Source organism: Barbus barbus (genome assembly GCF_936440315.1).
Source record: "Barbus barbus genome assembly, chromosome: 30".
NCBI classification, from domain to species: domain Eukaryota; kingdom Metazoa; phylum Chordata; class Actinopteri; order Cypriniformes; family Cyprinidae; genus Barbus; species Barbus barbus.
Window position 1 is genome coordinate 8,744,186 of NC_136758.1, and position 70,537 is coordinate 8,814,722.

At 37.3% G+C, this 70,537-nt stretch overlaps 6 protein-coding genes across 9 annotated transcripts in view; 1 reads left to right on the top strand and 5 right to left on the bottom strand.

Annotated features, from left to right (window-relative positions):
* Nucleotides 1-9,399: 9,399 nt before the first annotated feature.
* Nucleotides 9,400-28,320, bottom strand: aldh6a1 (aldehyde dehydrogenase 6 family, member A1). Its single transcript, XM_079386775.1, has 12 exons — nucleotides 28,158-28,320; nucleotides 27,531-27,575; nucleotides 26,634-26,708; nucleotides 25,844-26,005; nucleotides 24,776-24,854; nucleotides 23,486-23,788; nucleotides 23,259-23,380; nucleotides 19,532-19,721; nucleotides 17,838-18,019; nucleotides 17,171-17,350; nucleotides 11,219-11,317; nucleotides 9,400-10,330 (listed from the first exon to the last, which is right to left on the bottom strand). The coding sequence occupies exons 1-12, from the start codon at nucleotides 28,194-28,196 to the stop codon at nucleotides 10,226-10,228; spliced, it is 1,581 nt and encodes a 526-aa protein (XP_079242901.1). The 5' UTR covers nucleotides 28,197-28,320; the 3' UTR covers nucleotides 9,400-10,225.
* A 104-nt stretch (nucleotides 28,321-28,424) lies between these two features.
* Nucleotides 28,425-32,437, top strand: gstz1 (glutathione S-transferase zeta 1). 3 transcript variants are annotated; one of them, XM_079386779.1, is made up of 10 exons: nucleotides 28,425-29,151; nucleotides 29,237-29,383; nucleotides 29,463-29,514; nucleotides 29,599-29,666; nucleotides 29,763-29,843; nucleotides 29,925-30,050; nucleotides 30,316-30,391; nucleotides 31,573-31,625; nucleotides 32,142-32,191; nucleotides 32,270-32,437. In XM_079386779.1, exons 2-10 carry the CDS (start codon nucleotides 29,357-29,359, stop codon nucleotides 32,394-32,396), a joined length of 660 nt encoding a protein of 219 aa, XP_079242905.1. In that variant the 5' UTR covers nucleotides 28,425-29,151; nucleotides 29,237-29,356; the 3' UTR covers nucleotides 32,397-32,437. The 3 variants fall into 3 exon arrangements, with proteins under 3 accessions (XP_079242905.1, XP_079242906.1, XP_079242904.1); XM_079386780.1 differs by having other exon boundaries at nucleotides 29,003-29,383; XM_079386778.1 differs by lacking the exon at nucleotides 29,237-29,383 and having other exon boundaries at nucleotides 29,030-29,151.
* Nucleotides 29,901-42,300, bottom strand: LOC306850851 (uncharacterized protein). Of its 2 annotated transcripts, none has more exons than XM_079386776.1 (14): nucleotides 42,171-42,300; nucleotides 41,360-41,536; nucleotides 39,017-39,122; nucleotides 38,767-38,877; nucleotides 38,272-38,388; nucleotides 37,984-38,164; nucleotides 37,493-37,615; nucleotides 36,061-36,248; nucleotides 35,661-35,857; nucleotides 35,331-35,422; nucleotides 35,194-35,248; nucleotides 34,937-35,034; nucleotides 32,321-33,161; nucleotides 29,901-30,179 (listed from the first exon to the last, which is right to left on the bottom strand). In XM_079386776.1, the coding sequence occupies exons 1-13, from the start codon at nucleotides 42,230-42,232 to the stop codon at nucleotides 32,923-32,925; spliced, it is 1,746 nt and encodes a 581-aa protein (XP_079242902.1). In that variant the 5' UTR covers nucleotides 42,233-42,300; the 3' UTR covers nucleotides 29,901-30,179; nucleotides 32,321-32,922. The 2 variants fall into 2 exon arrangements, with proteins under 2 accessions (XP_079242902.1, XP_079242903.1); XM_079386777.1 differs by having other exon boundaries at nucleotides 32,321-32,397; nucleotides 42,171-42,286.
* A 1,410-nt stretch (nucleotides 42,301-43,710) lies between these two features.
* tmed8 (transmembrane p24 trafficking protein 8) lies at nucleotides 43,711-49,736 on the bottom strand. The gene is made up of 7 exons (XM_079385713.1): nucleotides 49,624-49,736; nucleotides 49,317-49,356; nucleotides 49,127-49,235; nucleotides 48,933-49,032; nucleotides 48,764-48,842; nucleotides 46,995-47,285; nucleotides 43,711-45,263 (listed from the first exon to the last, which is right to left on the bottom strand). The coding sequence occupies exons 3-7, from the start codon at nucleotides 49,231-49,233 to the stop codon at nucleotides 45,046-45,048; spliced, it is 795 nt and encodes a 264-aa protein (XP_079241839.1). The 5' UTR covers nucleotides 49,234-49,235; nucleotides 49,317-49,356; nucleotides 49,624-49,736; the 3' UTR covers nucleotides 43,711-45,045.
* A 1,124-nt stretch (nucleotides 49,737-50,860) lies between these two features.
* On the bottom strand, nucleotides 50,861-54,890 carry noxred1 (NADP-dependent oxidoreductase domain containing 1). Its single transcript, XM_079385714.1, has 6 exons — nucleotides 54,666-54,890; nucleotides 54,424-54,572; nucleotides 53,128-53,308; nucleotides 52,703-52,860; nucleotides 51,452-51,638; nucleotides 50,861-51,362 (listed from the first exon to the last, which is right to left on the bottom strand). Exons 1-6 carry the CDS (start codon nucleotides 54,821-54,823, stop codon nucleotides 51,224-51,226), a joined length of 972 nt encoding a protein of 323 aa, XP_079241840.1. The 5' UTR covers nucleotides 54,824-54,890; the 3' UTR covers nucleotides 50,861-51,223.
* Nucleotides 54,891-60,047: 5,157 nt separating this feature from the next.
* Nucleotides 60,048-70,537, bottom strand: part of ttbk2a (tau tubulin kinase 2a) — a 21,329-nt gene continuing 10,839 nt past the window's right edge. The window contains exons 9-15 of the mRNA XM_079386215.1: nucleotides 70,520-70,537; nucleotides 70,280-70,437; nucleotides 69,963-70,167; nucleotides 69,662-69,873; nucleotides 68,999-69,560; nucleotides 64,157-65,046; nucleotides 60,048-61,378 (exon numbers count right to left, since the gene is read on the bottom strand). The exon at nucleotides 70,520-70,537 is cut by the window's right edge and continues 108 nt beyond it. Of these exons, the coding sequence (XP_079242341.1) occupies nucleotides 60,928-61,378; nucleotides 64,157-65,046; nucleotides 68,999-69,560; nucleotides 69,662-69,873; nucleotides 69,963-70,167; nucleotides 70,280-70,437; nucleotides 70,520-70,537 (2,496 nt within the window). The 3' untranslated portion in view covers nucleotides 60,048-60,927. The remainder of the gene's footprint in view (nucleotides 61,379-64,156; nucleotides 65,047-68,998; nucleotides 69,561-69,661; nucleotides 69,874-69,962; nucleotides 70,168-70,279; nucleotides 70,438-70,519) is intronic.

Genomic DNA, 70,537 nt, shown 5'->3' on the forward strand with positions numbered 1-70,537 from the left:
CTGCTGAAGCTACATGAAACCTACTTATAGATATACTATAAAGTGATACTAAGCTAAATAGTTTTATTCCGGGATGTCCTGATTTCTGCCGGGCACAGCAGGTATGGTATTCTCTCCCAAGTTATTTATTTGCACCGTTGTGTGTATTTGTTTTGTTTGTGGTAGCTTTTTTCCTTTCACCTCCACAGTAGGAGGCAGTCTCCTGTCTCTGTGGCCTGGAGCTTGGAGCTCTTTCCGAAGCTCTTGCTTTCCAAACCGGCAGTTCTCTAATCTCTTTGTTGCCCTTGGACCTTTGCTGGGAAATGCAAATGTGGGAGACCATAATTGTGGACACACTGGTACCGAACACACTCTTCGATCTGAGATATGAATACCCTTACATACAAACCAAAGATATTATAATCCTGTTCCCAGAATTTACGAGAGCCTAGACATCTATCCAGCTTACATGCATCCAGTGTTATTTAATATGGTTCGCTTGCTAAGGCAAACATCACTATTACGACTGCAAATGTTTAAAGGCGCTGTATGTAATGTTTTGACTGTACTAAAGCATAAAAATACCATAATATGTTTGCAGATATTTAGGAAACATGTTAAGTTCACATACTTGTTTCTCCAAAAAACAATGCTACAGTCAGTTATTCTGCTTTGAAATGTGTGTTCTGTGTTGTAATGTCTGGAATATGAAAAGACTATCGGTTTACGTGCCGCTTGAAGTGAGGCAATACAATGATCTGTCTCGACAATTAAAGACCCACAAAATGGTACAACACGCTGTCAGACAAGAGAGAGAGCAGGTTACTTCTGGTATGAAACAAGGTCGCAGCTCTCTTAAGAAAAAAGAAACACAAACAATAAATACCGGTTAAACCGGTCAAACAATAAATATCTTTAATGTGTCGTAAGAGATCACTGTATTGCCTCACTTCAAGCGGCACGTGAACCGTTCATCTTTTCATATTCACTTGAAGCATGAAATAAACATGAATGAACATCACAGCGTGTTTTATTTCGACCACGGAAAGACATCAATACACACCATTTTTCAAGTTTAAGTCCACCGAAGTTAATCGACTGTCCTGTCTGATTTGGTTGTTAGACAAGATGGTGGATTCGGCGTTATGATTGGTCAGATTGCCTGTCAATAAAGCTCTTTGCAAAGGGTCAGTTGTGCTGGATCCTGTTGTTTATTTTCAATTTGGCAACCCACGTTAGCGTTGCTTCTGAGGAAGAGGGGGTGGGAGAAACAACTTCCTCCAATATTTGGAAGCTGGACTGCAGTTCCTAGTTTGACTGCTAGCTATCAATATACCGCACCTTTAAGGTGGGTAAGCAGAGGGGTGTGTATATTATGTTTCTAAATGATCAGAACTATGCCTGGTGGGTGGTTTGAAAGAGCAGGAAAATCAGACAGACTTACACTGAGCCATATCGAGAGACCAGAATATTAGACGTACCTTAGCTCAAGGGTGTCCAATACTGCTCCTGAAGAGCCACTTTCTGATGGTTCAAGTGTGTTTAATAAGTGCTGGAGCTAAATTACTGAAAGGTGACCCTCCAGGAGGAGGATCAGACACCCCCGGCTTAAAACACCATGGCAAATGCATAGCAAAACTTGGCGCCATGCAGTTTTAAAGATTACTGTCCATAAATGTCCACACTTTGTGTCACTGTAGGACTAGGAGGTTAAACTTGTAGCAGTTCTTCAAAAATTTACTGGCAGTCATTGCACCTCATCTCAAATGTCTAAGCGGTCTGCAGCCTGGTGGAAAATCTTTTTACAGGGTGAAATTTTATTCACAAACAGCTTGCTTAAGATTAGTTTTAAATATAGTCATGTGTGTTTAAGTCCATCCTTTCTCCTCTTACATTTCAATTTGTTACCCATCACTATTTTTCAGAACCACTGACAACATTCCTAGTCCAAATATTTTAACAGCTGTGATTATTTTGCTATTATGTAAAGGAGGGAAATCGACATGACTGCATTCAGAGTTTTGTTCACGGATTTTTTGTGCAAATTGATGGAAATGCTTCTGTGTGAATTCAAACTAGAATGCAAGAATACTAGAGAATTCAATCCTGGTCACTGACCCTAGTAATAGTTCATTAGCCAGAATGTGTGAACGATGGATTTGTGCCGTAGTGATTTACAATGGCTCTGTCAGAAAGTGCTCTCCAACTCAGTACTTTTTTTTAAAAATAAGTAATTACTAAGCAGCTGTAAAAAAAAGTATGTTCTATATAGTATAAGTGTAGTCCAGACATACTACATTTGTTAGTCTCGTGTAGCCAGACCTTCAGAATGACGGCAGAAAGTCTGGGAACCTTGGCCGCGTTGAATGGCCAAGGACCACCCAAGAGGACATAAGACTGACAGGTAAAGCAACCAGTCATGTTTCATTTTGTGCCGCATCATGTTTAAGGCCGTGGAAATGTCCCCACAATTACAGACCAGTGTGTAAAACTCTTGGAGACTATGCCTTGAACTTTACATATTTTACATACCTTTGAAAATCCAGCATTTAGTTGATCATGTCAAGCGCTCACTTTCACGGTTGTAAACGTGATGGCTTTGTTCTTCCATGAGGGGGTTTGGTGCCACAGCATCTTTGTTTCCAGGTGGAACGTTGAAGAATGCTACACACGTCTCCCAGAAATCATGTAGAATTCAACTAATCAACCAATCGATGGCGTTTGAGGCAGAGACTTGTCACTGTCATGTGACCCTACTGTACCAGCACCAGTTGCATCCATCCACTACCATGCACAAATCCTTTCATGGGAAAGTAGTAAATTGCCCACTGGATGGGCACTTCAGAATCTCACTGGAAATAGTAGGTCATCTGGGTATTTTAGGCCCACTGTTTTATGTACATTGTGAATTCGAACATACTACTATATACTTACTGTTTTTTGCATGCTATATAGTAGGAAAGTATGCATATTTGGATGTAGCCACAGTTATGGCTCAACTCTTTTACTGGGGGATTTATACAGAGCTCCAAACATGATGTGGGGAAAAACTATTCATACTGTTTCCATGAATTAACAATTTGGTCCCACAATTTACTAATTCATTACCTCATTTTAATAAAATTGTGAGTTTTACTAATTCCTGTTCCTGCGGACAACCTGGAGGCAGGGCTGATCAGTGCTCTTTTTTAGTTAACTTCACAAATATATGGGCTATTATTTTATTTATATAGGAAACAACTGTTGTAAATTATCGACTTTATCTGATATAGGCGTCATTCATAACGGTCGGCTTAAAATTGATTGGTGGTAGCGCAAGTTATAGTACTCTTGAAAAAATAAATATGTTAATTCGTTCATGTAGCCTATATTTTTTTGTAGCTCACTAACGTTATGTTCACAAATGGGCAACGAGCAACATTGACTACAGCCATTATTAAAAAGTGTCCGATCTTGGGCAACGGATTCTTATTTTGTGGCCTAGTGTTAAGGTTTGAACTACAGGGTGTTGCTCCTGAAGTATGGGTAATCATGTTTTACACCGATTAATGGTTGAAGCGGTTCATTTTAAAACTATTTAACGTTAGATCTGCCGTTGAACAGTCACTGTTCAAAACGTTTTTTTTGTTGTTGTTGTTTTTTACACATTACACTTCAGCGCTAATTTACAGTAATCACTGGTACGCGTATGCATCTTTTTAAATAAAGTCCCTCGAACCTAATCATTCCTCATAGTAACACATGTTAGGAGTTATTGATGAGATTGAACGGTCATTCTGCACGATCGCGATTGTATGGAAGCCCTGAACTTAGTTCTTTGTTATTTTGTCTTTGTTTCAGAAAAAAATAACAAGTGATTGCTATAAATGTTGGTTATTTTCGTCTACTGAATTATTGATATTTCACATTTCTATTAACATGACTTTTTTCTGAGTTGCAGAACAGAATTTAAGAAGAACAATGAAAAGATGAATGTCCAAGTATGCGATGGCCAGCCCTGTTTCAGCCATCTCAAGTGAGTTACCAATCATGTTTAGAGACCTAGAGGAACATAATGTATCTGAAAAACCCCTTTCAAAGAATAATCACTGTGCAGCTGGAACCTAAATTGGTCCTCACTGGATCTTCACACTCCCAAGCTGCTGAAGGAGGAGCACTTGGAGAAAGACTGAAAACTGATATGGAACTGCTGAAGGTAGAGTTTATAATGAAGCATGCATGCCATTTGGCTACTTGTTGTTTTATGTAAGGCTGAGAGGAATTGTTTATTCTTGTATTTTTCTTCATGATCAGCAGGTAGTACTTCCCCTTCTACTGTAAATTAAATATTAAACTTGATATTTAGGTACTTAAAAGCTGACATGCATTTGTGTGACAACGGTTCAGTTTTGTTGCCTTGAGTTAATTTATTGGACTTTCACAGTGAAAATTAAGTCATATTTATTTATAGAAGTTCAATTTAAATTATAGTAACAACCTTGAGTTAACTTCATGGACTTTCACAGTAATTATTCAATAAGTCATGCTTTTATTCACAAACCTCTGTTGATAGATTCAAACTGTTTAATTTATCAAATTTACTTGAGGCAAAAACACCTTGGGAGAGGCTTATGCCGTTATGTTGCTCACCTGTTGACATTTCTTGCACCCTGTTTTTCACCACTAAATTAAAGAAACCTTTCCGTGGAGGACATAATGTTTTTTTGTTTAGTTTTTTTAGGATGAGCAGTGTTCTGTTGATATGACGAGAGGTGGTCATCAGCTGCATTATAGAATTCCTTGGGGAACTTGAAGGAGAACTCAAAGAACTGAAAGTATGCAATCTTAATTTTAATGTACCAGAAGTGTGAATTTATTTCAAAATTATTGTTTACTTCCTGAAGAGGCCATAATATTGTTGATTTGGACTTTCTGATCAAACTAATTGTTGAGTTTCAGATCTTCTCTTTTTAATCAATATTTTATAGGTTTTGAGTGTCAATGTTGTTTAATGTTACAGGACAATGACGACCAGACAGGAATTGAACAGCTTGTGATGGCAGTAATTGTGACCAAGACAGGAGCTTCCAGCGATAGTCCAAAGGACATTGGAAATGTTATCGAAGGGGAGACAGTTGTTACAGGCCTGCTTGCTGTGTCCTCCTTGGTTTGACGTATGCACTGAATCTCCATTATCCCAGGCATCTAAAATATACCTTTGAGGTACAGTGGTGGCCAAAATTACTAGAACATTAGTATTTTAAGCAGCTAAAAATTGTTTTAAGTCAGTTATTTCTATCTTTTGCTGTAGTGTGTCAGTAAGAAATACCAGTTTACATTTCCAAACATTCATTTTGCCATTAATTGTAATACTCCAGTGAGATTGTTGTGCTCCACACAGAGATGTGATCTGATCTGATCCAGTCTGTCTGGAATGACATGAAGAAGCAGAACAAACTGAGACAGACTCAATCCAGAAGAACCGTCTCCCCAAGATGCTTCAAGAGACCTCCTGCAAAGCTACAGTACTGTTAACAGTTTTAGACACTTGTGTAAAAATGCTGTAAAATGAGGATGCGGTCAAAAATAGTCATAAATAGATTTTCTTTAATCAATTAACTTCTATGAACTAAATTAAAATCAACATTTGGTGTGAGCATCCTTTGTGTTTAAAGCAGCTTTTGTCCTCGGTGCACTTGAGCAGAGTTTCTCAGGAGCTTTGCAGGTTTCTTGAAGCATCTCGCTGCCATATAGTTTGACCAAACTCCCCATCGCATTCATTCCCTTTGAATAGACTCCTAATTAGGTGCTTTCTAATGGTTTGCCAATTAATTGAACACTGGGTGTATTACAACTTTAGATTTGTATTATTTATGTGGTTCTGCACTTAGTCTTGCCACAGAATTACAATCGTATCGACTGAAATGTGAAGAAGCTTTTTGCACAGTGGTGGCCACTAGCAGAGTGAACTGTGAACAGCGCTAAGGTATTGCTAAGAGTGGTCCAGACCAACCTTACGAAAGATTGACTTACAGAAGGTATACTTAACTAAGAACGTTTCGGGAAACACGTATTAACAATAAGGTACAGCTTAAGGTACAACTTAAGAACAATGTAGCGTTAAGGTTTCGGGAAACGCAACCCAGTTCTTTTTCTCCACAGCCCAGGTAAGACGCTTCTGACGTCGTTTTTGTTTCAGAAGTGGCTTAGTAGCCCCTTTCCTGAAGACGTCTGAGCTGGTGACTCTTGATGCACTGACTCCAGCTTCAGTTCACTCCTTGTGAAGCTCTCCCAAGTGTTTGAATCAGCTTTGCTTGACAGTATTCTCAAGCTTGCGGTTATCCCTGTTGCGTGTGCACCTTTTTCCTACCCAATTTCTTCCTTCCAGTCAACTTTGCATTTAATATGCTTTGATACAGCACTCTGTAAACAGCCACACCTTTCAGTAATGATCCTCTGTGACTCACCCTCTTTGTGGAGGGCGTTAATGTTCGTCTTTTAGACCATTGCCAAGTCAGCAGTCTTCCCCATTATTGCGGTTTCAAAGAACAAGAGATACCCGGAATTTATACTGTAGGGATGGTCATTAATTGAAACTCAAATGTAAATATTTGAATATTTTGAGATACTGATTTTTGGCTTTCACTTTTTTGTAAGCACTAATCATCAAAATTAAAACAAAAAAAACTTTTGAAATGTTTTACTTTACATGTAATGAATCTAAAATATATGAAAGATTCACTTTTTGAATTGTTACAAGAAAAAATGAACTTTTTCATGAATTTCTAATTTTTTGAGATGTACTTGTAATGCAGTTGTTTAAGAAGGGAAAACAAAAATTGAAAGAACGAGGCTTCTTTACAAGTACTGTTACTTGGATTTTTTTAAAAGATGCATATGACCGCTCTTGTCAATTTCAATCCTGATGTACCCAGTTATTACTTGGTTTTCTTTAAGTAACCTTATCTTTTAAGGGTAAATGTCAGGGTGACATGAAGCAAAGTTGACTTTGACGGTTCATTTATCTGAACGGAGGTAGAGTAGTTAGTCGAAACCAGGAGGGTAAAAAGAGGGCTGCACTGGCCTTGACATACCCACTGCAAGAAACATCTGCATGCACAATTTGTAATAAGTTCCACTTAGCTTCACTTGCACATATTGTACGTTCAAATTATTTGTAGAAAAAGCAATTTATCTAGAAAACGCAGGCTAACCTAATTAGATTATGCTGAGTTGCAGACACAAGGAATATTCTTGGTTATTCAGTGGCCAGCATTTGTGGCAGGCGGTTAATTACTAAAGAATTTTGACTCATCGTTTAGTTTGTAAAACTGAATGGAAAACACATTTGTCATACAGTACTTTGCAGCAGTGGAAGCAGGTCAGTAGGCCAAAGCATTTAGAGGCAGAAATGCAAAACTTGTATGTTTTTTAAAGCATGTTTATGAATTGTTTGCAAATAAGAAATGTTTGTTAATGAAGCTTAAGGTGGAAGAACTTCTGGGTTTGTTTTATCCATGTAAATCCTGTGGGTTAGTGTGAAGAGACAATTTACAGATTACATCGTCACACCCCTGTTGTATCCCTTTACACCTAGTTTTAGTTTTACTCACAAAGCAATAGTTCACCTAAAGCTGAAATTATTTACTCATCCTCATGTCATGATTTATTTTCTTCTGTGGAATACAAAGGAAGATATTTTGAAGAATGTTTCAAATTATTTTGTCCATATAATGCAAGTTAGCAAGATCCAAATTAACACTGGACCCTACTGATTTTATTTTGTGTGTGTCATAGAACGCAAGTCTGGAAGGAAATTCCAAAGTTGTGTTTATTAAAAATGCTACTAACGCTTAAGCTATTAAGTTGTAAATAATGTAGGATATTGGGTTGAAGAATTTGAAATGTACATACTTTTAGTATTCAGTGAAATAACTTAAAAGTTAAATGGTAACAGGTAATGTATATCCTCCCCACAGTTAAAACCGTTTTATGTTGTCTCTGCATTTTTCTTCACCCACATAAGAAACCCATCTCTTGGCTTTGTCAGCTTTTTCCAAGGGTGCCAGCCATCCAGGGTTAGACTCTAGCATGCCAGAGGACGCCATGCAAATTACAAAGCATCTCCGAGATTTACTCCATCTGAGGTTGGTCGTTTAGCAGACAGAGCAGTCAAGCTGTAAAATGAAGATCAAGAGTAATTTATCTGAGCTTTACATCTTCTCTGGTTCACCATAATTAATGGCGTACTACAGAGTGCTGTCTCCCAAACGTCATAAGATATAAGAATCACGACCCGTCAACCTCTGACTTCATTGGCCCACTAGATCTGCAGATCACCTATTTCTAGATTTAATCATTTAAAGCGCTCTTATTATGCCACTTTTAAGGTTCTTAATATTGTTTTGGGAGTCTCCTACTATAGTTTTACATGCAAGCAAGGTCAAAATATGCTTTTGTTTTCTCAAAATATACATTTAATATCACCTCATTTTCCAACGATTCACAATTTGTTTGAATCAATTCTAAGATTCAGTCGCTCTAAACCTCTCCTTCCTGTGAGTCTACTCTGCTCTGATTGGTCTGATGGCCCAGTCTGTTGTGATTGGTCTACCACGTACAGCGCGTGTCGGAAACAATACGCTCATTGCTATAGTAACGTATTTTGAAAGCTTGATAGAAAGTATAAATATCTACTATTTACATACTTGTGATTCAGTGGAGCCAGCTGGTCCAGATGAACTGAGTACTAAGCCATCTTTCAAGAGCAAGTGTTTCGTGAATCCCGCATTGAACTCCTCAAGATTAAAGCAGTCGTCAGTAAAATGACGGGAACACAAAAAAAGATTGGGGTTGTACTGCTGTGGTACAGGGGAAAAATAAATAAATAAATAAATTAGAATTTTAACCACTGATTTTTTGCAGCCTCATCTTTTGAAAGTTAAAATAAAACAAACTTTTGGTGGTGGTTTGGGTGGTGATGGCGCAGTGGATAAGACACATGCCTTTGGTGTGAGAGACCCGGGTTCGAATCCACTGTGAGACACCAATGTGTCCCTGAGCAAGACACTTAACCCCTAGTTGCTCCAGAGGCGTGCGACCTCTGACATATATAGCAATTGTAAGTCGCTTTGGATAAAAGCGTCAGCTAAATGAATAAATGTAAATGTAAATGCAAACTTACTTTCACAGCATCTTCTTGACATGATGGCCAGCCAGCATAGAACATAACATATTATGCAAATGTGTTACCCCATAACATGTAGTCATCATGGAAGTGGAATTCGTATTATTGACGACTTCGTTTAGGCTGTTCAGAGTCATACTTAAATATATAATAGTTGCACAAGTACACATGGCGCAGAATAAGTTAGGGATATGTAAGCAAAATAGTGATCCTCATCAGGTGCTACTAAAGGAACATTTACGCGACACTATTTTCAAATAAAAATGGAAAACGTTTTATTCATTTTGGTCATTAATTTATGCAACAATTGCTCTGTTTTTGTACAAGTTTTTGAAACTTATACCATTATTGCCTCTACGTAAACTACAAAACGCAAATTTGCATTATTCGCATACATATTACGTGTTCATGTAGCGTTTCTTAAAGTGACATTGCCAACTACTGGCCTGGCATACTATAGCATTTTAAGTCATTTTCCCGGATCATTCTGACAGTGTTGTTGTCATTTGTACATGAAAAACGCAAAGGTAAAACTTTCATTTTTAGCACACCGTTGTTGTGTAAATGTACCCTAAAATAAATAACATTTACAAGAACATATTCATTGTCTTGTTTATTAAGGCAAACAGCCCAAAACAGTCTTCTATTCAACAACAGTTCACAAATGTTGCATATTTATATGGACGTTCATATTTAGCATGACAGTATGCTAGATGAACAGTTCAGCAGAGCCAGCTAGCTACAGATAGTAGAAGTTTTAGCACTCAACCTTTTTGCAGACTTAATACAGCTCGTCAACACCCAAAGTAAATTTTGTGTTGAATGTGGAGTCATTATCTTCTGAAACAGAAACTAATGCTATGTTGGGGTAAGAACAGCAAACCATTTGACACATTTTTCATACAGTGGTCTAAAGCAATTCACTTTTTTTTCAACATTGAACAGTGAAAGAAAAAAAATTCACATTTTTGGAATTATTTAACTACATATGACAGTTTGAATATATCCATCTGTACAGTAGTTAAAAGCAGTGTTGAAGATTTTGGGGGCCAGAGAGCAATTTATGCAGGTGGTTAATACTTAACGTCCCATTGTTGGCATGGTAACAGCGGGGGACTTCAGCGTGGCATCTTCCGCCTTCCACTGCGAGGTAACAGTTTTGATCTGTGTGTAGAACTGAATGCCCTGTGGTGGAAAGAACAGCAAAATACTTAAGACTAAACAATGACTCAAGATTAGTCATCTTTTTAATACTGTCTCAAAATGACAATGACATCACATGAGAAATGGCAGGTGGCTGACAAACTTACGCTGGCGGAACAATAAACCACTTGTGTCAAAACATGTCAGTCATTGTTTTATGACAAACTACAGCTCATGAAATTTTATACCAAAACTAATTTTACAGCCAAACTCAAATGGCAGACAAAACGTTCAAATGGGAAACCAAATGGACCATGCTTGTAACCCGATTTTAAACTTAATTTGGGGAGGATGTGGCCAATAATTCTCCAATTTATATTCTTTTTTTTTTTCCCATGGCAGATTGTAATGTAATTTTTTTATTTTGTCTTTTTTTTTATTATTATTAATTGTATAACTGAATTGAGCATCTGTATTTCTAGTATTTTACATAGTTTTTGACAAAAATGCAATTTTCTCAGCTTTTCGTTCAAAATGTTGCTTTATGAAACTTACCCACATTCAAGTGTTTTTTTTTTTTTTACATGCAGAAGCTTGGTTCTTCCTTTTGACATATTGCATGTTCAGATATTCATACAACAAAATATTCTGGAGGCCAAGAGATTTTGTAAAAAAAAATAATAATAAAATTTATATATATATATATATATATATATATATATATATATATATATATATATATATATATATATATATATATATATATATATATATATATATATATATATATATATATATATATATATATGGCTGACAGCTTTTTTTATAAACACTGGCAGCGAAAGAGTTAAATGACTACTGTATTTTAGTGTCTAATATAAACCTATCACGGAAAGCAAAATATCCTGATATACAGTCGCAAATACTTACTTGCTTTCCATAGAAATTGGTGTCACCCCTGAAGGAGCCTCTGGAACCGGTGAATGAAAACATGGGCAGTGGGACGGGGATTGGTACATTAACTCCAATCTACAAAAAAAACAAGCAAAGCAGTACATTAACAGATGTCTCAGAGGTTAGCTGTGTTTGCCCTCATGAGCAGTCATGTTCTCTGCATCTCACATATCTGACACACTCACACCCTGATGAGTTAAGACAACAGCGTATCCGTCAGACGCAAATGCATTCTTGTCTGCCGCAGAAAGCTGTATGCTTTCCTCAAGTCTGTAGACACCATGTGGGAGAGACGGTTTGTAATTTCTATACATTACCGCTTCACGTTAGTCTCCCTGCTCAATGTAAACCTAGAATCTCATCATACAAGTGCAGCTTCAACCTTTCCAGTGTGAATTGAAGAGCATGTCCACTGCGCTTCACTGTCAACATGGCAATTAAAGTCCCTAAATAGGGCAGTTAAACAAAATACAGTTTAAAATTAGTGTTAACCTTTACTAGATAGCAAACAAAAGCAGAAGAATGATCCCAGTAGATTTTTTTTTCTGAGATTGGTTTCTTCAGCTAAATGTCCTGAGGACTCTAAAGACCTATTATGCAAAAATCACTTTTATAAGATGTCTGAACACAGTTGTGTGGCTGCAGTGTGAAAACAACCAGCCTATAAATGTAAAAAAAAAAAAAAAAAAAAAAAAAAAAAATCTACCAACTAATTTTTTTTTATAAAACCAATAAATTATGAACAGTCTCTCCAAAAGAGCCGTTTCAGATTCTCCCTCTGTTCACGTCACTGAGGGGGAAAAGTCCCGCCCATTTGTGACGCTCTCTGCCCTATTTGCATAAACACAGTCCTGAGTGAGAAGCTGCGGTCCGCCATTACTGGAGATATATACAATGTCAAAGAGGCATTACAAGTGTTGTGTTTTGGGATGCACTAATAAACATAGGAGTCGCCATAATCTCCCCCAATAGTCTCTGAGCAGAGGACACTGGTTAAATTTATTTTTCGACGGAAATATCTCGAAAAAAAATCAGTAACGTCCCCTAAATGTTTAGAAATCAATACCAGTACTTTGTGTGTGAACGTCAGCTCCAGACAAAGTAAATATCATGCGTTTGTTTTCCAAATTGCCTTTCTGAAAGAGCTTCTTGGCACTCTGTAAGGCTAATTGCTAAAGCTATTATTGTCTCTGCCTGTTTTCACTGCTGCTGCCTTCAAGTGCTACCAGAATGATCGGGAATAGGAATGTGGTAGTTAAAAGTTGCATATGAAAGCAATGAGAGTCGATCGCTTGAAGTTGTTGAGCTCATAAATCACAAGTGGGACTTATAAAGTTTGTGATGGCATGAGACCAGCTACGTTGCTATTTTTATCCCACCGTGCTCCCAGGCTGTGTAATTCATAAACGCAAATTTATTATGCACAGTATAATCAGAAGACTGCCTTTGAAACAGTATGTTTTCTGTAAAGATAACAGGCTCGTATTAATAGTGGAATGTTTATTTGTAAAGGCTAGCACTGCTAATGTGGAGCTTGAGCTCTTGAAGCTCCACCCTCTTCTCCGGGAGCAACAGCTCATTTGCATTTAAAGCAACATACTCAAAATCAGCGCGTTTTGGCTCATACCCTAAAAGTGACAAATTTAACAAGTGGGGTATTCTGAGCTAAAATTTCACATATACACTCTGGGGACATCAGAGACTGGTTTTACATCTTGTAAAAAGGGGCATAATAGGTCCCCTTTAAAAAATAAACTCTGTTAACCACACATTTGACGCTATCAGAGGTTTAATTTGTCTCCTAAATTGTCTAACATAGACACGCGTCCACCACATATCAAAAGGCTGATTTCTTCTCTTTTCTGTAACCTACATAAACGTAAATCATATTTTTGCAAAAACTGACGGTTACAGCTTGACCTGAAATGGCGCACAAAAATGTGTTTTTTTGTTTTTTAAAATCACATTTCATTGGCGGACAGAACTACTATGGACAGAATTGATAGTAATAATTTCCACACAATAAATATCAAAAGGATTCATGATTATTACACTTTTTAGATTACTGTAGATATAAATATTTAAAATTCACATATTCATATTTTAAAGTAGTGATGAAATTGAAGAAGCAACCTTTTTTTCCCATCATATCACACGTGAGTGAAACAAATTACCAAAAAAGTAGATTGGTTGTTCAATTTACTGGATGGAGGCAGATCTGAATGTGAGCTTACGGTCAGGTCAACGGTATGAAAAGGACAGGATTTGTGTGGACTAAATGATTGGAGAAGTCTGGCATATGTCACCAGAGAAAAGTCTGCCGCTTCACTGGAAGATCCAATTATGACATTTTTAATGAGGTTAAATAAATAAATGTAATTAAACATGTTTGGGTGAATCACTCAATAATATGCATTTAGAAAAAATAATAATTTCTTGCCTGCAGTCTGATTATGTGACAGTGTTAAAACAATTACATCAATGCACAAAGGGCATTTGAAATGTAGCAAATATAAATGGCATGGTCAAGTTGTAATATTATATTTATGTAACAAAAAGTAGTTTAAATTTGTTCTAATAAAAATACGAGCCTGAGACTTAAAAGTATCTGAAGTTAAAGAAACATGCACATCTTTTTGTTGGGCTTCAGCTGTGTATGGAACGTGTGGAACAATCAGCTCATTCTATTGAATGTGTTGACGAAGCAGTCGACACACAACTGAAAGCCACAATCATTTGTTTGTGTACCAGCCGAGAAAAGTAATGCATGCAGAGAATAACTAAACAAAACATTTTGTTTTTGGGGTGGGGTGAGGCTGGAAACTGGCAGAGCATCTTGAAATGTTTAAAAAAAAAAAAAAATGCGGTTGCACAATTTGAGCCTTCTGGCCGAAGGTGACTCGTGAGGGAGTGGACAGAGCAAAAAAAAAAGCAAAAGGAGGTTCTTGTATGCGGGGGTTTTGGAGGCCAGCTCAGCACATGGCCCGTGCCGTGTACTCCAGCATGTGAATTGCAAACACACGGCATAGCTGCTCGCCACGGGCAAACAAACCGGGTAAAAAGGGGGCCGTTTTTGCATAACCACCAGATCAACAGGTTGCAAGGGATCCCTTTTGAGCTTAATTTAAGACTTTGGGCTTTAACAGCAAAATATTTTGGCATAGTGCTGTTTTGATTAAAAAGCACATATTTGCTGTGAACTATTTGTAGTGCACATGTTTTCTGGTCACAACTGTACGTTTTCGAAGCTGTGGCAAATAAGGTAAATCCAAATGGGAAAAAATACTGTTTTTACATAGATTTTTAAAGGAAGGCTGTGCTACCCTTAGTGTATATATGGCCACTAAAGAGGCAAGACTTACATCTAAACCATGCTTCTTGACTTTGGGTCAGGGAGTGGCGCCAAGGGGATTTTACACATTTCATTTACATCACGTTCTAATATTTACTCTAGAGGTGTGCCAGGAATTCTTCATCTACATTGGTCTTGTCAAGAGCCTACATGACATGTGGAGGTGCCTAATACGACATAAGTGAACATCAGCATGTCTAGGTCGTCTATACGGAGGCATTTTTCCACAGTCGCAGATTTACCGACGTCTCTCAAAAGTCTGACTCTTGCATGCACATATTTCAAGTCACAGAAATACTGTTTCGACACCGTTAGAGGCCATTTTTCCATTCCAATGCACTACTTTTCCAAGCTCTCACGTCTCGCACATGAGTTCTGTGTTTTTAAGACTGCATGTGAAGTTAAAAGATTTTCAACAGTTACAAGCAACAGCGCTCAACCAATCAGAAGACATACTTGTAGTGGCTGTGTCCAGATACATGAATTTAAAACGATTATCACAACCTGTTTCTTAAAAGAATACAGTAGCTTTCTATTCTGCTGTTTAAATTATTGCCGTTATTTTATCACGTGTCTCAAGACTACGCATTATGCACTGCACTTTTTTAAAAACCATTTCCAAGTGCTGCGTCACACTCTTTTAGAATGAAATACGCTTTGTGTGAACAGCCCCTTACACTGCATATTACTAATAGGGCTGTTTCTATATAATCAGATACTGATATACCATCATTTTTTTTTTCTTTCAATATAACATCAATATGTTTATTGATATGAGCATTCCCATTTCCTACAATCCAATGAAGAACCAGGTCACCCAAATAAGCTCTTAAAAAAAAAAAAAAAAAAAAAAAAAAAAAAAAAAAGTTTCCAGTGGGGTCTCTATTGTGCATTTAAAGGGATATTTCACCCAAAAAATAAAAAATCTGTAATTACTCACCCTCATGTCGTTCCAAACCTGTAAGACCTTCGTAAATCTTCAGAACACAAAAGTGACCCTGCACCACAAAACCAGTCATAAGGGTCTTTTTAAAAGAAAATTGAGATAAGGTTGAGGACACTATTTGGCCGAGATACAACTATTTGAATATCTGGAATCTGAGGGTACAAAATAAATAAATAAATAAAAAATTCAAAATATTGAGAAAAATCGCCTTTAAAGTTGTCCAAATGAAGTTCTTATCAATGCATATTACTTATCAAAAATTACATTGATATATTTACGGTAGGAAATTTACAAAATATCTCCATGTAACTTGATCTTTACGTAACATCCTAATGATTTTTGACATAAAAGAAAAATCAATAATTTTGACCCATACAATGTATTGTTGGATATTGATACAAATATACCTACACTACTTGACTGAATTTGTGGTCCAGGGTCACTAATTTAGATATTCTTGATGAAATCCGAGAGCTTTCCAACCCTGCATAGACAGCATTGTAACAGACACGTTCAAGGCCTAGAAAGGTAGTAAGGACATTGTTAAAGTAGTCCATGTGACAATAGTGGTTCAACCATAATTTTATGACGATACGAGAATACTTTGTGTGCCAGTCTTCAACACTTGTTCACGAGACTACCTTTTTGGATCCTGAACGTGGTAGTACCGTTGCTGACTATGCAGAAAATATCTTAATTCGTGTTCCAAAGATGAACAAAGGTCTTAAAGGTTTGGAACGACATAATGGTGAGTGATTAATGACAGAATTTTCATTTTTTGCTTAACCATGTCTTAAAGGGCGAGTTTTACTAACAGCTTGCGCCAGTGGAAACCATGTTTTGGCGTTAAAATAGTACTGTCAGGTTTTACTAAAGACATGCAGTGACAAATTAGCACTGAAAAAGCGTGGACAGCTATTTTTGCGCCTGACCTTATTGAATATGTATTTCTAGGATTTTCCCTTACAAGAGAGTATTCAAATGAATCATGCACCGAGATTTACTAACGTTTGAGCTCGTCAAATTACTGGCATTTGCGCCATTATTTAACGCCCCAAAAAAAGCATATCTTAAACTATTTTGCGCTTGAAATGGATGCAATTTGTTGCTAGGAGAGGCACCGCAGAGAGCAGAAAGTGCGTGGTAGAAGAGAGAATTTTTCCACATGTATTAATTTATTTGGAAAGAACAAATTATCCAAACATATCGTTTGCCAAGACATGTAATTTTTAAATTGCTTTAGGAAATAAAAGACAACTTGGAACCCTCATCTAGTCACACTTTTTCTAGGAGTCACGTTCTTTTCAACATACTGTGGCTTATTTATTTCTTTACTGTTTATTCACAACTACGATAATTTGCGCTGCACTTGGTATATTGCATTGGTCGATATGTAAATGAGATGTTGCGTCTGTGTTCTTTAATTTGCGCATTAATAAATCACCCACAGAAATTTCCATGCCCATCGGCGCAGTTTTGGGATTGCGCTCTCGCGCTAAATTGCCCTGTTTAGTAAAACTGTCCCCAAGTTCTTAGTCCAGTTATGAAAGTTTGAAGCATTGGAAATGTGTTTTATAAACCCAGCCCTGTTCATGATGTATATTTACAAAAAAAAAAAAAAAAACCTCACCTGACCAACATCAACTTCATGAGTGTATTTACGTGCCGCTGCACCGTTGGTGGTAAAGATGGCAGTTCCGTTGCCATATGGGTTCTTATTGACCATTTTGATGGCATCATCCAAGCTATCAGCCTCCAGGACCACCAGCACAGGTCCAAATATCTCCTCCTTATAGCACTTCATGTCCGGCTGAAATTAAAGTAGTACAAACAACAAGTGGACATAATTACACGGTCTTTGCATGATACTGACATGTTTTAACTTACAGCAATTAAAGTGATTTATTTTCTAGCATGTTGTTGCAGACATATTTCACTTTCTTTAGTCTATGGAATGTAAAATAAGATATTGCTGAAAACTGTTTAAGCCCACCTGAAAGTCATTTGGGTCCAAAATAACACTGAACCTCATTGACTTTTACTGTCTGGATTAAAGAAATATCTTCTTTTGTGTGTCACAGAAGAAATAAGTCATACAGGTTTGGAAAAACATGAGGTTGAGTAATTGGGATTCATTTATGTTTATTCATTTAGTAGACACTTATCCAAAGCGACTTATGAGGAATTGAGGAATACAACAAGCGATTCATCATAAAGGGGCAAATAAACACAGGAAGTACTCATGATACAGCACTTGGACACTTCTTGTACCACCTTGTAGGCATTGTGGCTCTCACCGTGACATTGCTAATGATGGTTGGTCCTACAAAGTTGCCGTTTTCATAACCCTTGACCTTCACGTTCCTGCCGTCAAGCAGCACCTTGGCACCCTCATCCACACCACTCTGAATAAGGCTGTTGACTCGCTGTTTGGCCAGAGGCGAGATGAGAGGTCCCACATCAGCTCCGGGCTGGTCACCTTACAAAAAATGCAAATGCAAAATAAGACAAGATGAAGAAGCTACGGCGTTTTTACAAAATGTACTTAAACTACAGCAATAACATATTTCATCAGAATGGACATTCATTCTGAAATCCTTCGTTTTCATCACGTGGCACTATGTTACAAATGCTAAATGAACATACCATTCACTACATAACTACTCAAGCAAACATCAGATCACATCTAAATGTGTGAATTCATGTCAGTAATCTAGGTTGTGACCTGAATTACTGACATATAAATGTGTGAATTCATATGTCAGTAATTCAGGTCACAACCTAGATGCACCAATTTGCTGAATTATTACTGTACTGTAGAGTTAAGTGGATAGCTAGCAGAAAATGTAGCGGTTTGTCTTCCAAACAACAGTTTAGTTGGTTAACCAAAAGTGTAGACATCCTAAAATCTGGAGAAATGGTTTTTGTATCGTTTGTTTTGTTGATTTTTGCTGAATAGAGGAGATGACTTTCCTTTAATTTTACCCCTTTTTACTGGGTTGCAACCAAAGGGATTGGTACTGACATATCCAAACACACACGCACACACGTGAACTAACACACAGCCACACACACAATTTTAGATACCCTGAGGCAATATGTCTTCGAGGTCTGTTATAGGGTTTCAGAATAGCAGCTGCGGTTTTGCTTCTCTGATTACAATTTTCATCGGCAGAATTTCTTTCAAACATTTGATCGGCCCATACTAATTTCTGGTCCCCTTTATACCACAAAATGTGCTTCTGCTTTGTGGCATGACCATGACAAATAGTGCATCTATCCTCTGGGTGAGCTGAACATGCTTTAAGTTGCTCAGGGAGAGGTGTGGTCATGAAGGCATGGGTGGTCTATGAAAAGGCCAAAAAAGAGGGATAAAACAAACTGAATGAATTCAGAGAAACTTGGTGAGGAACTGCAGAAAAGAGATTTTATTCAATGAATGGCATGTAAAAATAGTCTAAAGTGACATTTATGGTATAGGTTTTCCTGGTGTTTCTTAGTCTTGGTGGTCCCAGAAACGCAAATAATCGAACTGGTCAATATTGTGTCAATGTGTACTAACTAACTGGTAGTAAAAAAAAAAAAGAAAAAAAAAAAAAAGAGGAAAACCCAAAAACAAACTTTTTTTTATACTGAAAACAAAATATGGGACCTAACAGAACCACAGCCAATTAGCATATTTAACGCTTTACAAAATATCATTGGTCCAAAATTTTGTTGCATGTCTTTCATTGTAGCTATTTAGGATTATTTCTGTAGGTATGTATACAATTTTTCACATTTTGCTCCATTTCACAAACAGCTGAGTGCGCCAACCTTTGCAAGTGCAGATGGACACGTTTGCTGCAATGCAACCAACCTAAGTGATATTCGATAACTTGTTGGAACGTGGACATCTTTTGGCCTTTATTGTCCTGACTAGGACACAGTGATCAGATTTGTGAGACGCATAAAAAAAATAAATAAATAAATAAATAAAAAAATCAAGTACCTGCATTGACACGGAGCCCCTTTGCACGATCAACTAATTCAGGCAACCAGTTTCGTGCTTCTCCTACAAGGATGGCAGTGGAAAGTGCCATACATCTCTGACCTGCTGCTCCAAAAGCAGCACCAACCAACTGGTTTAGTGTGTTCTCTTTGTTGGCGTCAGGCATCACCACACCGTGATTCTTCGCCCCCTGGTGGACAGAAATGAGATTGTAAGGAAGCAGCTCCACATTTTCACCAAACTACAAATTCTAGCACGAACACAATGAGTGAAAATAAGCAGAGTAAAAGTGGGGGAAGAAAATGTGATGGACCTCAGACATTCAAAACATAGTTATAATAGACTGGCATACGATTCAGAATCAAAAGTCAAGTTAATTTGCAAAACAAATAATCTGGAAAAGATTGTGGTAGTGTGAGGGGGATGTTGTGGGGTTTCAGAAAAGGGAGTTTATTTGCAGTGGGAGCAAAGGAGGTGTGATCTTCTGTATTAAATCCAAGGCATTTGAATATTGATAGTGTATGTTCTTCCATAGTTTAATGTAATGCACTGCTGTCCATCATCTTTGAGTCTCTCATGCTAACTGAAGGCAATAAAAAAATGAAAGGGGTAATCTCCAATTTCCTGAATCTTGAGTCTAAAATTGCAGCCTCATTATGGAGGTTAAGAATGAACCAGAATGATGCAGATTCATTTGTAACCAAATGCTGCCACCATCTGGCCACTGAAGTTGTACTGAGAAATGATACACATGAACAGTGGTAACTAAGCTACAAAGTTGGGAAAAAGTAGCTTGTTAGTGGAAAAGTTACACCGTTGAAAGCATCTAAGCTACTGTCATGCTACTAAAAATCTAGCATTGCTATTTTAGCCAATTACTCCACCCCTGTGAATTTTTGAAGATGATCCTGGACATTTTTTTTTTAATATATACTAAGAAAAAGGTTGCAAAGACACCATATAGATATAATAAAAGAGTCACATATTGCTCATGAACTACAGTCAATTCTAAGTATTTACTGACTAATGATGATTTCCGACACTTAAATGCCACTTCAGCAGCTCTTCTGTGCCACCGTTGCAGTGTAAATTTGGGGCAATTCAAAACATTTGTTCATTACCTTTCAGGATGTAAAAAAGTGTGGCCAGGATATTCTGAAAACTCACATTTCGTGTTCCATGGAATTAAGTAAATATGGAACTACTCATTTAGGTCACCCAAAAATTAAAATTAACACTAATGTTGTTCCAAACCTATAAGACCTTGATTAATCATTGAAACCAAAATTAAGATATTTTAATGAAACCATTGAAGTTTCCGTCCCTCCGTTGAAAGTCCATTTATCCAAACGTCATTATAAAACAAATCCATATCAATTAAGCGGCAACAAGTTTCCGTGATTACCATATGTGACCCTGGACCACAAAGAAGCAGCAAAACAGCCCCAGACCATCACACTACCACCACCATATTTTACTGTTGGTATGATGATCTTTTTCTGAAATGCTGTGTTACTTTCACACCAGATGTAATGGGACACACACCTTCCAAAAAGTTAAACTTTTGTCTCGTCAGTCCACAGAGTATTTTCCCAAAAGTCTTGGGGATCATCAAGATGTTTTCTGGCAAAACTGAGACGAGCCTTTATGTTCTTTTTGCTCAGCAGCGGTTTTCGTCTTGGAAATCTGCCATGCAGGCCATTTTTGCCCAGTCTCTTTCTTATGGTGGAGTCATGAACACTGACCTTAACTGAGGCAAGTGAGGCCTGCAGTTCTTTAGATGTTGTTGTGGGGTCTTTTGTGACCTCTTGGATGAGTCGTCGCTGCGCTCTTGGGGTAAACACTTTTTCACACAGGGCCATGTGGGTTTGGATTTTGTTTTCCCTTCATTTAAAAACTACATGTTGTGTTTACTTGTGTTATCTTTGATTAATATTTTAATTTGTTTGATGATCTGAAACATTAAAGTGTGACAAACATGCAAAATAATAAAAAAAATCAGGAAGGGGGCCAACACTTTTTCACACCCCTGCATCTCGGCCAAATATTGTCCTATCCTAACAAACCATACATCAATGCTTATTTATTCAGCTTTCAGCTGATGTATAAATCTCAAAAAAAAAAAATTGACCCTTACGACTGGTTTTGTGGTCCAGGGTCACATATATGATGTGCTCTATGTATGTGCATTTATATGAGAATGAAAGCCTAAATTAAATCTTCACAAGACTTTAACCGCTCATTGTACAGTACATGGATTTGGTTTATGACGCCTTTATGAACTTTTTGGATATTGTAAGTTCTGGTTACCTGGAGTGTCAATAAAACTTCTCGAAGCTTAACCAAAAATGTATAGGTTTAGAACAACAAGAGGATGTGTAAATTAATTTTCATTTTTAAGGTGAACTATCTTTTTAAATTCAGAGAGGATGCTTTGTATGATTTTTTTGCTCATAACTGAACAGACTTTCACATGCAATATGGTTTTCTGTGAAATACAGGGTGGGCCATTTATATGGATACACCGTAATAACATGGGAATGGTTGGTGATATTAAAGTCCTGTTTGTGGCACATTAGTATATGTGAGGGGGCAAACTCCTCAAGATGGGTGGTGACCATGGTGGCCATTTAGAAGTCGGCCATCTTGGATACAACTTTTGTTTTTTCAATAGGAAGAGGGCCATGTGACACATCAAACTTATTGGTAATGTCACAAGAAAACAATGGTGTGCTTGGTTTCAACGTAACTTTATTCGTTCATGAGTTATTTACAAGTTTCTGACCACTTATAAAATGTGTTCAATGTGCTGCCCATTGTGTTGGATTGTCAATGCAACCCTCTTCTCCCACTCTTCACACACTGATAGCAACACCGCAGGAGAAATGCCAGCACAGGCATCCAGTATCCGTAGTTTCAGGTGCTGCACATCTCGTATCTTCACACCATAGACAATTGCCTTCAGATGACCCCAAAGATAAAAGTCTAAGGGGGTCAGATCGGGAGACCTTGGGGGCCATTCAACTGGCCCACGACGACCAATCCACTTTCCAGGAAACTGTTCATCTAGGAATGCTCGGACCTGGCACCCATAATGTGGTGGTGCACCATCTTGCTGGAAAAACTCAGGGAACGTGCCAGCTTCAGTGCATAAAGAGGGAAACACATCATCATGTAGCAATTTCAAATATCCAGTGGCCTTGAGGTTTCCATTGATGGTGCACCACCACATTATGGGTGCCAGGTCTGAGCATTCCTAGATGAACAGTTTCCTGGAAAGTGGATTGGTCGTCGTGGGCCAGTTGAATGGCCCCCAAGGTCTCCCGATCTGACCCCCTTAGAAGAGTGGGAGAAGAGGGTTGCATTGACAATCCAACACAATGGGCAGCACATTGAACACATTTTATAAGTGGTCAGAAACTTGTAAATAACTCATGAACGAATGAAGTTACGTTGAAACCAAGCACACCATTGTTTTTCTTGTGACATTACCAATACGTTTGATGTGTCACATGGCCCTCTTCCTATTGAAAAAACAAAAGTTGTATCCAAGATGGCCGACTTCTAAATGGCCACCATGGTCACCACCCATCTTGAGGAGTTTGCCCCCTCACATATACTAATGTGCCACAAACAGGACTTTAATATCACCAACCATTCCCATGTTATTACGGTGTATCCATATAAATGGCCCACCCTGTACATTAACTTCATGTTCAGAACCAACCATGTTGCTCTGCACTCTTTTGCCATTTTTGGAGCCTCTCTCATAGATGTACTCGCCAGCCTGGTTGGAGCCTACAAAACTGATGGCTTTGATGGCAGGATGGTCACAGATGAAGTTCACAGCTATAATAACACATGGAACAAATCATTTTGTTATCTGCACACAGAATCTGGATCATAATGTGGTCAAAATATTTCTAACCCTTCTGCTTCTGTAATTTTCCATACCGTTATGCTGTCCGTGAATTATGTTTAATGTTCCATCCGGAGCACCGGCGTCCTGCAGCAGTTTGGCCAGCAACATCGTGCAGCCAGGCACTCTCTCTGAGGGCTTCAATAAATAGGTGTTCCCACACACCATGCCCATTGGGAACATCCAGAGTGGAATCATGGCAGGGAAATTGAAGGGGGCGATACCGGCGCATACGCCAATGGGCAACCGGTATGTGTATGTGTCCATGTCTTTAGTGATGGAGGGGAGGGTCTCGCCCAGCATAAGGGATGTGATACTACAGGTGTGCTCCACCACCTCTGCAAGACCAACAAACAACTAGAGTAAATAATGTGAAGGCACACAAACTAAATGTGCAAACAGTTATAAGGCCAAAGACTTTCTTGGGTCCTAACAGCCAAAAATGCCTCATCTGTAGCAAAAGCAAAAAAATATCCCAAGTTATTTTCAACCTTGTACTTATTTTTTCATTCAAAAGTTTGAACTAAAAAGTTTTATGTTTTTGAAAGAAGTGTCTTCTGTTCACTAAGGCTAACTTAAAAAGAACACAGTTATTACTGTAAAATTAACATTTAAAAATACATTTTTAATTTTAATCTATTTTAAAATGTAATTAATTCCTGTGATGACCAAGCTGAATTTAGCATCATTACTCCAGTCTTCAGTGTCACAAGATTTTTCAGAAATCATGCCAATATGATCATTTGCTGGTCATAAAACATATCTTATTATCATCAAAGCTGAAAACAGTTGTGAAGTCTAAAATTGTGAAAACCATAATACTTGTTTTCGGGATTCTAAATAGAAAGTTTTTTTTTTTTAAATTGCATTTATTTTATTTATTAAAAACTGCATTTACTTTTCATTAATTGAATGATTTCTTCTCTTAAAAAAGTATTAATTTCATTTAAAAAAAATGTAATAAAGTACTAACTTTCCTTTGAGACCACTTTTTTTTTTTTTTTTTTAGATGGAGCAACTTCTGGATTTTACCTGGAGTTTTTAGGTTTACATTTTTGAGTTTGTTATGACTAGACATAACTGGACAAACAGATTTGATTATTTCACACACTCGCGGTGCTTAAGCCTCCTTTATAGGGTTATTTACTGTAAACGCATTATGTTTGTCAAAATGATTGTCTGTAGTAGCAGTCAGTATTGGTTAGTATATACTGTAATCACTGACTTGAAAATAACTGAATATTCCTTATAATGTTCTACACTCTAACATGGTGCTAATTGCTCTTAATATTACTACAGAACTGTCTCAAGAATGAGAGACTCACGCAGTCCTCTGAACACGTCACCCTCAGCATCAGCCAGGGTTTTTCCCTGCTCCAGGGTTATCAGCTTGGCCAGCTCTTTCTGAAACACAAATCAAACCACATATACATTTATCAGGCAGTAAGGTAGAACAATTAATCAAATATGGCTTAGTGCAATCATCAAAAGGTTGAAATTTAATTAAATATGCACTGCATGATACAGAGACCATGATCCAGTGTTTCAGAGTGGCTTGGTTTGCGGTAAATGCTGCTCCACATGAACTCCATCTCTGCATCTGCTCTGAGTTTGGGTTGTGCCACCCATTTCACCACATTTGTAATAAGCGTTTACAAACCTGTTACCAACAAAAGAGAATTTGAGGTCTCCCTGCAGTTTTTTTTGTTAAAGCTTTATGGTTTATGTTTAAAAATTATGAAATTAAGAAAGAAATTAAGCCATTTATACCACCATCGCGTGCTTGTAATAACTTCTGATTGTGATCTAAAATGGATTTAGATTCTATAATCTCTTTAATAGTATAATACTCTTTGCATGATATAATGGACTGAACGCTTCCTTCTTGAGCGATGGGAAAAAAAAAGAAAAGAAAAAAATTTCACACCACGAAAGATCGCGCCTAGTGTAAATATATCCATTAGGGATCTATCGTTTCAATTCAAAAGCATCATCGGGCCAAACATTCGTGCTGATTTTCGCATTCAGTGTGAAAAGGCCTTTACTCACTTGTGTGGTGCAACATTGGATCCAATATAATCGACAAAGCATCATCTTTTAGTTTCAATCTTTCTGAAAATAATTCTATTAAACAGTTATCCATTTAATGAAAACAGGGTTTTCATAACTTTATACAACTTTTCCACTGCCATGAAAGCCCAGTGAAAGCCTTTCAACTGAAAGTCCATCACCGTGTTACTGTACAGATCCATATGTGACAAGCATAGCAAGTGTGTAGGATCTAGTAAAATGAAACCTAAATAATACTAATTTCAACCATTAAGTCTGGTGTTGATTGGAAAATGAATCAAAAAACAAAACAAGTGAGTTGAGGATGTGCAGCAGTAACTTACGATATTGTCTTTAATGAGCTGCTGATAGCGAAGGAAGACCTGCTGGCGGGCCAGGATGGACGTTTCAGACCATGTGTGGTAGGCCCGTGAGCACGAGTCCACGGCGGCCAACATCTCCTCATGTGTGGCCTTTGGCACTCGACCAATGACCTCGTTGGTGGCCTGAGGATAGCGCATGCATTAGAATTCAATCACTGAGACAGTTCATCTGTAACTAATGGTTTGTGGCCTTTTCTCTAAAAAGTGCTGATACAGTCAATTGTAAAAAAATTTAATTCTGATTGCTGACATAGGTTATACTTTCTTGCTGTTAACATTAACTAAACACAAAAAAAACAGCACAAACATTTCAGCCACTTATAACAACCAAAGCAACAAAAAAAAATCCACCTTTTACGTACCAAAAGCCCAGACTGCATTTAAACTACTCTAATGTGATATTAACCAGAGTTCCTGAAATATAAAGTGCAAATAGAGCAAAGCAGATTACAGCAAACCTCTGGAAAATGGTTAATCTTGATGTTTTCTCTATTGCTCTTTTTGCCCATTGGTAACAGTACTAAACAATCAATGAGCAAACATTTTTAAAAGTGTAAAAAGAAGTAACAACATAACAGAAGCTGTATTATATACTGATTGATGGTAATGCAGGTGTTGTTTTGTCTAGTCAGGTTGATCAGCACAAATCACATGTGCTTAAGCCACACTAATCTAATGGGTTTAACTCGGCCTAAGTGTGGTCAATGAATGTAATGTTAAACTGATGTCTGATAGTACAGTATGAACTTACAGGATTGTGAATGTCCAACCATTCTGGACTCTTGGATTCAACAAACTTTCCATCAATGAACAACTTGGTAGTGGGCTGAGAAAGGACAGAGAAAATTATGTAATATGAATGTAAAAAAGCAAACATAGCACACAACTCATTTACAATTACAACAATAACTTTTTCAAGAGACTGATATGATAGATTGCATCGGAAGACTAGAATACGCTACCTAACTTTTCCCCAAATTCTGCAAGTGTTTAATGGCTAGGGTTTTAAAATCTGTTCAGATTTTCAGTCGCGTAGTGTCGTGTATTCCAGTCTTTACACAAGACAACATTAGTGTTATTCCTCTTATAAGAGGGAGATAAAAGTCTGTAACGAATGAGTGATTTCTGTCACTGTCACATCATATAGTCTAGTGCAGTGCTTCCCAAACCTGCCTTGCACCTTTTGTATGTCTCCCTTATCGAACACACCTGATTCCACTCATCAGCTCGTTAGTAGAGACTGCAAGAACTTAATTGGGTGTGCCTGATTAGGGAGACATACAAAATGTGCAGGGCAAGGGGTCCTCCAGGACAGGTTTGGGAAGCACTGGTCTAGTGCAAGGTTCAGTACGAGGCAAATGGGGGTGTGTTCTTCAGAAATGAGGCAAAGTTTCATGTGATGTTTACACTGTGTACAGGTTAAAGGCTTATGGAGCACTACTGAACATCAGTTGACGACCTAGAACAATTGGATATATAAGCAATATTCATACAAAGTTCACTGTCTACTTGGCTCTCATAATCACTTAACTACTGTGTTTTCAAAAAGTACAATGTTTTTGACACATTAGATAAACTTTCTCTTAACCCCAAACACTCTTTGCACAAATATGCACAATACTTGTGCTCAAATACATGATAACCTTACCACAGAGGAGGAGGAGTAGCACATGCGTCCCATCTGAAGAGGAACCTGCAGAACAGGTCACAGGTACAATATTAAATGAGCTCCATTATTGTGCCTGGGCAGACCATTTTTATGTGTCAGTCAGTATATTATTATTAAACCTCATGTATAACTGCTGTGCACTTATATTAATTTAACTTGGTTTATAGTCGACACAAAAAGGACATTAATGGTTTATACAGCTTTCAATGAAAAAGAAAACCTTTCTTTAGATACAGATAAACTGCTTTTCTGACTGCATATAGGACGAAGTTGTTGCTCAAAAGTATTCATGCATGAAGTCCAATGCTTTCTGGGACTATGATAACACTAGTAGCACTTAGCGCGTGCTATGAATTTGACAAGAACTGTCGCAAAATTATATAAAAACAAAGGTAGTATAATTCTGGTGAATAGGCAATTACTAAAACATCTTGCATACTATTTATATAGTGTATTATATATAGAGTTGCTTTCATTGTGGCTAGTGTGCAACAAAGTATCTGCTCGAGGTGTTTGACCGTGAAGTTGATACTTTGACAACATGAAGTAACGTCAAACTCATACTACACGTATGACTGTAAAATGCGAGGCTTTTGTGTTTCTTACCCTCTTCTTAACAAGGGAACGCATTAATGTCGCTGCCATGATGGAATTCGTGGATTAATGTTGTTTTCTCCCCCCCAAATATGCGTCTAACCCCCACCAGAGGACGTGCGACGAGACCTGCGCCCTGCAGACGAACCGATTTCCCTACTGTGACTTTAAGAGTGGGCGGGATATCGTGTTCAAACAGCCAATCAGGTGCTAAAGCCAAATACTCCCCCAAATTCAGGAAATCTATTGGTTAGGCCTCGCAGACGATGGACCAATAGTAGTGCGCGTTTGTTGAAAGGCGTTTCTTTGTGTTGCGTAGGAAGTGATAGGATATTAAACCTGTCTATTATTAATCACAAAGATAGAAGGCATGTGACAAATTTATGTTATATGACAAAAAGCGTTTAAGTACGCCATTATTAACCTTAACTTTTGATGCATTTAATTTACTTCATATAATTTAGGTCGGTGAAATCTTTCCAGTTTTGATGCATGTAAATGAATTGCTTTGAACTGCAGTGAATCATTTTAGCGAATCGGTTCGTTCAAATGGTTCGTTTATATATATAAACGATTCCCTTTTTCACGGTTTCACTTTTTTTTCCTTTTGTGTAAAACAGTTGCTTACGAGTATGTTTTCGGTCTTGTCGTGTTTGTTTGTTTTGATTATTCAAACATTTGTATTAACAAAGTTTGGCTAACAACACAAATAAGACCATTACTTACAACACAATAAATAATAATGTTATTTTTAAACATATTTTTAATTCCCAATATTGTTAACAGTATTGTAATGTTCCCACATTCTTTTATTCCTAAACAAACATCTCAAATGGCTCGCGAATCAGTTCGACTGAATCATCAACAAGAGTCGGTTCATAAAAAAGAATCTTTAGTAAACCGAGCTTCACTACTATGCGTGCAATTAATAAATCCATCTCAAAAGTCCATTCTTCTTGAGGACCAACAATCTAATATGAGTACAACAGCTGCACGTTTAATCAAGGTAAAAGCATAAATCCCGTATGCATGCTTGAACAGGGCTGATGTGAGAGACGGCAGACATCTAACGCAAACGAAATAATTTCCAGATGTCTTCCGAAGTCCATTGAAGTTGCTTAGTCACGAGAATCTCAGCCAGGAGGAGGATATTTGGTAGTACATCTCATTGGTTGACAAAGTAGTGGGTTTTTCATGTGAACTGAACTGATATGCATGCCATGGCGACACAAGCGAAGGTTAAATATGTTGTTTCTGATCTTAAATGAAGTTATTGTTTACAATGCATTATTTAACTGTTATATTATCATGTTCTAGCCTGCTCTTTATGGATATTTTAGAAGTTCTTGCTCGTGGAGAGTCCGGATAGGTGAGTCTTGAATACATCAGATCATTAGCATCTCGAGCCTATATCAAATATTTTTCTCTAATTTAAATATTTTCATATTTACAGCGTTTGCATTGAAAGGCATTGAATATGAACAAAAACCAGTAAATCTCATCAAGGATGGTGGGCAACAGGTATATATACTGACATCTCTGCACTAGATTGTTGATATTCATCTATCCATATCTAAAACATTCCAGGTTAACTCAAAGAATTATCTTTTTCACAAGCTAACAGATCAATTTAAGGCAATAAACCCAATGCAGCAAGTGCCTGCAGTCACCATTGATGGCATCATCTTGTCTCAGTCGGTAAGAACATGCATTCTCCTGCTTTGTGGCGCATTGAAATTCAGTTATTTAATTTTTACATTGTTTTATTATTTAACTCAGTTGGCCATCATCCAGTACATTGAGGAAACTCGTCCAGAGCCCCGTCTCCTGCCTGCAGACCCAAAGCAGCGGGCTCAGGTCCGCATCATCTGTGACATCATCGCGGCTGGCATCCAGCCTCTCCAGGTTAGACAAAGGTGCACAAAGTAACAGTTTCAACTGTAAGTAAGTTGTCTGAATGGTTTTAGGTGGGTCCAAGTCAAAAGAGCCCACCCCTGATTCTCTATAATATTTCCATAACTATCAGGTCATCATCTGTAAGGTACAAATCACATGGAAAAGTTATTAACACTTCTCCTCTACAAGCAAGAATTTCACATCAGTACATGTAATGTTTGATTGATATTCTTTAAACTAAGACCCCATTATCTCCAATGATGCTGTATTTCAGAATCTATATGTGCTTCAGAAAATTGGAGGAGAGAAGGTACAGTGGGCTCAACATTTCATCAACCGAGGATTCGAGGGTGAGTTTTTCTCATTATGTTTTTCACTAAGTTACAGTGAGGGAAAATGTATTTGATCCCCTGCTGATTTTGTACGTTTTCCCACTGACAAAGAAATTATCTTACTATAATTTTAATGGTAGGTTTATTTGAACAGTGAGACAGTATTAAAAAAAAAAGGCATTTCAAAAAAAAAGTTATAAATTGATTTGCATTTTAATGAGTGAATTAAGTATTTGATCCCCTATCAATCAGCACGATTTCTGGCTCCCAGGTGTCTTTTATACAGGTAAGCCTGAAGTTTGCCAATGAACATCTGAGCCTGTTTTTACACTTGGCATTAACATGCGATCACAGTGATCTGATCAAGCAGATCAAATCGTCAGTCAATCAGAACGTGGCGTGTTTACACTTGCCAACATCAGCTGACGTCTCTATCCGGATAACCGATCGGATCTGTCTTTCCCGCGCAATATTTAAATAAGTCTGCAGAGAATGTTAGGCAAAGTTAACCTGAAGTGATGGGTTTTCTTTTGAAAAGCATTTAAATCGTGGGACATTTTACAAATCAAAGAGAAGTGTAGGAGTCTCACTAGCACTCCACATAGGTATTCTGTCTTTTTTTCTGACAGTTTGTGTGAGAGGGGGCGTCGTTTTGCATGATGTCAACCTGTTAATGCAGACACGATGGCTGGATTGCGTTTACATTACACTGGGATCCGATCACAATGCGTCCTCGACTACCTCCTGAGATGTGTGCAAACCTGGTGGCCAACTACAAGAAACGTCTGACCTCTGTGATTGCCAGCAAGGGTTTTGCCTCCAAGTACTAAGTCATGTTTGCGAAGGGGTCAAATATTTATTTCACTCATTAAAATGCAAATCGATTTGTAACCTTTTTTTTAAATGTTTTTCTGGATTTTTTTTGTTATTCTGTCTCTCACTGTTCAAATAAACCTACCATTAAAATTATAGACTGATCATTTATTTGTCAGTGGGCAAACGTACAAAATCAGCAGGGATCAAATTTTTTTTTTTCCTCTCACTGTACATGTACCTACAGTAGTTATCGTTTTTTTGTTATTTGTTTTTTATCTTTGATCCAAGTACTCTCTCAACACGTTTTCCTAAATATTGTAACAAATACTTAACTCCTAATTGGTTTGAATGTGGAATTTAATTTTATTGTATGTTTTTTGAAGCCCTAGAGCCTATCCTGAAGCAGACGGCAGGAAAATACTGTGTTGGCGATGAGGTAATGGCTGTGATGCACTTTATCAAATATATAAAGTATTAATATAAATAGCAATATATGATATACACTACTGTTCAAAACTTTGGTTTGTTTAATGCTTTTGAAAGAAGTCTCATGTTCAAAGTAGAAATCAGTTTTAATTTAAATATATATTAAAATGTAGTTTTTTTTTTGTGATGTCAGCTGAATTTTCAGCATCTTCAGTCACATGATCCTTCAGAAATCATTGTTATGTGCTGATTCGCTGCTCAAGAAATATTTCTCATTATCAGTGTTGAAACCAGTTGTGCTGCTTAATATTTTTGTGGAAACATGACATTTTTTGATGAATAGGAAATAAGTTTGATTAAAAAGAACAGCTTTTTTTTTTACTGAAATACTTTGTAACATTTAAATGTCTTTACTGTCATTTTTGAGGAAAATCCTTACTAATCCTAAGGTTTTGAACAGTAGTGTTTACAAAATGTAAACTCCATTTTAAAATGCTTTCAAATATTAACATTAATACACTTCTAGATATCCATGGCAGATATTTGTCTTGTGCCTCAAGTCTACAATGCTGAAAGGTACGACATGTCTCTTTAAAGCTGACATTGTTTATGCAAAATGCTGTAATTGCCTTTCTTCTTTGTCCTTTACCAAAGGTTCAAGGTGGATATGTCCAAGTTCCCCACTATCAAAAGGTTAAACCAGACCTTAATTGAGATTGATGCTTTCAAAGTCACTCATCCGTCATGTCAGCCTGATACTCCTGATGATTTGCGGGCATAATCTGAATAATGAAATCAATAAAACACTTTGATAAACAGTTATGCGAGACTCTTCATTAATAAGACAGTTCGGTTTCTTTTTAGCGAAGTACTGCATTTATTTCTTTGTTAAAAACACTACTCGCTTTTTGCAACTTTCAGACATCTATGAGCAAGAGTTGAGCTGCACATGCCAGTGATTTAAAGGAAAATGTGTGAGTGCAATGTGAAACATACAAAGTGGACAAAAATACAAACGTGAAAACATGTTAAATACGTGCAAAATAAGAGAAAACATTTATTGCACAAAAATACAGAGTCTCTGAATGTACTAAATACAAATCTGAACTACACATGAGAGAGAGAAGGCTTTGCTTGCTTTTAAGGAAATCGATATAAAAACTGTAGCTGTAAAACAGCTGTTCATGCTAAAACTGCAACAATGCAACGTTAAAAAAAAAACTATAAAAGTTCCTATTTTTTCTATGATGTTTCTGTAAGTACCCTACATTCATTTCTAAGAAAAAAAAATCCTGTAGTCCCTGATCCTAAACAGGGAGTTCAACCGTGCATTTAACGGTGTCATTATAAAATGTTCCTGAACAATCTGACCCTCCAAATACTAGGATGGCGCACTGGAGAGAGAGGCTCTTGCTATGACGGCGATCCCTCGCATCCCTCGGGTCTGAAGATAAAGGCTTTGTAGAGCTCAGGCATATCAGACTGTGGCCTGCACGAGGCTTAGAGCAAAGCAATGGAGACACCACTGATGACCAGGAGCTGGTATCTGCAAACATGCATCGTTTTAACCTTTCAAGCCATTCAGACTAATATCTGTAAACTGTAGTCTTTTAAAGAACCTTGAAATCAATGATTTGTGACTTCAAGTCTCGGTTTTGAGGCCATCTATATGCTGGTATACTACTTTAAGTTAAAGTAAAACCGACAAACACACTTAAATGGACACTTCACCCTAAAATGCACATTCTGTCATCATTTATTTGTTTCATACGTGTATGATTCCTTTCTTTGTTGGGACACTGCTGACACTGTTTTTGTCCTTTTGTACCCCCGGTTTCACAGACAAGGCTTATAATGCAAGTCTGAGCTGTTTCAACTGAAAGAAACTTGCAATGACTGATCTTAAAATATATCCGTGCCTTTGTTTTGTCTCAAGATGCACACCAGTAATGTTTTTTCCTAAACACGTTTATAAAAATTACTTAAATGTCCTAATTGAACTATGGCATAATCCTGGTTTAGTCTAAGCCCTGTCTGTGAAATCGGGCCGTAGTGTGAAGAAATTATACAATTTTTATTTTTGCCTGAACTATCCACTTAAAACCGTGCATGGACATACATTTTACCAGTTGTAAAAATATTACTTGCATAACCAAGGTAGAAAGTAAACAAGGGGAAGAAGATTTTTAAATCCTTAATCCCTAACCACTAAATCATTGACAGTTGGAAGAGTCATGTAAATTAATTGTTTAAAAAGAAAGGAGACATGGAAGATCAATCAATTTTCTGGTCTGGCTTTCTCAAGCCAACTTCAAAGTTTGTCTTTACGAACTTTATCTAGTGTTAGTTAGGGCCCGAGCTCCAGTGGTGCGAGGACCCTATTGGAATTGCTCAGATTCTTCTTCTCCGCATTTCTGAGGGCCTAAACATGCTCGAAACTTTGAACTCATGAAACTTTGCACACACGCCAAAAGTAGTGAAAATTTACATTTGATATGTAGGTTTCAGAAGTGGGTGTGGCAAAATGACTTGATAGCGCCATCTATAAAATTTCAACAAAGTGTCCCTTGAGCTATGTATATATTCACATACATGTACGAAATTTGGTAGACACATGTAGCACACCAATACCTCCAAACAAGTCCCTTGGTATGAAGTCCAAAGCCAAACAGGAAGTCTGTTATTTAGAATTTTCTCAGCAAGTTTTGTGCCGTTTTTGCACTTTTTAGGTGTTGTATTTAAATGAACTAGAGATTTGAACAGATCAACACCAAATTTGGTAAGTGTAATCTAAAGCCCTTTGTGACATTAAATTGCGAAGATCTTGAGTTTTTGTTGAAGGCCGTGTCCATGGTGACCTGACAAACTTCGATGTTTTGCCATGAAAAAGGAAGGTGCTGTAATTCAGGCATACAATGTCAAATCTGCACCAAACTTCACATGTTTGATAAGAGTCCTGGCCTGAACACATCTAAAGACCAATATTCTGTTATAATCATAGCGCCACCTGTTGGCAACAGGATACGACATGCTTTGTACTAACTCAAATATCCCATGTTCAATCTGCACCAAACTTCATGTTTGATACAAGTACTGGTCTGAAGACATCTACATGCCAATATCCAGTTATAGTCATAGCGCCACCACCTGGTAGCAGGAAGTTTTGATTTTGATACATTCCTTCTATATTTACCATTTTAAATGCATATTGCCCACCATTCGCTGTCTTCCTAAAACCACCGGGTGGTGATGAGCCCAGGTGCGAGGGCCCTTTCAACGTTTTCAATGGTACTTAGTTTAGTAAATGAGGGAATGACAGACCTATGTTAAAGAGATGGAGGTCCTGTAGGGCTCCTACAGCACTGCAGCCTCCGCTGATCAGCACCCTGTTGTCAGACACGGGTAGAGCAGCGTGAAACCTGCAAAGCAGAATGACAAGAGTCATCTCTTCAAAATACATGAATGCAAGTAAATTTCCTTATTAAACTGTAACTGTATTTACAAATTCTGCATTATCAGCTTATTCTATAAAGTTTTCTTTAAAAATAAGTTGTAAAATTCACATTTTAAAGTCTTACCCACGGGCCAATGGTGGCATGTTCTCATACTTTACAGAAGTGTATTCCATGAAGCCTTTTCCACAAGAAACAAAAGACTGAGATTATATGAACAACAAAGCCGACAGTGAATGCTTCCAGATGCTCAGTTCCATTACCAAGATCCAGGATGTGAAGATCATTGAGGTAGGTGGCAGTTTTTCTCCCACCAAAAATGACCATCTTGTTCGACAACAGCGTGGTGGAGTGCCTACAATAAAATGAACAGTAAGGACAAATTATATAATTACAAAAGAAAGACAAAAATCTCAGGCAAAAAAAAAAACAAAGCTACTTTTATGATGTAGTGGAAGATGGTAAAAGAAGAATAAAAAGGGGTTTTGAATGACGTGAGAGTGAGTAAATAATAACACCCTCTTGATTTTAGTTGCAAATACTGTGGATGGTGATTATGAAACTGGATGAAGAGAAAAAGTAAAACTCCTTACCCAAACCTGGGCAGAGGACGGTCACCCTCCACAATCGGTTGATACCACAGACCATGTTCAGGGTTGAAAATGTACAGTGTGCTACTGCAAACCTTGCCTTCAGGACATCGGCTGGGCTGCACCCCTCCAAATACATACAGCTCCTTCTTATAGACTGTGGCACTGTGGTACGCCAATGACGGTATATTTCCCTTTGCCTAGGTCAACCCAAAATGTCAACAATTGCATATTGTGTTACATCTGATTAAACCATTGTCATAGTTGCAGAATTAGTTATTGATATAACTGTGGAAATACTGACAGCATAGTTTATTTATATACTGAACCATAAACACATTTGTATTTATATTATATATAAATTATATATACACAATATATTAAAAAAGTATCTAATACTCACAGAAACAAGCTTCCACTTCCATGTTAGAGTGTCCAGTATATAAATATCACTGTATCGCTGGGCATCTCTCAGACCACCGTACACATAGACGGCTTTAGACTCCGGGTCAAAGGTTGCTGAGTGACCTTTTGAGCTTGGTGGGCTGACCTCCGGCGATGATACGTCCATGGGGAACCAGAAATCATTATCTGAGAATTATTACAGTTATAGGATATATGTTAAAAGGTATGCGTCATTATTAAATGCAAATTTTTTTTAAAAATCTATAAATAAATAAAACAAAGGAAATGCACAAATCTCAATTTAGAACTAATGAATAATTCTAAATAATAATATTAATAATTAAATGTATCCAACAGGATTTTTAAGCTCAAATTTAAGAGTTTTTAAGACCTGCACAAATCAAATTAATACCATACGAGCGGGGTAGGGCAATGTCTATAGTACCATATTAAACTGTAAAATGACTGTAAAAAGCATCATTTACTATTCAGATACAAGTTTATTATCACAAAAACAAAAAGTTGGTAAAATGATAAACTTTACATTTCAGCCTTTAAACCATTTTTAAGAAAATGGATAAGTCAAAGTATTAATAATATTGATTTTAATATTTATTATATAAATGAAATAACATGTATTGGGGGTGTGTGAAATTGGCAAACAATGATATCTTGATATTTTCTGGGATTTTATCGATAACGATAATTAGACCATTTTGCTGAGTGTGTTATTGTGCTGGTATCTTAAAGATTACCGTGGACAGCTGACTCCTGAGTTTTTTTGATATTCTTCATATTCTGTGTGGTCAGTTCACAGCAGTGATAGAAATTAGACTTTTCCAACAAGTTTTATGGGCATTTTTACCTTTAAGCCATTTTTTCTAAAAATGTGCTTAATCTTTTGAGTAAAATTCTTGCATTTGGCCTGTTACCAAGCAAATTAAATCAGTATCAACAAAATGTAGCTTTGCAATGCATCTGAAGTGGCATTTAGATGCATTTACACAATGCAGCTCAGAGGGACATAGAATGCTAACCTGCCGTTATAAAGGCATAAATGATGTTTTGATATTTGAAACATAAAATGTTGAAAACTGATGTTTGAAATTATAAAAAAAAAAAAAATGAAGATACTTTAAATGTGAAATTAAAACGACCAATAGGTGAGTAAGTCAGCGTTAATAAGGGAGTCATTGCGATTGAACAATCATTTAAAAGGTTGATTCATTCAGGAACGAATCACTTATGTTGCTCAGAGACGCAAAAACAATGCTGTGGCTGAGTTTAGAATTATTTTTGTTGTAGAAATAGAGCAAAAGCAGGACATATGGTGTCTAAAACGTAAGTTTTTTAATATTAACTTATTGTTTATTGAACTGTTGCATAAAATCCGTATCACATTGTAATCATGATTTTAAAATGATATGCACCAATCTCCAGTTTCCATATAGAATCTTTACAACTGGCCTGGTCATCAGCCTCCCCACCAATCAGAACGGCTGTTTCAGGATCACTCAAACACATGGCCTGGCTCCAGCGCTTCGATGGACAGTCTGAGAATAATAAATAAATTATAAAATTAAATAAAAATAATAAATTCAAAGCAATAGTAATAGTGATGCTTGCCTTGGCAAAAAATTACTGACAGCTAAAAGTATAAATGTCACATTTTCTTTTTAAAATGTCAACTGATTTTATAAATATTACATTAAAATATCACAAACATTTAGGTTCAAACATTTTGATACACAAAAATGTATAGTTTAATATATAAATAAATTATACTATCAATATTCTCACAATTATATCAATAACTAAATCTGCAACTTTGACAATGGTTTAATCGGATGTAACATTAAGATTTCAAGCAGGTAAATAAACATTTATCATGTTTACTCCGAGTAGATGAACGAGCCTTTACCAGCCCTGCAGCTCTTCACACGTTTGACGGCCATCTCGTCCTCTAAATCTACTGCAGATATTTTACGCAGTTTGCGCTTCTTGGTGCTTGAAACTGGGTTCGGATCCTGAGGGCTTTCTGGATCTTCAGAACTCCAAACACATCCTTTCATTCCTATAATGGAACGTCTTGGAGTTTTATCCTTCAAAAAACCCAAAACAAAGACGGTACGTTTTAAAATTTGAAACCCTCTCAATTCCTGGAGATCAATCCACTTGCTGAAGAACTAGTTTGTGGACGACTCCTTACCGTCGGCCACACACCCTGAAGTAGTGTGTTTTCTCGTTTCTCCGTTTTACTTTTGCCCAGCTCCGCACCGCTGACGCTTCCTTCCGAAGGAGATCTCTGGGTGATCTTCATGAAGATCTAAGGAGAAGTCATTCTTTTGTGTATTCACTTCATCACAAGCCATGTCTTAAGGCGTCTCATAAACCTTATGTCTAGAATTCTGAAAAATCTGATGACTATAAACCCCTTTGTATTCGATGGGATTTTTATTTTTCTATACTATGGAAGTCAATGGGGTCCATCAACTGTTTGGTAACCAAATTTCTTCAAAATGTCTTCTTTTGTGCTCAGCAGAAGAAAGAAATTCATACAGGTCTGGAACAACTTGAGTGAGTAAATAATGACAGAATCTACATTTTTGGGTGAACTATCCTTTTAAGTTAGAAATGACCTTGTGGCCACTGAAGAACAAAGAACAGATCATTTCACTGAAGTCATAAGCAAAGCGTGACTCACATCATGACTCTCTCCGCTGCTGAGAAGGGTGCTGGACGGATTGGAGGAGTGGTTCAGCGCTAGACGTTTCCTTGTTATTCGTGGAGTGCTGCTGATAAAACTGGATCTCACCTACAAAGAACATACGGTTGAACGAAGAAGTTTGTGATGGATAAGAAAGTTAAAATTAGCGAAAACAAGACATACTGTACATATGCAATCAGCACTACTAGTGAGAGATGATTGAGGACATAATGTTATGTTTAAATACCTGTCCATGGATGCGGAGCATGACTTTGGCGTAAACTCCTCTCCTGCCTCTTTGTGTGGCTTCAGCGAGAAGCTCAGGAGTCCAAACTCCTTGCCAGATCAGACACCTTCACAGAAAGAGTTTCCCAGAGCCCAATTCATTTAAAAAAAATATGGGTTTGATTTACTTTGACAGTTAAATGATGGTGATTTATTTGTTAATTAAGACAACTATACAGGTCCTTCTCAAAAAATTAGCATATTGTGATAAAGTTAATTATTTTCTGTAATGTACTGATAAACATTAGACTTTCATATATTTTAGATTCATTACAACACAACTGAAGTAGTTCAAGCCTTTTATTGTTTTAATATTGATGATTTTGGCATACAGCTCATGAAAACCCAAAATTCCTATCTCAAAAAATTAGCATATTTCATCCGACCAATAAAAGAATGGCCATTATGTTCATTTATGCACTCAATACTTGGTCAGGAATCCTTTTGCAGAAATGACTGCTTCAATGCGGCGTGGAGGCAATCAGCCTGTGGCACTGCTGAGGTGTTATGGAGGCCCAGGATGCTTCGATAGCGGCCTTAAGCTCATCCAGAGTGTTGGGTCTTGCGTCTCTCAACTTTCTCTTCACAATATCCCACAGATTCTCTATGGGGTTCAGGTCAGGAGAGTTGGCAGGCCAATTGAGCACAGTAATACCATGGTCAGTAAACCATTTACCAGTGGTTTTGGCACTGTGAGCAGGTGCCAGGTCGTGCTGAAAAATGAGATCATCTCCATAAAGCTTTTCAGCAGATGGAAGCATGAAGTGCTCCAAAATCTCCTGATAGCTAGCTGCATTGACCCTGCCCTTGATAAAACACAGTGGACCAACACCAGCATCACTGACTGTGGGTACTTGACACTGGACTTCAGGCATTTTGGCATTTCCCTCTCCCCAGTCTTCCTCCAGACTCTGGCACCTTGATTTCCGAATGACATGCAAAATTTGCTTTCATCCGAAAAAAGTACTTTGGACCACTGAGCAACAGTCCAGTGCTGCTTCTCTGTAGCCCAGGTCAGGCGCTTCTGCCGCTGTTTCTGGTTCAAAAGTGGCTTGACCTGGGGAATGCGGCACCTGTAGCCCATTTCCTGCACACGCCTGTACACGGTGGCTCTGGATGTTTCTACTCCAGACTCAGTCCACTGCTTCCGCAAGTCCCCCAAGGTCTGGAATCGGTCCTTCTCCACAATCTTCCTCAGGGTCCGGTCACCTCTTCTCGTTGTGCTGCGTTTTCTGCCACACTTTTTCCTTCCCACAGACTTCCCACTGAGGTGCCTTGTACAGCACTCTGGGAACAGCCTATTCGTTCAGAAATTTCTTTCTGTGTCTTACCCTCTTGCTTGAGAGTGTCAATGATGGCCTTCTGGACAGCAGTCAGGTCGGCAGTCTTACCCATGATTGCGGTTTTGAGTAATGAACCAGGCTGGGAGTTTTTAAAAGCCTCAGGAATCTTTTGCAGGTGTTTAGAGTTAATTAGTTGATTCAGATGATTAGGTTAATAGCTCGTTTAGAGAACCTTTTCATGATATGCTAATTTTTTGAGAAGGACCTGTACATATACTTGGCTTTCTGGAACTGTTTAAGTGCTATTTGATACAGCTGCAAATTGCAATCTATTGCATTTAAAGTCATAGTGTTAGTGTCTTTATTTAAATATTCATCAGGATCGGTTTATTTTTGTATTATTTATGCACTGCTATAGTACTTTTTTAATATTTTGCATTAGCTTTTATTTTTATATTTGGTTTTCATTTAAATTTCAGTTTATATTTTAATCATTTGTTATGTGCTTTTGTCGATTTTACTAGGTTTTTTTTTTTTAGTGCTTTCAAATGATTAATTGCGATCAATCGCATTCCAAATAAAAGATTTTGTTTACATAATACATGTGCGTACTGTGTATATTTATGTGTGTGTGTGTATATATATATATATATATATATATATATATATACACACACACACATAAATATACACAGTACGCACATGTATTATGTAAACAAAAACATTTATTTTGGATGCGATTAATTGTTTGTCGACACTAGTTTTTTTATATTTCTATATAGCTTTTAATTTGTATTTCAGCTTTAGGACTTGTTGTTATACATAATTATTTTAGTCAGTTGCTAAGACATTTCCAATTTTCATTTTAAGTACTAGTTATTCATATAATATTTATATCATTTAATTAATTTTAATTACTGTAAACAACTGTAATAATTTTAGTTAATTGCCAATCTGGATGAATTTAGACCAAATGATTTACTGCAGGGCAGTGCTGTAATCATAAGATGCAGTGCACTTGCCTGGAGTGAGGTGAAAGAGTCCCGATGACCTGTGACTTGACCTCTGCACCCAGCAGAACCTCCACGGAGATCTCTGTAGCACTGGAGAAGGACGACCATTCCCCTAAACCAAACACTATCAGCTGCTTCGGTAAAGGTAACGGCATCTGAATCTGGTACGTCGTACGGTTGACATTTCTACATGAGGTCAATTAGAGAAAACCAAAAAACATTGTCACACAGAGAAAGTGGTCACATCTACAATTATACTATTCGATTGTGTAAATGTGTGTTTACTCAAAGACCATGTTAAGAACTGTTGTAAGGTTATGACAAACTGTATTATTTATTTTATATAATTCTTGAGTTACAATTTCAGTTTTTTTCAGTTTTCAATTTCAGTTTTTTCAATGTGTTCAGTCATTTTTTACAGTCTATGGACACATCAGTGGTTTGATGTTTGTTTCATGCTTTTTAAATTTTTGCTGCAACAGAAAATGGCCTTAGTCTTAATGTATGATACATCTTAAATAACCTTTTTTATATGCATTAGATAGGATTTCAAATAAAAACAAACACACACAAACTGACCAAAAAAAAAAATACATGCACAAAACAAAAAAAAGCACATTCTCCTCAAATCAATGTCATTAATCAGCATGTTTTTCCTTGGCAATAATGATGGCAATGTTCAGCTACTTTTTCGTAGCTAAGAGATTTTTATCCTCATTCCTGTAAAAGTGTGACAACAAACTCTTCCATGTTTGGTGAAGTAAAACAATAATATCAGGTCATACAGTGAAGTAACGTTAGGTCTAATGAAAGCGCCCACCGTATAAACTGTCGAGGTGCTTCACGTAAAGACCAGATGGCATAAAAGTGCACTTTGCCCATGCTGTTGATTCAGGACCGACCCAACTCCTCCAGTGCTCTCTCTGCAGGACTGCCGCCAAACCCCCGCCACCGCCGTCGCATTTATCACCTCCTGCGTCACACGCTCCGCCACGACCAATTAACATCTCTGACTGTTTGTGGACTGACAACTCTGGAAACATCCAATGCCAACAAGAAAATATGTAATAAATGAAATACATTCAAATATGTAACAAAAAAAATTAAATAAAAAAATCAATAACGGAATATTTAAATAAGGTTTAGAAAAATAGGCCTACAGTAACACATTTTGTGAAAAATAAATAAAAATAAATTAACAAAATGTAACCCCGAATTATTTAGTTTGTTATAGTTATTTTAAATAAATATATATTTAAAAATAAAAATGTTTTTAAAATGTAAAAAAAATAATAATAATAATATATATATATAATTTTATTTTATTAGTTTTATATTATATTTAAATGAATAATATAAATTTATAAAATGACTGATAAACCAGTATGATCAGTTTGTTGTCAAGGCAACATTTCTCATTTTCATCTAATATTTATATTTTGCTTTATTTCTCCAATACAATAACACCATGCACAACACTGCCACGACCAAGTAACATCTTATAATGAGAATCTTTAATTATGGAGTAAATAAATAGAATGAAGTCTATGAATACATTAAAATATGCAAATAAAAAGGGAATAATCATGAATAGCTAAATTTAGAAGTTTAGAAGAAAATGTATACAATTTTTATTTGATACAAAATGTGCAACATTGTTTGATAGATAAAAAAAAAACACAGCCCCGTGGTATGTTATTCAAAATTCAATATCACAAAATGTATTCCTGAATTAATTTGTTAAGAATTGTTTAATTCATTCATAGCAATTAAACAAAAATAATTTTGATGAAAAAAAATAGTATGCTATTTTTAGGACTGATCATCAATACTAAACGGATAGAAACTTAAATAATTTAAATATTCTCAGTTTCTGGCTGACCATGTTGTTCATAAAGTAAAACATGATCATTACATTATATCCTCATAGTATAAACAGCTGATTATAATATTAATATCTCATATTTATTTACCATAATCAAACATCCTTTTTTTAAATGAATACAATACATATACACATATATATGTAGGTGCATCTATGTATTGTATTCATATACATGTGTATATATATATATAGACCTCTGGACCCAGATATATATATATATATATATATATATATATATATATATATATATATATATATAAATAATCTTTTTCAGTTGAACAGCGCCCTCTATCTAAAACAAAAAAACAATAGCACTTAATTCTGCTGTTACTCAATACATTGACCTCAGTTTAAAGAGAAATGATGCTTGTGCTCATCCAATGAAAAACTATTTTTAAGGCTGAGAAAGCACTTTTTATGGTTATTCTCAGAAGGAAGTGCTGTGTACTGAAAGGAAGGAACCATAAATCTCGATGTGTAACAGGCAGCAACCGCACACTTGACTCATTGTCAACGTTTATTGTGAACAAAGAGCAAAAGAAACAACTAACGAAAAACAAGAAAAGGATGAAAAACATATATCATATGCATATCATACAAAAAAACAAAATACAGAGAAGGACAAGCAGAAAAACACATTGGCAGAATCGAGTACCTCAGCAGCACAATGCAACAGTCTCTCAAGACATGCAAATAATTGAGGTACGAAGAGAAACTCACACGATGCACAGTCGCAGTGTGATTTGGTATTCATATAATCAAGAGTATTTAAATGAAACAAAATACTATACTACAACCCCTGCTGGCAGCCCTTAGTGTGGCATATTGCACATGATATAAGCCAAAAAAATCGTAAAACCTATGCTATAGGTAGTTTTGTAAGTTACCTTGGTAAAGAAGCATCAGCTAAGAACATAAACGTAAATAAAACATCTTAAACAGGCCATCTGCATTACGTTTATACAGACCGAACTGATGCCAAACAACCCTAAATCATGCCTGGGACATGCAAATATTGGATCAGTTATGCAACAAATTAGCTTTTGTGGCAGGAAATGGTTTAAAGTTGTAAAGAAGCTGGCTTTGACCATTTCCATGAGTAGTAACCATGGTGACTGCAGTGATAGCCATCTTGGTACAGTATACAACTGCCATAAAAACATATTTAAAACCCATCCTAACTAGCTGCGGCTTCCAGAGTCTTTGCGGCTGAGAAAACAAACCCAGTATTATTAGCAGTGTGTAAGAAATAGTGTGTCTGACCTCAGAGGCCATTCCAATGTGCTGCTCAATGCAGCATTATATGACATAAAACAACCAAACGAACAGAAAACACTCATGTGCCATTCCCTGAATCAACAGTGACCTTTGCCTCGTCACCTACATCGACTTCCTCGCCTTCCTTGTTTGCTTTTGAATTGTTTAGAACTGTTTGAAAAGCATTTGACCTGGTTCACAACCCATATACTTTCCCTGATTACTATAGTCCCTGATATACGATATGCCACAGTTCTGTTGTGGTGTCAGACAATACACTTATAAAACATATATGGACCTTTTATATGAAATATATCATCTTGCACATAACATATTAAGCCACATAAAACACATTGCACGTATCATGAGCCTCATGATTACATTCACTTAAAAAAGCATTTTGTATATATATAATGTAATTTTTTGATTATGATTATGGCTTGGATAAAACGAAAAGCACAAATCAACAACAGCAAGAATTATACAGTAATTTAATACATATGATCAAAACGAGTATCACTGAAAGCTTCTTTTTTAAGATGCACTTGATTCCTCAGGCACTGTAGTACACTCTGTAGTACAGAGTCTTATTCCGCCACAGCGAGTATGAGTTGTCGAACTTCAGCTGGTATGTACCTTCTCCTGGAAACTCGTGGCTCCCGCTCTGAACCGCCAGATGACTGTCCTGACGGTACACAGGTAGGATTTCTCCCAAGTTCGAGTTGCCAACTGATTTAGAGCCCTTCTCAACATCTCCAGGAACCACAGGGCCTGTTTGACAAAAACAATTGGCCATATATCATTGAAAGTATTCCATACATGTACCTGCTTACTTTAAGCTTTGTAAAAAAACAAGTGTATAAATTTAGAAATATATACAATTTTTCTCAAATAATGATAAAAACAAATAATAATGATGATTTTTTTTCATTATGGAAAAGAATGAGACAGAGTACACCCTAAAAGTAGGCTTTTTATTTACTGAAAAAATAACAGTTTTATTTCATTATTTGGATTTAGGGTAAAATATGACCTGGACAAAATACTGACAGGATTCTTGAGAGTCACCCAGTTACCTAATAGTCAGAGTGGAAAAACTGGCCATCATACACTATACGACGCAGAATCATACACTACCAGAGTTTAAACTTCATCCAATCACAACAAACCTGCTAGAAGACACGTCACAAATTAAAACAATGTGTTCTAAAATCAGCTGAAAATATCAAACATGTTTGATTTCCTCCGACTGGATGGAATCAAAGTCTGAAGCTAGGGGTGTGCGATATATATATCGTCTGCGATAATATCGGAATTGATGTTTTAACGATGTGCTATTTGACATTATCGAGTATTTTACAAAAAACATTCAAAAGAGTGTACGCATACATTACGTGAGTGCTTTATTTCACTGCATGATTCAGTCTATAAAAATACATTTAGAAATGATCATCAATTTCACACGAAGAGTTCCAAAAATGACCATGATTACAAATGTGATTTTTTATTTTTTTTACAACACTTCAATAAACAAGAAGTTAATTAAGAGACTTGTGTTTATTTTTGCGCTATTTCAAAAGCAAAAATTATTCCAAACACAGCCACAACGTTGTTTTGCATCTGAATGAATCAACCGTGACTTGCTGCCACCTACTGGCGGTTTAAGTTTAATAAAGTATCTTTTTATTATTTAAATAATATCAAATATCAGTATTCAACGTTTTATGTTTAATATATCAAAACATTATTTATGCATTTGTAACTGCAGGTTAGAGCGTTCATTTCCTGCATTAAACAGTGTGTAAAAATATCTAAATGCCACTTCAGATGCAGCTTCTGTGTTTCCTCTGCATTGCAAAGATCAATTTTATTAATACTGATTTTATTTGCTTGGTAATAGCTCAAATGTCTTATTCTAATTCATTGATTAAATATAAGAATTTGATTAAAAAGATAATGCACTTTTAGAAAAAATGGCTTTATAAAAGCTAAAAATGTCCATAAACTTATTGGAAAAGATTAATTTTGATCGGTGTGAACTGGCCACCACACAAAATGTGAAGAATATCAAAAACTTCAGGAGTCAGCTGTCCACGGTAGTCCTTAAGATACCAGCACAATAACACACTCAGCAAAATAGTGTCTAATTATCGTTTTCGATAAAATCCCAGAAAATAGAGAGATTATTTTTTTGTCAATATTGCACACCCCTATCTGAAGCTAAAAAAAAATCAGAGTCTGTGACCATCATAGACTACACGATTTTCTATTAAATCTGCCAACTCAAATCTACAGACTGGCTCTAACTTTTGGCAACTATTGTCAAGACAGTAAATCAGGGGAAAATTGGGACAAAACTCATGTTCCAGCCTTAATTTGTCAATTACGATTCAGGGCAACTGTGTGGATACACTAAGCATTCAAGGGACAAAAGAAGACAAAGCAACTCCTACCAGTTTGTCTGAACAAAAGCAGAAAACGGGACAGGAAGTACTCCCTCACCTTCCAAGTCATCATCTTCATCCTCATCGTCACTGGATTCGCTAATGTGGACAGTAATGGCTCGGCTAGTGACTGGGGACCAGTCAAAATAAACCCCGAAACCAATGTCATAGCCATCTGTGGCAAACTCCCAGCACACACGCTTCGCCTCGGGAACAGTGGGCACGTGGACGGTCATTAGGTCTCCACGATATACCGTCACCACGCTGTCCTTCTCCTGACACAGCTTCGTCTTCAGCTCCTTCAGAGCCGTGGAGGTCCATGTGGATGCTGCTTTCATCGGAGGAAGAGCTGCAAAGAGATAAGTGATAATACTGATATTCTTTCATTTCACACTTGGATTGAGAAGAAATGTCTGAGAATATTTGCACAGCAGTGCAACTATTCACCCCAAATTCAAAAAAAAAAAAAAAAGAGACCAATGAAAATGAAATATAAATAATACCTATTTTGATGACTATTACTATTTTTAAATAAATAAAATATATGTGTGATGTATATATTAAATTATTTCAATTTTCAAGATTTTTTTAACATAAATTTAAAAAATACATTTACAAATATTATACACTTTATTTACAAATTATAAATACACTGCATGTATAGAATAATTCAGGTAGGATGCACCTAATGTTGCTCCATAATTACACACCGGCTGACCCAACAAGCTAGTGCAGTGTCACTACATTTACAAGGGCAACAAAGTTTAATAAATAATAATTATTATCATTATTATTATTGCTGTTTTTATAACAACAACAATAGGGTCATTCCATGTCAAATCAACCAAAGAAACTTCCTCAGCTCAAATTTTTGATTTTGTCAATATTATTTCTGAAGAAAGATGTTTGGTGATGAAAGCCAAAATATTAAATGTCACTGATTTATATTTACTGAGTAATCAACTATTTTGTAGAGGAGGGTCAAAATGACAATGACTTCAGAAAAATGGCAGCATTTATTATTATTATTATTAATGCATTTGGCAGACTTTTTTTTATTTTATTCAAAGCCACATACAATTGGGGAATACAAAAAGCGATTCATCTTGAAGAGGCAATCAGACAGAGGAAGTGCTCGTAACACCAAGTCTCAGTCATTGTTCAAATAAGTACAAGCTAGTAGGTGGAGAGAAAGATAGAGGGAAAGTTTTTTTTTTTTGAGTTTAGGATGAAGTCAAGTACTGCCGAAAGACTGCCAAGTATTGGCTCATGCATTCCCTGAAAATCGAACTCATGACCTTTGTGTTGCTATTAATAATAATAATAATAATAAATACTCTTTCACCAAAAAAAATTGTTAATTAGAATAACTTTAGCTTATTGGTGAATATGCAGACCTGGCACATTTGTAATTAAATAAATAGATAAGCAGTCTTGAGTTTGTATTGTATATCAATATATTTTACAGCAGCTTTATGCAATCAGCAGCTAATAATCTGACTAGCCTATAAAAACTACTTTTTTACTGCATACTACAGAACTTGGCCTATATAATGTACACTGCATGCTATTTTTGAAAGTCACGTGACCTGCCCAATAGCGACTCGAAAGAAAACGCACACGCGTATTTAGTTGATGCGTCATATATAGAAAGATTCTTATTTTTTGGATGGTAAAAACTAGTCTTTAAGGTTGTGAACAGCACATTACAAATAGCACAAACATCCTTCTTTTTTTCTGACAGCTTTGTTCTCGAGGGACAATGATGAAAGATGATGAGAAGGTTTCCTGAGTATAGCTTCACCTCTCTAATAGAGGTTTACTAACCTTTTTTCTCCCCAGGGTGTGAAGTACTGCTCTCCTGTGAGTCACCTGCTTCTGCCTTCCCCAGAGATGCTCTGGGCTCCTATTGACAACATCACAAATCATACATACACAAGCACAGCGCTAAAGCTCACTTATTCACAAATATCTGACAGGCTTGAATTCACTGTACCTCGGTGGATTTCACAGATTCTCGGTTATTGCAGTTATCATCCATTTTAGTTTGGTTGTCCGGCTGGATTACTGTCTGGGAAAGGTCTGTGCTTTGAAGTCTTCAAAATGAAAGTGGGAAGAGGTTTACATACCTTTGAAATCTAAAATAACCATTGTTGAGCACTGAAAAAAAAAAAAAAAACCTGCACAAACCTGTTTAAAGGGTTTCCTTCACAGTTTTTTGGCGTTATACCAGGGAAAGAAGAAACAGACAGGGATGAAAGTCTAGATTGAAGCTCTGATGTCTCTAGTTTCTCCATCTCTAGAGGAGCAAACACATGAAATATATAAACCTTCATCACTATCTGATCAAAGATTCAGTTCATCAGATGAAGACTCTTACCTGACTCAGAGGTGGCTTTCAATGAACCGCATTAAAAACTCTGCAAGAAGAAATAAAATAATCCATACTGTACTTTAATATTACATGTAATGACACTTGTGAATATAAGTAAGGATGTCTGACACGTGAAGCACATACGCATCAGTTTTGAGACGTCGAGTAACTAAAGTGAAATTCCCCATCAAACTATCAATCTCAGCACAGGAAAACAGACCCAGAAAACACGTTTGCGTTCAAACCAAACCCGCCCAATGAGCTAAACCCACACGTACAATATAGTTTCATAATATAATGTACACACACGTACCTGCGCGAGCGTGTGATGCTGTAGATGCAACAGTGTTGCCTGACAAATAACGTTTGACGCCCAGGAAGTCCGCTACGATACGTGTTCTGAAGAGTAAAGTCCTTTCTGAATGGCTGCCAGACACATACGACTACATAATAAAAGTCCCCGCAAATGAGTTTGGGAACAAGCTATTTACAGTAGGAAATTTACAAAATATTTTCATGTCCTTTACCTAATATCGTAATGATTTTTGGCATAAAAGATACATGGATAATTTTGATAAAACCGTGCGACTTATGACTGGTTTTGTGGTCCAGGGTCACAAATACTTTATTCATCAACAGTGCATTCAATTGATCAAAAGTGACAGTAAAGCCATTTATAATAATTTATAATAAATAAATGAATACTGTTTCAACTAAATGCTGTTCTTTTGCCCTTTCTAGTCATCAAATAATCTTGAAAAAAATAATTATTAGGGTTTCCAATATAACTTTTTTAACATTAATAATAATAATAATAAGAAGAAATGTCTCTTGAGCAGTAAATCAGCATATTAGAATGATTTCTGAAGGATCCTGTGACACTGAAGACTGGAGAAATCATGCTGAAAATTCTTTTCATCTTTTCAAGCTTTTCATCACAGGTTTAAATTACATTTTAAAATATATTAAAGTGCATATTGCAGGTTAAAAAAAATTCAAATGAATATATAACCTTGTATGAAAATACCACATGAACCGTTAATGCAGGATTTGAAAATGTTTTACAATTACAAGACACGAGGGCACAAATTTAGATGAAAAAGTGATGCTTTCCTGGACAGAGTTCTCAAAAACCGCTTTTTTTCAACATCGCGTCATATTACGTCATGAGAGGGAGTCGTGTGCCGCGCTCTGCTTTGAGCGCGCGCGAGTCAGTGGCTGTATCCGAAATCTCCCCCTATACCCTCATTCACTATTCCCTACAGACAATCTAGTTCCTACAGTATTTTTCTATACATCGACTCACTGGAGTCTCTAACCTGCAATATGCCCTTTAATGTAGTAAAAAAAAAAAAAGTAATAATATTCACAATGTTATTTTTACAGTCTGCCAAAAATATTAATATTTTATTTTACTGTATATTACATTATAAAAAATATAATTAAATATAGTTTATTCATCTGTTATTTATTCACACATAAATGACTCCTCTTAAAATAAAATACAATACAAAAAATATGTATTACTTTATCTTATATTTATTTTTCTTGCATTTAAGTATTTTTATTGGTAGCATTACGATATTTGTGAGATAAGTAGACACTTTTGTTTATTAGCAGCATATGGCTTGGCACGGTCAAATATACTCTATACATGCAAAGTCATTTGGCCATGTGTGGTAAAAATCTGCAGAGGATAAAACACGTATACAGCACTCAGCAGCTCAAAGGGATCCAGCTGACATGCTAACTTTCCCCCTGAGTTTAATTAACACCTAATTCAGACTTCACTTTACAAACACCTGCTGGTTAAAGATAAACAGATTGAACATGAACACAAAAATGTACACAAACTTAAATGTTGCACAATTTAATTGCTGTGTCTCATTGAACTAACTGAACAAAATGATGTCCTATCCTTCTGCTAAGTTTGAGAATACATTGTAGTGCATAACTGAAATGCAGTCTCGCAAACCTTTATCTCTCGACACCAAGTCAGTCAATGAAGTGTCTTTAGTTTGTGCATCAACCAAACTGATCCACGGAAAAAGGCTGTAAAACAGAGACAAACTATTATAACTGTATAAAGCAAGGTTGAATAATAGTGATAATTCATTTTTAACATCTACAATAAGACTCACTCATCAGGGTTATCGAGATCAGATGCACTGGGTGAATTTACAAAACTTTGATAAGTAAATGTGTTTGTCTCAAACAGCCCGTTTAGCAGCTGAAGAGTCTTTCCGGAGCCCAGCTTCTGTGCCGTGCACATGTTGAGGAGACTGTAGAGCACAGCAGATACCCATCTCTGATCCAGGAAGAGGCCACCTTCAGCAAACAGTGCAAGTTTACTTAATGGAGTCTTATGGAGCTCACCGTACAAAATCCATATTGACTTCATATGACAGATGGATATAGACATATTTGGAAGGCAAATAAAATGCTTATTGTGTGTTTAAGCAGCTATTTATAAAGTTGCAAAAACAATTCAAATGAAAAGAATTCCTACAAAAGATATTTGTGCATCTAAGATTAATCATTGAACTTTTTAAAAAAATTGTCTAGAAAAAAACAATAAACATATGGCCTAGCTGCAATTACAGATTAAAAAATAATTCCTAGTGCATTCACACTGCTGTTTAGAAGCAGTGTTGCCAAGTCCATGGTTTTCCCTCGGAATTGGGTTACTTTAACACTGTTGCCGTGGGTTGTTTTTCATGTCCGTGAGTTGAAGCGACCCGGTACGTGATGTTTATCCTCTGGACTGAGAATTTTATCAAGGGAACCCCATAAGAAAACGTGTATATTACGCTCCGGAACACGGGGCCCCCCTCAAAAATGCGATTGGGCTAGTTTTCAGTAGCAATTGGCCGGGTTTTGTTGTGAAAACCTGGCAACCCTGTTTAGAGGTTTTTAAATTTTTTTGGGACGGATTATCTTGTGATATTTTGTAATAAAACATTATTGTAATAAAAATAAAATAAAAAACATTATTTTTATAAAACATAAAAAAAAAATAGTTTGTAATAGAAATGTAGTATGTAATAAAAAAATAAAGTAATATTGTAAAACATTTTGTTTTAATATATTTTAAAATGTAATTAATTCCCATGATGCAAAGCTGAATTTTCAGGATCATTACTACAGTCTTAAGTGTCACATGATCCTTAAGAAATTATTCTAATTTGCTGATTTGGTGCTTCTAATAATATTATTATCAATGTAAAAAGAAAAAACTGTTATGCTGCTTTATATTTTTGTGGAAACCTTTTTTTCAATATTGTTTTTTATTAGTTTTATAACAATAACTGTGGGAAAGAAAAAACTATATATATATATATATATATTAATAAAAATATATTGTCAAAGACACAGCTGCAATTTTCACACACCATTCATTGAAAGAGGAGCTGAGGCTGATATCACTTCTGTATCCTTTAAAGCTGCAGTCACCTGATTGTGGAGAAGCCAAATTGTATTGACATCATCACAAGCCACAAACTCATACTGGGGTTTGATAACAGAACTGTGGTCAAGGAGCACAGCAAGCCTGAAATTAAGAAAAAAAACTATAACAAACTAATATTTAGAGATAATAATAATAATTTTGTAATAAAATACTTAAAAAAGGAAAATAACTTAAAAAGTAATGTTTTATTGCCATTACTCCCTCAAAATCTAATTTGGAAGTATAATCAAAATTTGAGAGACAATCTATCAACAAGCCGATAACAAAGCACAGGTAATTTTTCTTATTCCATAATAAATAACAGCTCAAAACTAAGGCTAATAATCTTAAGTATGCTCGTCTGAATACCTGCTGAGTGGCACTGCTGAGGTGAAGCTGTACACCAGACAGTCTGAAGACAGATGGCAGCGAACGTCTGCGCAGACTTGAGGAAGTTGAGAGGGCAAGACACACAGGAACAGCACGTCTGCCCATTTAGCCAGTCTAATGTTGTCAAAGTAACACTCAACACCCATGTTTGAATATTCTCCTATGGGCCAACGAAAGAAAATATATTTTTTTTAATGAACTAATAGGTCTTGATGAAAATTCAGATTTATCTGTTAAGGCATACGAGTGAAACACTGTCTGGTTTTCAGGAGGATTTTTATGATTTGTAAAGCATTAGCGAGGAAACCGCTCTTGAGTGCATAATTGCTGCCAGTGGTCGCATGCATGTGGACCTTCACATGGGTTTCTATAGTAACACCGTGTGCATGATTATGCAGCTTTGATGGGCCTTCAAGGATACACACACTCACATATATGTCCAGCCTGACAGTGATTTGAGGACTATCACAACGGATTGCTGTGAAATGACTGTTTTTACTGTATTTATGATCAAATAAATGCAGCCTTGGCAAGCATAAGAGACTTTTGAACAGCAGTCTAAATGCACTCAGAAGCAATTGTTTTAAAATCTGTTTCTGGTTCAACTAGCCAATATATTTTGTTTCTCAAATAAATTATTTAACAAGTGTCCAATGAAACATGATTAATCTTAGGTGCACAAATATATATATATATATTTAGGAATTCTTTATTTTTTTATTCTCTTAGAAACATATTAACTAGTTGCTTAAACTATCACAACTAAGCAACTACTTAAGTTGCAATAATAATAATAATATATAATAATAATATTAAATAAATAAATAAACATAGATAGATACATAGAGTTCTAAGACTTCAAAAAGTTCATCTGCTCATCAAGGCTGCATTTATTTGATTATAAATACAGTAGAAACAGTAATATTAATATTAATTACAATTAAAATAACTGGTATCTATTTTAATATATTTTAAAATGTATTTATGAATTTTCAGCATCATTACTCCAGTCTTCAGTGTCACGTGATCCTTCAGAAATCTTTCTAATATGCTGATTTGCTGCTATTATGATGTAATAACTGGCGGGATTCTGACTGGTGATACATTTTCTTTGATAAATAGAATGTTCAAAATAATTTATTTTAAATGGATTTTTGTGGAACAGTGTTATTGTCTTTACAGTCCCTTTTGATCCATTTAATTCACCCCTGATTAATAAAAGCATTAATTTATTTAAATAATAACAATAACAATTCAGTGTGTTGCCTCACTAACCGAATGTCTCGGGTCTTCTGGTTGAGATGTTGATGTGGTGAGGCTCGAGGCTGGATGCGCGCAGTAAAGCCGTCGCCAGCTGTTTGCCCATGTGTCCTCCTCCCACTACGCCAACACACAGATGTGCTTTAGCAGCGTTCACTTTCTTTCTGTGTGAAAATGTTCATAACTGTAGTAAAAACTGCATCTATGTGAGAATTAACAGTCGTCTGAGATCCACAACAGTGTCGGACTCTTCTTACCTTAACAAACTGAGAAGTTTATATGCAAATACAGCATGCGCACATCCACTAACAGTCAAGCCAGCGGACCGACTGCGCAGAAATACCAATTCTTTCTCATCTTCACTGAGACCAGCCTCAAACCCAAGAGAGGTTAAATTTACTGTCAAGTCCAACATTTTGGTAATCGCGGATGTTTAGAGACTTCGAGTAAAGAAGTGCGGTTTCTATGGTAACTGTTACGTCAAGTTTTCAAAACAAAAGTCCTGTTGGCATGCTGAATGAAAATTTTATTCATAGCAAGTTTATAAAAATAAAATACAAAATAATTCCAACTGAAAAAAAAAAAAACAACTAAACGAAAAATAACACTGTACAAGGCATTTATGATACAAATAAAAATAACACAAATAATTACAATAATGTACAATGTCCCACCCCATAACATTCTTTTGTACACTGTACATTTGACTTCACAAACTGTGAACAACAATATGCCGTAAGAAAAAAAATGAATAAATAAAAATTGTACAGATGTAAAACTGTATCATGTATTATTTTCATTTCTCATACTGTTACATAATTACGTGTCATTTTGTGACAATTAATAATATAGCGGTAATAGAGAAATTCAGCCTTTGGAACATTCACAACTTTCTAGTTTTGTTCAAAATTAGACATGAAACGCAAACAGAGAAATCGTAGCTAGTACACAGATTAATCGTCAAAACAATACTGTGCACTTTCAGTGTTCAATAAACAGACAAATGCATGGGACAAAAATAGGTAGAGATCCGACAAGCAAAGAAAAACAACCTCAATGACATACATTTGTTTTTAAATAGTCTGTTTTGTATGGGATAAAACCAGTAGACTAAATGGTATTTCACTAATCAATACATAGATGGACAATTCTGTGCTGTTTTCTTTGTTATTTACCAGCGATCTGATAAACATTAACAGTTTGCTACGGTGAAATTTGCTTGTAATCTTCTTCAGCCAAAGGATTTATTGCAGTGATGGTAGAAAACAGCTGTTTTTAAGAAGGTGATTGACCAGATTGTGTCTTAAATCTGATCCATTAATACCAATAACTGACTATATATTATACAAGGCTGTGATTGCAACTGTGTCTGGCTAAAGTGATGCTATATTAATAATAATAATACATTTTTAAAAATCTTGCTACTTATGCCTTTTCTCTAATCCCTATATTTCATACTGTGAGAAAATATTAGGATTTTTATGACGCCATATGCGGATATCCCACATGCTCTGGTAAATCACCTACCAGATTGCATCCTCATACACATAAATGCATATTAACCAGTTGAGGATTGAGTAAGTACACAAACTGTCTCTCTGCAAGTGCTGATATAAAGTTAAAACATTGGTAATGAGGTTAAGAGAATCAATTTAATACATAAACCAGAGGACAGACAGGAAAACAAACATGAAGTCCCTATTTACAAGATGACAGTACTTATCAGGCTACAAACTCCTGGTATATAAACTTGTAAGCGGTGTTCATTGTACATGGCAGCGTTTAGTTATTTTTCTGTAGCTCATGCAAAGAGTTGGCCCTCTATGGGAAGTGGAAGCTATATTACAGCATTGTATAGGCGGAGAAGGAAGACGGCTGTGTAACTTAATGTTCCAGGCTTTGAAGGGAATTAGCTGCATGCTTTTTAAAAATAGTTACTGTATTTTTTTTTTAATGAACTCTGAAGCATTAAAACTTTGATATGAATGACAAATGACAAATAGCAGCCAAAAATGCTGAGGTTCTGGAATGTAAACTAACTTTTGTTCAGTTTTGTTTGATTGGATACATCATGTGGCACATATAATAAAACTAAACGTTTAATCAATGATTATTGGCTACTGTTATCATATCAGAACTCTTCCCATAAAATAAGAAATTACTGCAATTTAAAAAACCTTCCCTTTTAACATTAAGCTGACAGATCTCTGATATTGTATGAAAGGTGAGCAGCAATTTTTGATATGCAAAGCCAAGACACGCAGAGAGAATCTGCTTGGAATCTGTAAAATGGGCTAACAATGGTAAATGTTTAACAGAGCTAAGAGTACGTCAATCTTATTAGTAGCTGAAAACACAAATCACATTAACTAAAATATTTTATATTCAAAAATGCAATGATGGAGAGTCCAGTTTTAAGTTTTCTGCTAAGTATAACAGGCATAGATTATATGAGGGCCTGCAAATAACCAGTAAAAATAAGTGTGACATATGACATAGTGTTCTGCTGGAAATGGTACACTGCTGTGGGATACCAGAGGCTCTACAGAAAAGCAAAATGAACACATAATTAGTGTCTCCAGAAGCTTGAGCCTGCCTTATATACTGTATATTCCAAAGCAAAACGTCTTGAGGCACATCGACGCGTAAAAACACTTTTTTTTCGATTATTTCAGTGCTCACCATTTCTTGAAAAACTCTTCCTCTTGCAAACTCAGTGAGGTCAGAAACAGTCTACGCAAGTACAAGCACATAGTCCCATTGAACTCAGGCATAGTTCACCCAAATATGAGAATTCTGTCATCATATACTCACCTTTATGTAGCTCCAAAACTTTTTTCCAGAAAGTTTTGGAGCTACATGAGGGTGGGTAAATGATGACAGAATTTTCATTTAGGTGCAATATTCTAACTCTTGCTCCGCTCATGATTTTAGTTGAGCTAAAACTAAACTCTTAAGCCCAAAGTATATACTTCGTCTATGTATGTGTACGTTAGCATATGCATACAGTCAAATGCACATGCAAGTAAACTCCATTTGATAGCATCCGCAAACATAGATTCATCTTAGTCCAGTGTCTGCGCTGCTTTTCTCCAGAAGTTATTAGGACCGATAAAACTATATTTGTACTCTTTTAAAGTAAAGATGCTGCTATCTCATAACTGCTTCTCAGTGCAGGTGTGTGTGCTGTTGTTGTTGCAGTCTCCGCTATTTGCCTTTTCTGTTTATCTATAGTTTCATTTTCTACTGTGAAACAGCGGCTAGTGTTGCCACCTTGTGGAACAACTGATTAGTGCAAAACAAATTCAGTGCACATGTGCGACCTGCAATGTACATGAGGTTATAAAAATTGGGTGGTGCACATACAGTACGTGCGTACTATCATAGATATATATACATATCTATGCGTACTATTCTGGCGACTAAATTTGTGTCACGCACACCGTTCACGGATTCTCACGTACATGTAAAAACCGAAGTATACTTTGGGCTTTACCGTGCAAGAAAACGAAGTTTTCCCCAACTAAGTCCCGAGTTTTTGTTTCAGAGATTTCAAATGCAACATGCTAATTAGGGCTGTCAAAAAAAATAAAATAATCAAATTTCAAATAGGGTAAAGGTACCTATTAAGCACACTTCCATTTTTGAGATCAGATTATAAAAAGAAAAAAATATTTATTATCCTACTCTATGTCTTAACAAATTGATATGTTTGTTACTATATACCTCCTATAATTTCAAGTCAATCAGATCATTGCACGCTGAGATATGAGTCTCCATGTGTTCACTCTGTCTGGTGGCCATTTTGAAAGCTGTCTAAAAACTTTCACTAAAAGAGGAGCCCCTTAAATGTGTGTTTTTTAGATGTTTAAGCCTTTATTTTGGCTAAATTTCACTACTTATTGTAAAATTAAGAGATTAATGTTCTGACTTTTGCATATTATAACCTGGAACGTGGATGTGGGAAATAATTACATTAGATCCAAAAGATAATTTTAGCAGCACAGCGCAGATGCTACAGAACACCGTTAGCTGACTAGCTGTATGAGATTGTGTGCTACGCTAACATATTACTTCACAGGCATTACTGGCTTGAACTTTTACATCCATAATATTATAAATTGACAGTTTATTGCTGGACTTGAATGCCTTGTTGCTTGATTTTAGTGTTCTGTTTTTTTTTGTGATTGACTTTGTATCTTCAAAAATATATATATTTTACAATTATTCTTTAAAAATTTTCCTTAAAATAAAGAGGAATTTTTAATAAAACATGATGCAAGCTTAATGGGAGCAGGGGTGTGTAAAGGGTACAAAAATGTACCCATTAAGCACAGCTGTACTTTTTGAATTTAATGATGTATATCTTAATTGAAATGCTTTTTTTAATATATTTTATTTTAACAACTTTTTGTATTGAAACCAATATCTTGTGCACTAAAAATGTCTCAATGTAGATTTTGGTGAGGTTAATAGGTACGTTTACCCTATTAGTCGAATTTCAAATTAAAATCCAAATTTTTAGGTGTGCGTTAAGGAGGTAGCCTTATCAGTGACACTCGAGATGCAATAACGATGTAAGTATCGTTGCATTATAATGTTTTTGTTAGCCTATCCAGTTGAAGCCACTAATTAATTAATTATAATTGGTTTCTAAACGTTATTTTAAACATTATCCGCTTTTTTCACAGATAATCATGTTATTTTATTGCTTTGAATAAACGGTCATTGGTAGTATTTTGCTCTAGATGCCCTCTTGTGGCCTCAGGAGAGAAGCCAAAAGCTTTTTCTCACCCTAACTGAAATTATGCATTTTAAATTCGAATAGAATTTGGAATATTGATCATATTTAAGTACAAAATTCGAATTTAGTTTTTCAGCCATTTTGACAGCCCTAATGCCAATTAAAGCATTTCAGTTCACACACTTGCGTACAATGTTTCAGGCCATGTCTAAGTGCTGACAGTAGCCAAAGCACATGCACAGAAAGGGTTAATGATGGCATGATCTATCAGTGTACCTGCCACTGCTCAGAGAGGGATGCAATGCATCAAAGCCCAAATAAATAATGTCATAAATACTATAGTACAGTCGACCTTGATGGAAAACTCATGTAGGTCATGAATACATACCATCATCTTCATAAAAGCTCTGGAATGTTTGAAAACAAATAAACTATAAAATACTAAAGATCCAGCCAATCGCCATCTTGTATAACCTCCCATGTTCTAAAAGTGACTTTGGTGTAGGGGTGTGCGATATTGACAAAAATAATCTCTCAATATTTTCTTGGATTTTATCGATAACGATAATTAGACAATATTTTGCTAAGTGTGTTATTGTGCTGGTATCTTAAGGAATACTGTGGACAGCTGACGCCTAACGTTTTTATATTCTTCATATTCTGTGTGGTGGTCAGTTCACACTGATAAAAAATGTATCTTTTCCAGTAAGTTTAAATTGATTTTTACCTGTTATGGAGATTTTTTTTCCCTTTATAAAGCCATTTTTCTAAAAGTGTGCATTATCTTTTGAGTCAAATTCTTATATTTAAGACATTTGGACTGTTACCAAGCAAATTAAACCAGTATCAATAAAATTCATGTTTACAATGCAGAGGAAACACAGAAGCTGCATCTGAAGTGGCCTTTAGATGTATTTACACACTGTTTAATGCAGGACACGAATGCATTTAACCTGCAATTACAAATGCATAAATAATGTTTTGATACATTAAACATAAAATGTTGAATACTGTTATTTGAAATTATTTAAATAATAAAAAGAAACTATAAATGAGAAATTAAAATTGCCAGCAGGTGGCAGCAAGTCACTGTTAATAGGTGAGTCATTACGATTGAACTAAATCATTTAAACGATTGACTCATTCAGGAACGAAACACGCTCAGAGAGGCAAAACAGCGTTGTGTTTGGAATTATTTTTGATGTTGAAAAAGCAAAAACAGGCAATATAGTGTCTAAAATGTTAGTCTCTTAATTAACTTCTTGTTTTGAACTGTTGTAAAAAATCAGTAGGCTATTAGTATTACATTTGTAATCATGGTAATGTTTGGAGAAAAAAAACGGTGCTCTTTTCATGATATTGATAGAACTATATGAAATGATATAAATATATACATTTTCTGTCCCCATATCTTGAATTTTGCGATCATTTGAAATTTTTTAGACTAAATCATGTAGTGAAAGAACGCAGTCTAAATCCGCGTCTTCACGTAATGCGTGCACTCTGTGGGAATGTTTTGAATGGTATTTGCAAAATACTCGACAATGTCAAATCGCACATCGTTAAAACAACACTATATATATTGCACACCCCTACTTTGGTGTCCCGAAAAGCCAGCATCCTAAAATTGAGGCTACTGATGGAGAGAAAGCAAAGGAGTTGCAGATGCGCGAAGGAATGAGAATCATATTTTCCTTTAGCCATTGTGGAAATTTTCACTCTTTCACACTTTCACTCGTTCACATCTTCCACCAGTGTCTGAAACCTGTGGTTGACTATCTGCTCAGCTTGCTCGAGCACCTGACCTCACGGATGCCGGCTTTGCTCCGCTGGGTGTGTATGGTGACAGAGCGGGCCTGTCTCCCACAGCATCCTTCCTGCGTGTGAGGATGAGAGCGGCGCAGGGGGGGTGAGCCCGATAAAATGGGAGGAGAACGGCTGCGGCCCAGACAGCCCCCACGGTGCTCGTGGCGGGACGGGGAAGAGCTGACAGAGCGCTGTAGTGAGGAGTAGCTGCGGGGGGAGGCGCTAGAACTGCGCTGGTGGAGGTAGTGCGCACCGGTGGGATCAACGAACATGTGCCTGGCGCCGACGCCCATGTGCTGAGGGGACGAGCATCTGGGGTGCGGAGAGCCACGGGGCGAGCTGGCATGCATTAGCTGGGCCAGACAGGCCAGCAGATCTGAGTCACTGGTGCTGCCGGCACGAATCCTGTACCGCCGTAGCCTGGAGGAGAAGTCAAATGAAGTCAAACTATGCTATAGCATGCAAGTGATGAAGAAATAACAGACCTGATAAACGTATATAATTATCAAAAAAAGGCTTTAGCTACTGCCTAGTAACCGTCGAGAACACTACAGCAACCACTAAGCAATTCAATACCAACCACCCAGAACACCTTAGCACCAATCATTTTAATGTCTAGCAACTTTCCAGGTGATCTGGTTGGGTGCCAGGCGGTTGCTAGAAAGTTGCTAGGGCATTCTGCTATGGCCCCAAAAAAAGTTAGTCAGTTGTGGCCTAATGGTTAAAGAGTTGGACTTATAACCGAAGGTTGTGGGTTTGAGTCTTGGTATCGGCAGGGATTGAATGTGGGGGAAGTGAATGACCAGCACTCTCTTCCACCTTCAATACCATGACTGAGGTGAGATCCTTGAGCAAGGCACCGATCCCCCAACTGCTTCCTGGGTGCCGCAGCAAAAATGGCTGCCCACTGCTCTGGGTGTGTGTCTGTGTGTTCATTACTCACTGCTGTGTGTGTGCACTTGGATGGGAGAAATGCAGAGCACAAATTCTAAGTATACATGTCATGTCACTCACTCGTCATTGCTAGGTAACTGCAACAGTTGTTATGGTTGATTGGTGCATTGCCAGCGATTGCTAAAATGTTCTGGGTGATTGCTAAGTATTATCAAGGCATTCTGTGCTTGCTAGGGTGTTCTGGGTGGTTGCTAGGTGGTGGACAGCATTGCTGACTGATTGCAAACACATCCTGGATAGTTGATGGGCATAACTAGTGGTCTGAGTGGTTACTGTGGCAAGGGTGTTCTTGGTAGTCAAGGTCAATGCAATGTGATTACAAAATCTAGGCAATTGTTAGGCATTAAAGGGCATTAAATTAAGTTTCCTGACAGTTTTATGTCTACTATCGAGGACACCTAAGCAAATATCCAGAATGTTTTATTAAAGGGTTAGTTCACCCAAAAATTACAATTCTGTCACCAATTGCTCAACCTCATGTCATTCCAAACCCGTAAGACCTCTGTTCATCTTCAGAACACAAATTAAGATATTTCTGATAAAATCCGAGAGCTTTCTGACAGCGTTAAAATAGTCTGTGTGACATCAGTGGTTCAACCATAATTTTATGAAGCTACGAGAGCTACAAGCTACGCAGGAGCCGGCATTCTGCTGTACAACGTCCATCTCTCTTAGTTCGTCTTCTGAATATTCTGGTTCAAATAAGTAAGGCTAGGCAAAAAAAGTGCAAGTCATCCTCTCTGTTTGCGAAAACTGTTACAGTTCAGCATCTTCCTCTGCTTGTAAACAAGCTGCAGCACATCCAGGTTAGCACCGTGATACTCTCAGACTGACTTGGAAGAGAAGAAATTGTTGAATAGGTCGTTATTTTTGTTTTCTTTGCACACTTAAAGTATTCTTGTAGTTTCATAAACTTAAGGTTGAACCACTGATGTCACATGGACTAATTTATTAATGTCCTACCATAATGTACTGGGCCTTGAACGTGGTAGTTCTGTTGCTGTCTATGCAGGGTCAGAAATAGGGCTGCACAATAAATTGTGATAAATCGCAATGATATTGCAATCGATTTTAGGCAAAAGTGAAGCACGGTTCTGTGATCAGAAGTAAATCTCGATCCGAAGGACCGAGGGCGCTCACGCGGAAACCACAAATACTCACCGCAGAAGAAATCCAGGAAATCCTTATAGCAGTAGCTGAATAAACAGAAGATTTAACACACAACTACAACAATATATGATTCATCTGAGTTCTTCTTATTATAATTTTCCTAATAATAAAGTATATAATAATGCAATGCCTTTATCACTGCTTCGAATACTATGAAATATGTTGCGTGCCTTATTCTGTGTAAGAAGCTACATCATCTCACAAAAGGATTTATTTCAATCACTCAACTGACGTTATGAAGCGAGTTTGGATTAAAAACGTGTATTAAATGTGGTATTTTCAGGTGCTTTCAGATGGAGCAGCACAGAGCCGTAGTTCACTGAGAAGCTACGCAAACAACTATATTATCGCAGCGCAATTTCATAATATCGATGTATAATATCGATGATATCGTCTGCGATTATGAATGTGGCTTTGCGCAGATTGTCAGTGAACTACGGCTCTGTGTAGTAAATGCTGCTCCATCATTGCAGAACCGGCTTTACTGACAATATCATGAATATAGCATGTGATTTATCGTACAGTCCTAGTCAGAAAGCTCTCTGATTTCACCATAAATATCTTATTTTGTGTTCTGAAAATTAACGAAGGTCTTACGGATTTGGAACAACATGAGGGTGAGTAATTAATGACGGAATTCATTTTTGGGTGAACTAACCCTTTAATATTTGCTTCTGGATATTTGCTTAGGTGTCTTCGATAGTAGACATAAAACTGACAAGAAGCTTATAAAGGTGTTTTGAACAGCCCGAAGGACTGTGCCACATTTGGTGGACATACTATAGTCCCAAAGTTCTTAGAGGTAGGTAAGAATTTTGGTTTTCTAGAACAGTGGTTTCCAATCCTGGTCCTGGAGAACCCCGAAACTGCACGTTAGATGTCTCCCTAATCAAACACCTGATTCAATTCATCAGCACATTAGTAAAGACTACAAGACATCAAATGTGTGTCAGATACGAGAGACATCAAAAACGTGGGGGACCAGGATTGGGGAACCGCTGGTCTAGGGCTAGAGATTCTGACAGAAACACGTAAGTACAATAACAATATGTTGACAATATGTTTGCTAACTACCTTCCATCCACAGTGGAGCGGCTAGGAGGTTTTCCAGGTGGTGGACGGGGTATGAAGTGTGCAGTAATGGCTTCCTCGCTCGATGTGGGGGTAACTGGGCGTGGTATCTTGCTCTTCCGTAAAAGTGGGCTGGAGGATGAGGACAGTGAGGGAGCATCATCTCCATGACGATCGGAACGAGAACCCAGAAGTGATTCTTCATCTTGAGAGCGTTCAGAAGAGGCAGAAGAAATCTGGTCCCGCTGCATAGAAGCCACGATTACACGCCTGTCGGAGGATAGCGACGGGGAAGCGGAGGGTGAAATTGGAATGTGGTGAACCCTCCTCTGCAGCAACTTCTCTTTAGCAGATCCAGGTGGTGGATCCAGAAGGCTAGATGGTTCTAACACTGGGATACGGCTGTGCCGACGACTGGGGTCTTGTTTGGGAGCAGAGACCGGAGAAGTAGGGCCGTTTCTGGAAGGAGCATCTTCCTTTCCCTCCTCCAGAGTGCACTGGTTGTGCTCAGTGGAGCGCTCGATGGGAGACTCACTCTTGGGGCCTTTTAGTTTTGGGGGCTGCTCGTTGCCATCTCTCTGTGTGTCTGAAGGAGGTGTAAGACAGCCATTCATCAGAACTGGGCTACGCGGAGAGGGAGGTGTCCGTGGAGACGGCACCGGGTTTGGCACTGGGCTTGAAGGTTCCAGAGGGCCATTCCTATTTAGCAAAGGATCCCCCTCAACATTGGGGCTGGTGAGCTGGAAGGCAACCTGCTCCTGTGGGGAGTTGATGTCAGCTGTGTTGTCATGTGGATGCATCTCATTATTGCCATTTTCAGTATCGCGTCTCTCCAGTGGAACACTGTCGGATGCAGACTGGGAGGACAGCACAGAGGGGCGCTGTGCTGTCAGCTGAGAGAGGGATAGAGAAAATTTGCGATAGGTTACATAAATGCTCATGTCTTTGATGTCACCTGGGGGTCACAAATTCAGGTTCAGTCTCGATATAGATGCTTGTATTGGTAACCAAACATGCTTGCATGCAAATATAAATAGATCTTTGACAAACCACACACAACATCGTTATGTTAGTTAAAAGAGAATGTCTAAGTTAGTATAATATCCTTCACACCAGGGGTGTCCAATCCTGCTATTGGAGGGACAACGTCCTGCATAGTTTAGTTACAATTTGTTTCAAAACACCAAGCTGGATGTTTCTAGTAATCCAGAAGAACTTAACTGGTTCAGGTGTGTTTAATTAGAGTTGGAGCTAAACTTTGCAGTACAGTTGCACTCCAGAAGCAGGATTAGACACCCTTGCTTTACACAACTTGGATGAAAAGCAAATCCTGACTGAATTAAACAGGATAAAAGATGGTTAGTCACATATTCAGAGGAACAAAAACACATAAGCCCTGTTCCAAAACCTAGTGACTGATTTGGAACTCTCTAAATAAGCATTACTTCTGTATGGCACAAACAACGCACACAATTATCTCCTGAAGTGAAGTGGACGACTTGACTTACAACTGATTCCAACTGAGTTTCAAGTTAGCATGATGCTAAGCTAATACAGTGGCCCTCCAGGAGCAGGATTGGACACCCCTGTCCTAAACAATACAAGGGTCACAAAAACACTAGTGACAGCCCTTCAAGTAATAAAATGTAAAACAATCAAATTTACTATATACCTAGAAAAGATAACCTGTTGTACAATACACCAGGCTACAGTAGTGTTATTACACTGCAACTGACACTAGAAAGCCTACCTGCTACAGTTAAAAAGTCTATCCCAGACTATCCTAGGACGCATGTGACTAGGCAGACCCAAACCTAGTTCACTAGGTTTACCAGGAACAGAGTTATTAACAAAGTACACAATTTTAAGGACAAATTTTGAGCATGCATAATGGACAGAACAGTATTCCTGGGGTTCTTTGAGGAGAGAGTGCACAAAAAACTTCAGTCACCACAGCAAAAATCAAGAACATACAGAACATAAGAAGCAGTAAGACTGGAGAGAAGACATGTTTGGTGGACAGAGATGGTTGAAGTTATGGGAAGCACGGAATGGGAGTGCCTATTCACCTGCTGAAGCTGAGCGCGGGTGATTCGTATGACTGAGGGGAACTTGGTGTTTGCAGCTGTTGCTGGAATGGCAGGAAGTTTCCTGCGTCCAGGAGAATGGGCAGCACGGGGCTGGGAAGGTAGTGGCAGCAAGGCGTGGCACAAGGAGGTGGAAGAGGAAGGGTGGTGTTGGTGGTCTTCAGATTTGCTGCGCCACATCCCAGGGGGGGCGCGCTGGTGGAGGGGGTCCGACAGGGTGGTCAGGAGGGTGAGCGGGCTAGGGGAGCGCAGGTGCAGAGGGCTGCATGTCCTTGCCACAAGCTCCTCAGGTTGGGATGCAGGAGAGGTGGGCAGCTAGAAAAGGAAAGTGGGGAACAGTGGAAGGGAGGCGAAGAGCGTTTAGTGAGGTGGATCAGGTGAATCAGGGGTGGTGAATGGGTAGAGGAGTTGGAGAAAATGAAAGTAAAAGGATATTAAAATGGCCAGAAAAATAGTAGGAGGTAATGAAGGAAGAGGAAGCAGATGGTTATGTCGGTAGAAGGAATTCACTGACATCTTCCAGAGAGTACAGTACTTAAAACTTTCAGAGGGTAAGTAATGTACTTGAAACTGCAACATTGTAATAAATAAAGCCAGCTCTGTGTGGTTTTACAACACTCCTTCCACAGAAAGTGTCCTGACCTGGGCTGTGAGGATACAAGTGCTCCGGTAACAAGATCAGCTTAGCTCAGACTACCGTAAACTTACATCACAGACCTGAGGGTGAGCGGTCTGCATCTCATTACTGTGGCATAAAAAGTGTTAACCTTATTTACGACATCCAGAAAAGAGTAGTGGAAAGGAAACTTTCATGAGGGGTGTTTAAGTGAAAAACACTAATTACTGTAATGTTTACGGTTTTTAAAACTAACAGGCACAGGAGATTAAAGGGATAGTTCACCCAAAAATTAAAATTACCCCATCATTTACTCCCCCTCAAGCCATCCTAGGTGTATATGACTTTCAGATGAATAAAATAATTATATTAAAACTGTCCTGGCTCTTCCAAGCGTTATAATGGCAGTGAATGGGTGGTGATATTCAATAGTCCATCATCAATCCATCATAAAATGTGCTTACACAGCTCTGGGGGATTAATAAAGGCCTCCTGAACTGAATTATTAACCCCCGGAGCCGGATGGACGTACTTTATTGGACAATTGAATACCACCACCCATTCATTGCCATTATAAAGCTTTGTAGAGCCAGGACAATTTTTTATATAACTCCGATTTTATTTGTCTGAAACAAGAAAGTCATATACACCTAGGATGGCTTGAGGGTGAGTAAATCATGAGGTAATTTTAATTTTTGGGTGAACTATACCTTTTAAGTAACCTTATATTGTGTACCAGTAGGAAACACTGCATTTAATCAACTAGTTTGTCTAGATTACGGTCTTTTTTTGTTTTGTATATGATTAAAGTGTTCCCAAGATACAAGGCAAAGTGTTACCTCATACTCAGTTCCTGTCTGGCTTGTTCATGTTCGCATTTGTAAGAGAGAAACCGTCTAAAATTCACCTCATCTAAATTTAATTAGAAACTTGGGGTTTACACAGGCTTTATATAAAACATTATCGTCTAAAATATAATATGTGTGACAAAAAAATTAAAATTGTGATTTGTACAAAATTTCTGACCACTAGGTGGCACTGTCATCCTACTGTTCAGGGCTGGGTTTCTCGATAACGATTGATCTTAGCACTTAAGAGTGTTTTCTACGAGTCATTTTCATAAACGTTCGTTATTGTTTCATGTGCATTTCCCAAAACTGCACTTAACAGTCGCACGTAGCCGTGCTTTAAGTGCTACTTAGGAGTCGCTATCTGTTGGTCAATGCTGTGCTGAAATGTCAATTAACGAGCATGTACTACAATTATGAGCCATTCTATAAATTGACATGTTAACCTAAAGCTGCGTTTCAGATAGCACGGATATAATAATATAATTGAATATAATAATCTTAATATATGAAAAAGTACAATATTAATATACTACATATAATAATAATAATAATATATATTATTGTATATAATATCTGTAGAGAGATTATTTGGTTTTCGTGCATGTCAGCAAGCCATTGACAGATTTTTATGAGTTTATCCCTATTTTTCTCAGTCTTTGAAGCATATTTCCTACATTACTTCTTTTATTCACTTTTTTTTGTTCAGTCAATTAATTTAGATGCGGTTTTTTTATCTGCACTTTTTAGTTTTTTTTTTCATTTTATGTAAATAAATAAAAAACGAGTATAAAGTGTACAATAAAGTACAATCAAAAGCTTTAATTATAATCACATTGCACTTGAATAAAGTTAAAGGTGTAATCTGCCGATTGTCCTGCAGGTGAACTTATAATTCTGTCTTCTTACGATGTACGTAGGGCTTTACGATTACTCCAGAGCACTCGTAGATCTACGATGATTTTCAAGTGCTACTTAAGTTACGATGCTTTTGGGAAACAGACCGTAACATTAAGATCAATCGTACGATCGTTTTTACGAACTTCTTAGGCTTACGATGCTTTTGGGAAATGCAGCCCAGGTCCCCTTTGGTCATAGTACCGATAACACCTTCCAAAATTTGTCTTGATAAGCTAAAGCATTGCCAAGTCAGAGCCTTACGTTATGTTTGGCACCTTTGTCATAACTGAAGAGCTGTTTTCAAACCTTTTCTGAGGATGGGTCTAAAGATAATTTGACCAAATTTGAAATTGTAGACAATTTAGCAAAAAACTGTTTTCTGAGCCATAGTTACCTGTGTGAGTGCTCCTTCAGCCAGTGCCTCACCAGGGCTGGTGGGGGTAACAGGAGGTCCACCAGCAGCAGCGAATACACTGAGCTCCATCCGATCCATCCTTTGTGGGCCCTGGACTGTGTGAGGTGTCTGGGCATCTCCATGCATGGGACTAGGAGTGGATTCTTTATCTGGTGATTCATCCATTGGTTGCAAAACTTCTGGCTCCTCTTCGCACTCATCAGACGGGCTACTAGTGAGTTTAGCCTCACGACCTGGGCTACTTCCTGCTGTGTCTTTGAAGTCCTTCAGGTCAGAGCCCTTTTCTACCATTACCCAATCATGCAACACAACATCTTGTAGACCTGAGCTCATGTTTAGAGCAACAAAGCCACTGTTAGCTGCACCGTCGCCCTGCTCAGGAGATCCCGGTGAAGCAGGCTTGGGCGAGCCACCGCCAGAGCGGAATTCCTCATCATAGTGCCAAACACGCTCTGTGTGACTTCCGTTCAACATGGCCATGGCAGGGACACCATCAGCATCATCCCGTTCCTGTACTGTACCAGGTGGCTGCTTGCCAGAACTGGTCACAGAAACCAAAAGAATGCACACTAAGTTTTCAGAACATGCTGAATAATTGCTAAATACTTGAAAAATGCACTCTTGAGTGTAGAAGTCACTTACCAGGCCTCTACAAAACGCTCAGTGTTGGGTTTGGGCTCCAAAGTTAGTCTCTTCTCCAGCTCAAAGCTATGGATGTTGCGCAGTTTCCTCAGAAGAGGAGTGTCTTTATCTGAGGGCACCACCTCTGACCGGACTCGCACTGGTGAACCAATGCTAGGCCCTGCATGGGGGCTCTGATTTCCTTGGTTGCTATGCTCATCCTCTGTTCCCATCTAGAAGAGAATGACAACAGAATATGAAACCTCCAAGAATAGTCAAAGATGTCTACAATTGATTCAGTTCATGGTACATATTCTGGTACCTTCCAGACAGCAGGACAGATTCGGTTCCGGTTGCGGTCCAGGTCCTCCCAGACATCAGGCTCCTGGTTCCTGAGAGGAAGGTTCGGAGATCCAGGCAGGTTCTCGGGCCGAGCATTGTCCCCATCACTTAGATGCTCATCTTGCAGAACTTCATCTGTGTTCTCCTTCAGAAGATCTCCAGGCAGCAGTGAGGCATTCACAATGCTGGAAGAAAACAGAAGCACCAGAGAACTCTTCATGATGATACCACTGCCAGGAAAATGCTAATGTTTAAGAGAGTTCAACCAAATGAATGTAAAGCGGTAACATGATTTACCCCATCTGAGCTGGTGTGAGGCGCGTATGGTGCTGTGGCGTGTTTGCCGCGGCGGTGATTGTCAGTGGGCTACCTGAGCTCATCCTTTCCCAGTCATAAGGGTCATTTTCCACAACGTTGTAGATTCTCATGCTATTCTCAAAAATGGTCCTCAGTAGCTAGAGCAGAGAAAAAGTTTCACATGAGACTGACCAATAACTGCTATATATTTCATTGATCTATTAAATGTCAAATTTGTACCTGATAGTCAGGTTTGGT

What these genes read in the sequence shown, in the direction of transcription:
- LOC306850851 (XM_079386776.1), bottom strand. Translation starts at nt 42,232, where the DNA reads ATGGGCAAAGTGCACTTTTATGCCATCTGGTCTTTACGTGAAGCACCT. An exon ending in TGTGAAGAGCTGCAGGGCTG is followed by an intron (nt 37,616 to 37,983) that starts GTAAAGGCTCGT and finishes TATTATTCTCAG; the next exon opens with ACTGTCCATCGAAGCGCTGG. An exon ending in TATATGGAAACTGGAGATTG is followed by an intron (nt 36,249 to 37,492) that starts GTGCATATCATT and finishes AATAATTCTCAG; the next exon opens with ATAATGATTTCTGGTTCCCC.
- noxred1 (XM_079385714.1), bottom strand. Translation starts at nt 54,823, where the DNA reads ATGTTGGACTTGACAGTAAATTTAACCTCTCTTGGGTTTGAGGCTGGT. An exon ending in AAACTTCTCAGTTTGTTAAG is followed by an intron (nt 54,573 to 54,665) that starts GTAAGAAGAGTC and finishes ATTTTCACACAG; the next exon opens with AAAGAAAGTGAACGCTGCTA. An exon ending in GATCTCGATAACCCTGATGA is followed by an intron (nt 51,363 to 51,451) that starts GTGAGTCTTATT and finishes TCTGTTTTACAG; the next exon opens with CCTTTTTCCGTGGATCAGTT.
- tmed8 (XM_079385713.1), bottom strand. Translation starts at nt 49,233, where the DNA reads ATGGAGAAACTAGAGACATCAGAGCTTCAATCTAGACTTTCATCCCTG. An exon ending in AATCTGTGAAATCCACCGAG is followed by an intron (nt 48,843 to 48,932) that starts GTACAGTGAATT and finishes TGTTGTCAATAG; the next exon opens with GAGCCCAGAGCATCTCTGGG. An exon ending in ACACCCTGGGGAGAAAAAAG is followed by an intron (nt 47,286 to 48,763) that starts GTTAGTAAACCT and finishes ATCTCTTTGCAG; the next exon opens with CTCTTCCTCCGATGAAAGCA.
- gstz1 (XM_079386778.1), top strand. Translation starts at nt 29,122, where the DNA reads ATGAGTACAACAGCTGCACGTTTAATCAAG. An exon ending in CTGGCATCCAGCCTCTCCAG is followed by an intron (nt 30,051 to 30,315) that starts GTTAGACAAAGG and finishes GCTGTATTTCAG; the next exon opens with AATCTATATGTGCTTCAGAA. An exon ending in AATACTGTGTTGGCGATGAG is followed by an intron (nt 31,626 to 32,141) that starts GTAATGGCTGTG and finishes ATACACTTCTAG; the next exon opens with ATATCCATGGCAGATATTTG.
- aldh6a1 (XM_079386775.1), bottom strand. Translation starts at nt 28,196, where the DNA reads ATGGCAGCGACATTAATGCGTTCCCTTGTTAAGAAGAGG. An exon ending in TGACGTGTTCAGAGGACTGC is followed by an intron (nt 23,789 to 24,775) that starts GTGAGTCTCTCA and finishes TTGGTCTTGCAG; the next exon opens with AGGTGGTGGAGCACACCTGT. An exon ending in CCATCATTAGCAATGTCACG is followed by an intron (nt 17,351 to 17,837) that starts GTGAGAGCCACA and finishes CTTTAATTTCAG; the next exon opens with CCGGACATGAAGTGCTATAA.